This window comes from Corvus hawaiiensis, chromosome 7 (genome assembly GCF_020740725.1).
Source record: "Corvus hawaiiensis isolate bCorHaw1 chromosome 7, bCorHaw1.pri.cur, whole genome shotgun sequence".
NCBI lineage: Eukaryota > Metazoa > Chordata > Aves > Passeriformes > Corvidae > Corvus > Corvus hawaiiensis.
Genome location: NC_063219.1, coordinates 26,557,125 through 26,629,213, shown reverse-complemented (window position 1 = coordinate 26,629,213; position 72,089 = coordinate 26,557,125). Strand labels below are relative to the sequence as shown.

Below are 72,089 nucleotides of genomic sequence, written 5' to 3'. Positions count from 1 at the left end.
AATCGCTCTTCAGGGGCTTTCTCCAGATCCTCTGAATATAAAGAGCAATTGACATACTCAGGCAAATATTTATAATGTCATACTTTAAAGCAAGGCTGAGATTTCCCAAACCATCTCTTCAAGATGAATGGCCAGTATCTATAACTCTTAATGGAAATCAATTGCCTCAATACCCCACAGGGCTTCACAGATAACCACGAGAGTTCTTTGACTTACAAGAGTCCCCTGTGTTTTTTTCCTTTCTCTACCTATTAGTTAGAATCTCAGGCAAGTTTAAGCCATGGAACAGGTGTTTTTCCACCAAAGAATAATTTTGAAGTACCAAAGAAAATTTCTATACGTGCAGAAATATGTCTACTTCAGCGAATTTTCAATTTTTCCTTTCAAAATAATTTTTGTATTTGGAAAAAGGATAGTAGTAAGTGACGGAAGTCAACAGTGGAGTTCCGCAAGGATCTGTGCTAGTAAAAGCTCTCTTCTGATAAACATATTCATAAATTGTGTAGTAAAGCAGACAAGCATGTCTCAACAAGGTTTCGGTGTTTCCACTGAAAAAAAATTAGATTCAAGTCTACTGAAGACTAATTAGCCCTGTTTTTATTAACCTGTGTCTGGTTCTTCATTTTTATTATTTCATATTTCTTCCAAAAAAAAAGTTCTTCTGCCTGGGATAAAGCTCAGTTGGCTTAGAGTGAGCAGGGTGCACAAGTGTGTAATATAATCACTACAGAGAGGCTTGAAGAGAGGTCACATGAAGCTTTACTTGTCACACCAAAAGTGACAGCAAATTCAATCAGTGAACTTCAAAAAGGAAATAAAAAAATCAGTCTGTGATTTAAAGAAATGTCAAAGTGAATATTTTCCAACCCAGCAGGTTTCTTGTTTGAGCATGCAAACCCAACATGGTAATAACTCGTTAATTGTTGAAATAAATTTTGGCTGTGCTTGATCTGTCCTTGCCACATACAAGAGCCTATAGACAGACTAATGTTCTAGGCTGTCCTTCAGTTTTATGGTCACCCCAGGATGCGAGTGTGAGGGTTCACTATGCACAGTAAATTAATCTAGTCCTGGGGGCGAAGTTGGACTTTGAGTTAATAAGATTTTATATCCTAAATCTTCCTCCATGGCTCAATGATCTGAGGTTCACAATGTCCACATACAAGAGCACTCCCCTCCAGAATTTTATACCTTCAGACTCTCAGCCCTGGTATTACCTGCCAACTTAGCAGAAATTGTGATTTTAATTGGGAATAACATTGTCCGTTAGTAGCCTACAATGTGCATTACTGAAATGATTTGTACAACCTGACTGCCACATACAGTTAAGGAGAGTCACACAAAAATTAAGTCCTCCAATCACTCCACTCCCACACTATTTGGTAACAAGCAATTATTTAGGTAAAAAGCCTTTGTGAAAATTTTTGTTCAGTACTGTGTCATCATTAATGAAGCAACAAACTTTTCTTCCCTGGGAGTCAGATGAGATTTAGCAGAAGGCCTATTTATCTCTGAATCTAAATTCTTTCCAGCTCTTCCTTAGTACGTTACTCCTTTTATCATGTCTTTTCTGTACTTAAAACTGAAAATTCGTAAAGCACAGGATTCTGTTTTAACTTGCATATCACATTTGCCACAGACAAGAGATGATAAGATATTCTGCAAATTTTTAGTTTTGAATGTTGATGAGTCTTCAACATTCAACATGAGAAGGATCTTCCAAACTATCTGAGAAGGATTTTCAAAACTATCATGACTTTTGTTAAATTTTTTTTTCTGTGTGTTGTCTTTGTTGCTTCTTTATTTTAAGACATTGATCACTGCTAGCCAAAATTTAAAAAAAAAAATTTAAAAAGCTCTAATACAATAAAATAGAAAGGAAAAAGAAGTGTAATACAAATAAATAATTTGGTTCAGATCACTGGAGAAAAATTGCTCTGCTGTCCCAGGAAAATGTAGCTATATTCTATCTCCTAGGACACCAGTGTAATCCCCCTGAAACCTGTAGAGTAGTTTACCTTGGAATTATTAACTCACAATGTGGTTGTTCTTATTTTAATTTAATTAATCCTAATTTAATTTTATTCTTTCACCATGATAAATATAGAAAAATTAATTGGTTTTACAGTTACATAACTGAAATGAAAACTTACCTCTCTATAGCTATTACCATCTGATACCAGTCCTGCTCCTCAACTCTCCTTGTAGTCTATTTTCAATGGGATTAGAGAATAAAAAATCCAGGCTTCTTGTACAAACGTGAATGGAGGTTTTACCCAGTGAAGTTTGCACTGCAACAGCTTGGGGCCTCTAGTCTAGTCTATTCTGTCTCTAATCCTGGCCCACAAACTGATAAGCCATAACTGATAACCATAAACTGGCTTGTCATCCATCCCAGGCAAAACTCCATATATTCCCAGCACTCTCCCATGTAAAAGGACCTCTCCTCCTGCTCACTTCCCAAGCAGGTTTGCAGCACTGGAGGCCTTCTTTAAGACAAGGAGGGACAGTCCATGGGGAATAATGTTTACATAGAAAAGCCCTGCATGAGGAGCAGAAGGAGGAATAAATAATGTGACCATCAAGAGTCTCTTGATTCTCTGGATTCTGCAAAATTTTTGACCCCAATGTCCTCAGCTTTTTTACTTTTATACTTTTATTTTTTTTAAACTTTGTGGCTGTGGGTGGACTCACTGCTGTGCATCACAGTGCCACAAGCTCCAAAATATGCAACACCACCAGGCTTTATTAAATCAGGCTGTTCTTTACAATCAAAGGATGACTTTGTGGACTAGTATGTGCTGGATTTATTGGAATCTGAGATAATTTTTCAAGAAATCGTGAGTCTCCATGTCAAAGTTGTGACCTGGAAAATCTCTAGAGCATGACATCAGCAGTTATCTGCCTGTAATATTTTACTTTTTGCAGTAATATACAAACCTGTCATATTTCTATGGGATGAAGCTCTCAATAAAAGGAAGCAGGTTCAATCATAAAGTAAGGTAAAGCACACTTTTAAGAACAATATTTACATAATGGGTCAGAAGAAAGTAAACAATACCTAGACATGATAGACAGTTCTGATTTGAAGCTAAACCAGCTGCAGAGGGACGTGTCATCGCTCAGGGATTTTTATGCCTCTGTATTTATTTCTCTATTTACAGGGTAAGTGAGTTGGCAGCCATTCTAGGAAAGCTCCTGCTGCCCATCTCTACATACATGTTCTGTGACTAAATGAAATATTTCCTGTTGCCATGACTACTGGGTCCTTTTTATATTTGTCCTCCCATTTGCATCCACAAGCAACAAATTATGTTGACCAATTAAATACCAAATAATAGAGGGGAAAGTAGGAAAACAAGAGTCTCATATGTGTCCTCATCTCTAGCAATTTAAATGCTGAATGGCTACCAAGAAGAAGAGGACTTTCAAGTTTAGAGGTTTCTAACTTCACTAATAAAAGAAACCACAGAGATTTCAGAGCAGCAGGATGTGTGAAGGGCTTTTGATGCACAATACCATCTTAGGCAACTCACAAAGTACCTGGAGGGGTGCAGCAATGCTACGTGGCTTTAACTCTAGTATTTAGACAATCTTGGATTGTTACACTATCCCCATCTCCCTGGCTCAAGCTCATTATGTAAATTAGCTCATTTCACAGTGGATCACGTCTCTATATCCTTGTTTGAGCCAAAGCTGCCAAACCCCAACAAGACCAATTAATAATTTGCATCATGAAAGTATACTTTTCATCTGGATAACTGAGTTGGCCAAGAAAGCATGATTTAAAGGAACCTACTATTTTTTAAAAACAAGTACATAGACAAATTCAGTAATAAGTTTACACTGAAGAAGTTCATGCAAAGATAACACTACTGAGATGTTAAGGACACAAGTATTAGGGTGAATGCCTGCTTTTCAGGATAATATTGACCAATATGCTTAAGATATATGTTATATCATATATTTAGTTTATATACCTCATAAGGTATATCTCATTAAGTGCTTGAGACACATTCTGTGTCTTGGCACTTAATGCCAGAGTAACCCATAGGAGCTGACGGAAACCAATACAGAAGGACAAGGAATTATCCCCAAGTGTTGTACCTTCTGCATTCTCCATGTGCCCCTGATATTGAAGGAAGATTCCCATAATGCAGAAGTGATTACAGTACGTTTCTCTCACCTGGCCATTGTTTCTGAGGGAAGTCTACTGATGCCACAGCAGTATTCTTCCTCAAGATTCTGTGGTGAAATGTGTCTTTTTACTGCCACAGTCTCACAGCTGACTCATGCAGAATAATCAAGCCCTAAAGCAATTAAGGTACTTTGGCCTTTGTAAGGCAGTTTAAGGGACAGATCCATTTCAGCACAATTCAAACAGCACAAAGAAAAGCTTTTATTATCCTGATTTATTGAGTTTTTCCGTTTCTCTTTTATTTAAGTCCAATGTCTTGCATTCAATTTAACGACAATGATTCTGTAAAGCATTAAAACATCCTACGACTATTAAAGGAACATTTATTGAGGTCTAATAAGAGACAAATCAACTTTTCATTTAAGTGCCTCAAAAATAACACAAGCAATAAATGGCTGATTATATATTTAATGACACTGTAACTTATACTGTACCAACAGAGAAAGCTTTTGCATTTCCAATTTAACACTATTGCATGTCATCATCATTAGGGAAAATGTTTATTATTATTCTAATTAGAAGCAGCAAGTTAAAATCCATCTTCATTTAAAAGCAAATAATGCTGCTCAAATGCCTAATAAGTATATATAACTCTTGGCTATAATGCAGGACTGGAGGATGTCATTGGAAAGTACTGCAGGGCTCATTTCAGGAAATGCTGCTCCAGTTGGAAAAGTATGGCCCAAATTGTGACTTCAGGCTTGTATATACTTGCATGTACAGAAGAAAGCAAGAAAAGAATATTTCCAGAGGTAGAATCCAACTTTTCTACTTAGTCTTAGAAAAACTACATTTTCAGTGTCTCATTAATCAAGGCGATTGTTGAAACTGTTCTTGTGTTCTAATTCTATGTTCCATATTTTTTTTATTTTTCCACTGTGTAACTTTCTTAAACTTTGCAAACAAGACAAAGTCACAAAACTTCTTTTTGCTAATCTGACAAAAATTCGAGAGACTGAGAAAGGTAGCCACAGAAATAAACCTTTATAGTTCATTCAGTTGTGAAGGAAAGAAATAAGTTGTCAACTTATTTCAATCTCTATCCCCCAAAAGAAAGAAAAATTGAAAACATTTTCAGGGGAAGCTAAAATTTTGAAAAATAGTATCTTCTATTAAACTAAAAAAAGGAAGCATGAAGAGATTTAGTAGCTGGCAGCAAAAAATGCCAACAGAAGGAAGCAGTTTAAAATCTTATTCTATTGTCTTGACTTCACTCTGACCTAAGTGACTAACGTATCTTATTTTAGAGGACATGGGACCATTTCTCTGTATTATGTTTCTGGCTCAGTTTGTCCCTAAAATTAGGTCCTCAAGTCCAATGCCCTGCAATCCCAAGAACGAATGCCATAGAAGTTTCTTCAAGGTATCTTTCAGGCACCCCTTCACACACCTCCCCCTGGCATCTCATGACAAACCAGACTTTTAGGAAAAGACCAAAATCCACAATTATTGAGCAGTATAGGAAAGAGAGAGAGGTACAGGCTATACCATTTTCTTATAAAACAGACCCCAGGGCTACTTGATGTCCATCACAGCGTCGTCCAGGACAGAGATACATTTCCCAGTGCTGAGGATTCAAACCCCGTGGAGGTTTCTCCTGAGGAAGGACTTCCAGCCCAGGTCTAAGGACTCTCTAAACCTTTTAAGTTTTCATGAGAGTTGTCTTATGTTACTTCATACATTTGTGCTTTTCTTGCAAAGATACTGTAATGGACAAATGTGGTGATGGCAACCACTCATTGCAAAAGGCAGAGCTACGACTGTCTATGGCCATCTATGGTACCATGATGGCAATAAATCAACCGCTCACTGCTACTGGTTTGCAGTTCTTGCATTTGATCTCTTCAGTCCCTTTCATTTCTAAGAAAGTTCAGAGTTAATTTATTTTATATAATCTGCAACTGGCTCTAAGGAAAGGTAGACCTTTGGGTATGATTCACTGACAAGCTTATTTTCTTTCCCAAGAATTGATTTGACTATCAAAGCAAAGGCTAAGACAGTTATTGAACCAGTTAAATGATTTAAAAATAGGGGACTGAGTGTTTGAACCATAAACAGGCATCAGCACTGAGATTAAACCTGCAAGAAGGCAAGGACTTTATTTAATTTTTTTTTTTTTTTTAAAGCCCATGTGAAGTTATTTACACTTGAGACAAAGATTAAAGAAGCTGTGAAATTTACTGTCCCTGCACTTAACTGGGGAGCAAGGCAGAGTGGAGTCTTGGCGTGAATGCTGCCACTTTTGACACCCTGTTAGCTTGCTAGTATGAAATACGTTCAGACAGTGCAGGAATATTTGTAAAACTTATTGGGAAGGATATCAAATCATTCTGTTGTTTATTCAGTGAAGCTTAAGCACATCACCCTTGAGGTTCTTCTGTGTCTTGCTTACACATCTTGACTTTCCCACACCTTTTCTTTGCAAAATGTCTCTCATAAAAGACTTCCATTTACTTTCAATGTTCAAACAACTTTGCACCATTTCACTCTTCAGTAATGTAAATTATTCAATTCATGACTAAGATTCAGAGCCATAAAAGTGGACATTTGTAGTTTTCTACAGTCTGCATTTGTTGCAGAAAGACATATTTATAGAGTCTAGGGAAAATAAGCAGGCAGTCATCCAAGTGATTCCTGCTGTCCTGGTGATCACATTTTATTTGCTGTCGACCTCCTATACCGTCCTGTTTCATTTCTGTCACTCACCTGTTGCATTCTCTTTGTCTGTTAACTTGAAAACTTACAGGACCAAACATTTTTCTTTTTATGATTCTCTATCATAATCAAGTCACTAGCAGCATCAGCTTGTACGTGTACATTTGCTGATGTTAAAGAACATATATATTATTATCCTTTCCTAAACATGGTCTAAATTTTCAGGCATTACAGTCGATTTAGAAGGCCTGGCATCTGAATGCCTTCATGAGCCATTTTAAAAGATCCTGATCACCAAAAGAAGGAAAGACCAAGCACTCTTTGGGTTTAAAAAAGGGAGAGACTTTTAGAGTCTGCAAGCTGAATGTTTTGCTTAAGAAATAATGCATCTAAAAGCATCTCTGCTCAACATTTCAAGCTTGAGCCCTACCTTATTTCAGAATAATCCTTTTCCACACAGAGCATTACAATAAAACTAAAATGCAATTAACAGAAAGACAGACAGCATTTAATATAAAAGATGGTACATCACAATATGTAGTACACTGGAGCAAATTCAAATATTAATTTAAGATGGATCTATTAGTGGGGGGGAGGCGGGGAAGGGAGGAAGGGGTGAAGGGGAGCTGTTTCTGGTTATTTGTTAACAGTCTTACTTCCCAGTGGTGATATACCCTGTATTGATGAGATTACGGAAACACCATCCCTTGCTTGATTTCAGATAACCACATCCACTTCCCATAAAATGCATAATTAACTGAGGAGGGAATACTTCTTAATTAAAACTGTCTGAAATTAATCAAACACTGGTTTGCAAGGTTTGCAGAATACTCCTGGTTTTGCTCTTACTTCCTTGCTTGCTCAGAGGAAGCTCAAGTGCCCCATGCACTGGTGTCATGGTACAGAGGTGCTCACCTTCCCAGCACAGTCAGGGTGCCTGCATTTACAGCCTGGGATGACAAACTCTCCAAGTCCTTCTCATCAGTAGACAGCAAACAGCGAAGAGACAGCAGAAACCATGAACAATACTACTTTTTCAGTACAGAGGGATATTCTGGTCGCTTCTTTTCTTTATAAAACCATATGGGAAGCAATCACAGAGGCTGTTTCTCCAAAAGGACAGAACCCTGGGCCTGCCTCCTCAGCAGGTGCAGATGCTCCTGGGGGAGTGCCACTGCAGGTGGAACAGGGGAGGTCTGTGAAGATGCACATGAGCTCATTCTGGGAGAAGTCTTGAAGACACTCTGACCAGCCTGCAGCAACGGCACAGGAAAGGGGAACAGTTCATAAACCACCTCTGCTCTGGGGCTGGGCAAGGGCAGCCCCCCTTTCTGCACCTCAGCATCCACCTGTGCCCTCATGCACACAGGGGCTGTGGATGGCTCGGGGGCTGCACAGTGCACACATGCCGCAGCAAAAGTACATCACACAGGCAGGGAGGGCTGCTTGGCCATCCCATGGGGACAGACTCAGTACCAGCAATTCCACATCCAAGGGCTGTTGTGAAGATGCCCTTGTGGGAATCAAAAAGAAAGATCAAAGGCAGGCCTGAACAAGGAATAGCACTCTCTGAAGTTACTACTTTCATTGTTACTTTTGTGCTTCATAGACTAGTACATCACAGGGGTTTTTCATTCCTTCTTTTTTTCCTTGATGATGTTCTTTCATCTTATTTGATGGATCTTCCCCTAGTTGTTCCATTTCTTTTATCCCTTGAAACACAGCTCAGGGCTCCATTGTTTTCTCCTGTTAAGGTGGCATCATGAACCTTCTTGCTGTAACATGGCATGACCTCACACTGACAGCTCCTGAGAACAAAGCCCTGCTCTAACTGTGAGCTCAGCCTCCAGGGCTCCATACCTGCAGAGTTCAGTTAGCCTCGCTGAGGACTTACAGCTTCTGGGGGGAAGAGGACAGGGTGAGAAGCTGCTGAGAGGGAGGTACAGAGAACACCCTGAGCCGAAGCTGAGTATGTGTCATACCACTCTTTAATTCCACTTTAAATTCGGTCTCCAAGCTCAGTCAGGGCACTTACTGTTAGCTGGTATTGGAGGTACTGGTACCTTCAGGAGTAACAGTGGTATAAGGACTAGAACAGAATAGAATAACAATATATTCACTGAAAGAACAGAAAAAAAATACGTTTGTCTAGGGACAGAGAAATGACACCAAATAGACTGTTTCAGGAGGAGGATGTTGAAATATACCATAAGACAAAACTGCTATTAAAAAAAAATGGTTCTATATATATATATTTTTTTATATAACATATATAAGTTATTATAACCTTACCCCTTAAGACGTAGAAAAACACTTACTCTGCCCCAGAAAACAGTTCAGGAGAATGCTAAAACAGCTGTGTGGCATAACAGAGTGGTGTTTGCAGTGGAGGCGCTGTGCTGGGACATGTGCCCAACCTCTCCCAGGCTGTGCCAGGGAAATGAGGTTGCAAATTAGCATTGCAAAAAGTATCTGCCAGGTCCAGGCTCCAGGGAGGCCGGAAACAAGGCCACTGAACTCCTTCAGACAGCTCCTACTTCCTTTTTAGAACATGTTACTGCTGAGCTTACCCCATACCCAGTCAAGGTATCCTTCTGCTTTTCTTTTGCCTTCTTTCTCTGTCTTTCTCTGTTTTTCCCATGCACATAGACAAACTTGACATTTCTTTTGAGGGGAAGGTCAAAGGTATGGTAATCATTGATTCCCCTCTACTGTGGAAGAAGCAGCAAGGATTTTTGGCCAGTTATGGGATCCTATGTTCCTACAGCTAGAGATCCTTGTTCTACATAACAGGTACGACACTACTGTTAGCTCCTCTTTTTTCATGGTGAACAGAGGCATAGGAGGGTTAGACTGAGAGCCATGAGCAGAAGATCCCACAGCTATAATGCAGCACTGTGGACTCTTCCCTCTTCAAAGAAAAAAAAAACCCAGCCCTCTGGAGGGGGCTGAACCTTTCCTGTAGCAGTCAGTAGCCTGCACTGCCAAAAAGGTAGTTCCCCGTGCTCCCTTGAACAGCATCTTTCCAGTTATGCTTCTAACTATTCAGAAACAAAGTACTGGCCCTGCCTGCCCAGGGAGGAGATGTCCCCACTTTGCCACAGACCCCTTCAGAAATGTCACAAATGTTTGGTTTCTGTATCAACACCTTTAGGAAACAAGGACCTTTATCTACAGGCGCATATCTACACCTTGCACACTGAGCACTCAGTCATAAAATAACATCTGTCCACAAAAAGACCATGAGAGGGCCATTTTAATGACTTTTTTTAACCTAAAGGGAGCTTGCACCATCTGTCCTGCTGACAGGTTCGCTGAGGAGACACATCCATGGTTTGTCAGTTGGGTTACGCACATACACTTGTGAATCCAATCCACAAATGGGATTCTTCTCTCTTGTGCCAAAGGTACTCAGTACTTTAAGTGAAGACAGAACAGAGATTATCCACATCTGTAATCATAGCTTCAAACAGCCACCAGGTTTCCCCTAAAGGTGCCTGTGCTTTAGGGTATAGGAGGACCAACATTTCATGAGCTTTGTATTTCCAGTACGTGAAAAGCTGAAAGTCAGTACAATGTACATACAGCAATTAAGTGGCAGAGCCTTAAGAGAGTGTTGGGCATCACTTTTGTGTTTCCACCAAGATTTTCTTCTTCAGTTCTTTTTTCTTCACATTTGCTGTTTCTTCAGAAGCATGATGATTTTCTGTCACAGCCTTGCATGTGGTTTAGTGTCCAGTTTAACAGAAGACACTGCCCAATTCCCACATATAAATGGAAGTGTCTACAGACACACTTCTTGACTTTTCACTCATTTGCACCTCTAATTCAGAAATTCTGTCTTTATTTCACTGGCCCTCCTCCATGTCCAGCAGCTGCCTGTGATGATGAAGACCCCCAGCACAGTGCCACTCTCCTTCCTGAGAGTACAAATGGGTCTGAGAACAGTTTCTCCACTGTAGAAGCAAATACTCTCTCAGCTTCACCATTTACTTCCAGGAACAGAAGAATCCTCAGGTGAAAAAGCCAACACCTTTACTGAAGTGATACCATTCAAGCTTTCTGCAGGGAGCCAAACTGGAGTATAACAATTACATTGAAGAGTACCTCAGAGGAAGAGGATGGAGTAATGCAAGAGAAATGAAGACTGAAAGTAGAAGCTGACATTTCATCTTGCATTATAGCCCATGGGACAGAAGGCACAAATACAGTAAATTACCTGTAAGAGTCTCTTCTTCCTAGAATGAATGACTTCAAAGACTCTGGCAATACAATGAAATGAATGAAAGATTCTGCCTTTCTGTCTTTAGAGGACTGAGTAATAACTTACATGCTTCCTTGTATGGCGATACTTTAGTCAATATTTATAGAACAATGCAGTAAAGCAGCTTCAAATTTGTTCCCTATTTGATAATAAATAAAGATGGTATTCAGATTTCTAGTTGCCTTTAAAACTGTCCAATCTTCTATTTTTATGCGATTTCAGCCTGAATAATTTAGTGCCAGAAGAAAGCTTGCCCCAAAAATATAAGGTCTCAAAACATCCAGAGAAGAAATTTGAGAAGCAAAAGAAAATGTACATTTGTGTGATGTAACAAAATATGGCACAATCAGGCACCATACCAAGACAGGTCAAAACTCAGGGACAAATCTTACTTCATGTCCCTGTTGCTGGTTATGTGTGATAAATAAGAAGGTATTAATTACAGTTGCTGCTGTGGCAAAAGTTTCCAGTTCTTCATTCTTTCTGAGAGCCTTGAATTCACCAGTTTCAAGAAAATCCCAGCATCTCTTCTGCTTCTCTTCTCAGTTCCCAGTTTGTACTGTAGCAGTGGGTTACACTTGGATAAGATAGTCATGGCTGTGGGAACAGAAAAGCACAGAGCTCCTTCATTTTCCTTCACCAGTGTACACCAGTTTCCTGTTCTTCAGTTATGTCATATGTTCATTACTCCATGCTTCTAAGTCATTGACTTAATCTGTACTCTCAAGTGTTTGAGCTTCTGGAATAATAGAGATATTAATCTGCTCTGAAAGGTATCCTTAGCACCATTTATGTTATAACATAGTATACTGTCTCCTTCATCATTACAGGTTATCTAGCATTCACCTCAGGTCTTCCACCTCTTTCTGTTTTACCCATGATACCTCAGTGAGTGAACTACCAGAAATTTCACTTCTCCCCTCTCCAAATCACTCATTAAATCTCATTGTATCCCTCAGAAGTGAATAAAACCAGTCACACCCCTACAAAAGGATTTCTTATGTTACTATTTTTTGACAGAAACAGATAAATCCATTCTATTTCTCTTCTGAAACCTAAATTACATTTAAAACTAAGGGAAGGGATCAATAAAAGTCAGCAACCCAACTTGAAAAGGCTGAAGTTGGACAAACTTCAGACAAATCCTGCAGAGCTACCACATGCAGGACAGCCCAGGACCAGGGCACTGTAATCCAAATCAATCTTGATTTACAGGAGCTGGGTATTAGACCATGAAGCATCAGCCCATCCTATCACAATAGCAGGGTTTTCCACCTCACCAGCTGTGCTGCTGACCTTCAGACCACGCACATCACCACATTAGCTGAGGAACTACATTATCAATCACTGCAATAATAATTGCAGTAGTCAGTGACACTCTCCCTGACTTTATTTAGATTCATTGCTGGTGGATCTGTGTGACCCAGGGTCTCCTTCCCCAATGAACATACCACTGCTGTTATCTTTCCTTTGTTCATTCATGAGTTTGATTAATGTACACATTTCTTTGAAAAATGCTAAAAAGAAAAAAGCCAGAAAAAGAAGATTTTTGCTGTGCTCTGTATAAGATAGTTCCTTCTGGGCAGATAATAGACAATTAAAACCTCCCAGCTTGAGTTAACCTTTACCAAAGCAATGGGTGTGTAACCTGCTCCAGCAGCAAACAGCTGTAGCAGCAAGGTAACAGCCACCCTCCTCTGTGCAGCTGGTCCTGTCCCTGCACCACAACAAACCATCTGTCTGAACTGAGCATCTCTGGCTCCAGCATCTGAGATGCTCAGGTACCATCTGGACTGCAGTGACAGCAGCCCAGAGAGGACTGATTTGTTAGTCAGTGTCTTCACACCTTTAAACCCTTCCTCCATCTCTCCAAACTGGTAACTTAGGTTTCCTTCATTATTTTACTTCTCTAAGAACTATTGATCTTTAAAAACATCCTGTTTCCACCTGCTTGATGGAGTGAGAGTGACAGAACAGAGAGGAAAGTAGAAATGGCAACAGTCAGCTGCCTAATCCATTAGAAATTTCTAATTTTAATAGAATTTTCTAATAGAAAATAACCCATGGTCTCCAGCAGGCCCTGGCTCAGGCCTGAGAGGCAAAAAGTAGCCATGAGTTATTTTTAACTTATCTTGTCTGGCATCCAACTGGACCTACCATCATATCTCAAGAAAGCAGTAAGCAGCCCAGCCTGTTCAGGGCTCTGAGAACTCAGAATGCTCAACAGCCATGGGAGAAAAGAAATCACAGCACACCTAAAATGAGGTTAAGGGCAGCCACAGGCCACAGATAGCAAATGGAGCTCGGATCTAAAATTAGTGTGTGTCAAGATGCATAAATCAGTCCTCCCTTACACCACACAGCACTTGGAGTTCCTCTAAAACCAGAAGAAATAGGTTCTCTCTCAGCTCTGCTCCAGCATCTTCTCTGTGACATTTGTGCTCCTGAGCCTCAATTTTCCTGCATAGTGAAGAGGATCTTAATCAGATGTTTCCCTGACTGGTTTCTTTAGGTTGGTAGCTCTTCAGGACCAAAGTTGGTTCTTACTTTGGAATACGGAAAATACTTTTGCTTGGGATCTATTCCTGATAAAGGCTTCTAGGTGCTTACTATAGTAACATTTGGTGAAGGAAAAATGTTGGCTAATTCTTCTCACTCCCTACTGGTTGACTGCTGGTCCAATAAAAGACACTTGCCAAAAAAACATACAAGGAAAATCACACAATTTTAGAATTTAGGCAAACACTGTCCCAGTTTTGACTTCCCCTTTCTCACCTGTGCAAACTAAAATCCTCAGTCAGGCCTGGGTCATGGTGCGCTGATGAGTGCCATGTTGTACAAGAAAGGGCTGCAGCTTCATCAGCACATTCAATCAAGATGTAATTGCAGGACCCATTAAATTGCAGATAGCTCCTGCACTCTGCTTTCAAGATTGTAATGATACCTCTTGTTTTGCTTTTCTGCTCTCATTTTGTAATGAATTAAGGCTTGTGGAAGCATTCTACTTCACAAACAGATGATGAGGCAGAATGGAGACTCTGTAGTGCAAGTAGCCACCAAAAGTTTAAGAAAAAAATGTGGAATTCAGGGCTTTTTAGGGGTTTTAATCATGAAAAATATTATAAATCAAATTTATTCCTAAGAGAAACAACCTTTGCTTACTTTTTTATGGATCAGTTACAGAAAACCCATCATGCCAGCTCTGAATATTCTGAGAACAGGAAATAAATAGGAGAGGTCAAGAGATGAAAGGAAGGAGAAAAACTAGAGACAGTGCATAACCCCACTGTACATTGTTATCAGCAAATTGCAAGATCTATGCTTGTTCATTTGTGATCTGTCTTGTTAAACTCTGAGCACGTAGCTCAATGACACTGTGTCCTAATTATGAGTCTTCCCAAAGTTGTTAGACCTGGATGGTGCTTGTCAGTGTTTCTGAAAGTAGAAGGAACATTAGTAAAAGGATCAGGGTTGCTCTGGGTTTGTTTCTTTTTGAGCTGCAAAGGAGAAGGTGTCTTACTACCATGATTTGGCCAGGGATAGAGAAAAGATGCAAATGCTTTTTGTACACATAGTTTTTGTGCAGTAAAATGCCAGGATCAGCAGATTAGTATCTACCCTGACCCTGCCACACATTTCCCAATTACCAGACACAACTTTGCCTTTTTTTGTCCTGCAGAGAGAAGATTGTTAAACTTGAGGACGCTATCATGGGCAATAATCCCAGTCACCAGATTACTTCCTTGAGGAAATCTAGAACCTGAAAAGAAGAGCAGGCTACAAAATGGAAATTGTGCAGCGGTTTTCCTATGTTCCACTATATCTCCTCAGACTTCTTTGGGTTTTTTAATAATTATATTTTTTCATCCAAATATTTAAAGAGCCTGGAGTTTTGGAGTGGCATACAGTAAAACAGAATAGATGGGTACTACTGTCTATCTAAAATGTACTCAGCATTTCCATAGCAAGGTGCTGTTAATTTTGCGCTCACAGTGTCTTTGGCTCAGAGAATCAGCAGTTACTGCTGTATGCAGGAAATCCCGGTGAATAACATAGTGGCAACAAGAGTACAACACTGATTGTGCCTGATTGTACAAGTTCAGTCTGTTTCAGCATCCCTAACAAAGAAAGAAACTAGGAAATCCTAACTGTAATGCTCAAATTAATTGGGATTATAATATAATATATATTAATCAACAACCATATATGCAGTTAAGCTACTTGACAGCTTCTGGCCCATACAGCAAAAATTTCATGCTGAGGTTCCCTCACAATCCACTGAACACTTTAAACATAGGCAGTAACAAGTAAACAGTGGTTTTGCAATGACTTCCTAAAATACCCTGGTTCTGTAATGCAGGAATCAGTGCTTGGAGTAAAGGGAACATCTCAGTCCCATCACCCATGGGGCCAATGGGACTTCCTCCAAGACAAGCAAATATGGATCAGGCCGGGATTTAGTAGCTTTGGGTTTGTAGGTTTTGGGGCTTTTGGCAATAAAAATGTTCAGCGAGTAAATGTAGCCAAAAATCTGTTCAAATGATGGCTCAAATGTGGGACCTTACTGAGGGGCTCCACTACCTCACGGTGATGGGATAGGTCTGGTGCTGAGCCTTTTTCCTGCCAGGTACCTCCTGGGGGCAGAGAGGAAGGGATCACACAGACATCAATACAGAGCTGAGAAATGCGGGAAGCTTTTGTTCATGGCACTCAGCAGATGGGCACATCCTGTCAGCCCCCACCTCGCCCAAACAGGAGGGGAAAGGCTGTGGCTTGGTAGTTCAAGTCATAAGTTGCTTAGCATTTTCTGTAAAAGAATAAATATTTTCATCTGTAAAAGCAATGGGGTCACACTTCTTACTGACAGTATGGTGATCACAATGATTTCTGCAAGCTGACAAATTACACTGAGCCTTTGAAACTGGTAATTAACCATTTATTACTGGAACAGGGGAACAAAGAGGAAGACCAAATTGAATCTTAACTAGGTTCATTGTCTCAGCATTAAACATAATTACAACTGCTTTACTGGACACCTTCAATTTTCACCATCATTAAATAGACACGTATTTCAACCACTTATTGACTACAGCCTAAAATGAGACCTTAAGAAAAAGAGTTCTCCAGAACCAGAACTGTGTTTCCCTGGAAAGCAAATTCACCCATCTAGGCTGAGGCAGCCACACAGTCCTGAGCCAAAGCCATAACAATTGGAGGCAATTAGATCCCTTCTCCATTTGGAATCCAGGATGCAATGCCTTGTTGGGGTTGCTCAGCTCTCCCCTTTCCCACAGAGGTAGATTTGATCATTAAATATACTTCCAACGTCTTTGCCATAATGTGGATCCTGCTACATCAGGGTCACATGAGAGTGATAAATCTAGGATGTACGAGGATCAGCGTCTTTTTCTAAAAGTTTGAGGGGTTTAAAAGATGATGATTAATCCCTGTGACACCAGTGGAGGGGCAACATCATGACCTTCCCCACTTCAGGACCACATTTGCCATGCTAATGGATCAGGTGTCAAATCTCAAGCCCCAGAGAGCCAGAGCTGATGCAGAACTGCATGGACCTATGCTGGTGGGCCACACCTGGGCAGTGATGGGGTGAGCCTCCTGCCTGGTGCCTGAGACTGCACATGTCTGAGAAATACTGAAGAGTAGAGCCAGCTCCTGCTATAACCCTCTGCAGTCACTAGAATCATAATTATTGAAATAATATGTAAGGGTTTATTTTCATTTATGTACATCTTACTTTAGCAAAACAGTCACAAACTTACTGAACTTTTATGTGTCCATCTCTGTACCGCTTAACTTTGAACTTGAGATTTAAATGCATTTAAGGTTCTAGAGCATATGCTTAAAATTAAATATGTGATAAAATATTTTGCTAAAGCCATAAAACAAGCTAAAATTAACACATACAGAAAATGTAAGAGCAGTGAAGCAAATAATAACAATAACAGGAAAAAATTCCATTCATTATTACCATGCTGAATTGAAACACATTGTGATAGCTGTAACACAGAACCCAGGGGACTTTATGGCATCCTACAGCAGAACGTGACCTGGGAAGAACCTGTTGTGCTCATGTCCTCTCATTTTCTGAGAACAGCATTGATCTTACAAAGCTGAGCCAGAAAACAGGGCCCTCAATTCTAGCCTTGACTTTGATGCTGCTCCACTAGAAAATTTGGGTAAGCTCCTTATTGGGTCGTGCACCAGTTCGCACACCTGTAAAATACTCAACACCTTTACAAAGCTCTTTTGATATATATAAACTCAATAATGAGCATGGCTGATCACCTCTCCATTTCTCTACTGTGCAGTGGAGGTCAATGGAGAGACATCTAAATTTGTCCCATGACCAAAATAACTGCACTAATTAAGAGGCTGATTGGGTGAAGCTAATTGCCACCAAAGTCACAATGCAGGGCTTCTTGACTTCAGCACAATGACACCCTTTTGCAGCTCTACTGCTTTCAACCAGCCCCATGGCAGACAGCTCTTACGTGATGCCCCATGTTCATGCACATCACCTCAGGACAGCCCTTCCCAGTGGCCCATTTCCATGGGCCCTCTGTCCCCAAACCCTTTTCTCCACATATCAGTGCTGGAGTTATTTTTTCATCTATTTTGCAACTGAGGTCTAATTTTAATTTTTATTGTCTTCTCATTAAATTCAGCAGCAGTAGACTCTGGAGGGTGGACATACAAACCCCAGAGACTTTTCGTCTGCATGGGAGATTAATTCAGGTCAGATCCTAATTTCCCCAGCAGCTTGTTGAGTGGAGACCCAAACCTGCAGGTTAAGCCCACTGGTATGTACTTCCAGGAGACAGTTTACACTCCTGTTGCCTTTTTGATAGGATGACTGACAATTTCACAGATTCTTTCACTTGCATCTGTCTCATCCTCTTTCTCATTATTACCCCCTGCAGAGAAGTAAATGAATTTGAGGTACTGAAGGTCTTCACTGGTCAAATGCACTTAAACTGCCAGAGCCTCCTCAGCAGTTGACAAGTTTGCATTGCTACAAGCTTGACTTGTGACACCTTCTCAGCAGGAGAGCCACTGGTCTTCAGCAGCAAGATTGACCTTGGAAAGTCCACGCTGGCCTCCTACTGTGTGAAATACAGCAGAGATGCAAGGAATCCTGCCACGCAAGTAAACAAAGGACAGGTTCAATTCAAAGAGTGTGATTTCTGCAACACCCAGCAGAAAGAGCCTGGCTAAGCTTGGAGTGCAGTTCCTGAACAATCCATGGGGCAAAACAAAGAGTTGGGGTTTTTTCCCCCAAAATGAGTGCAAATCAACTGATGCTAAAAACATTTTTATTGATGATTATGGGAAAGTACAAAACTTTTTTGGAAAAGCAGCTCTTTGAGGTCAAACATCAGTCCGGTCACATTCTATTCTATATTAATGACCTGGCTGGAGGAGTAGTTGCACTACTTATTGAATTTGCAGTGATACTGGGCTGGAAGGGGCTGCCAGCACGCTGGAGGAATGGATCACTGTCAAAATTCTCATGCAATTAGTGGAGAAATAGAGGCAGAAAAATAACTCAAAGACATTGAAAAAATCTGGGGTTCTGTAGGAGCGGTGACAACTGGATCTGCAAGTTAGGTTGGATCACAAAGCTAAATCCAATAATGTCATACAGAAAAAAATAAACCTTATTCTGAGATAAATACGTAAGGAGAAGGTCACAGGAAAGACAGAAAAAAGAAGAGTTATTTCTTCTTTCTGGTATGAAAGCAAAGTGTGGCACATCATGTCCAGTCTGGAACATCTTTAAAAGAAAAAAAAATGGCAAACAAGAATGTAAGAGTAATCAGTGGACTTGAAAACACGAGCTGTGAGGAAAATCTGAAGGAATAATTTTCTCAGTCAAGTGAGGAGAGCTACAACAATCTTCAAATAAATAAAAGTTGTGTAGAAAACAAAATATTTCTGGCTCAAATTGTGACAAGCATGATTTCTAGGCTCAATTCAGTAACAAACATAGATGTTTGCAGCCATTTCAGATGTTTCAGGGCATGTGATAGTTTTTTAGGAGGTTGCAAACTTGACACAGGTACTACAGCGGACCAAGCCTTTCTGGAGAGGTAGCTAGAGATAGGCTGGCAAGATGAGCAGCCTTTGAGCACCATGCCAATTGCCTTGCTTCCCAAAGCCTCTGCCAGCCAGAGGAAACATCCCTAAATTAGCTGGTATTCTTTCTCTCTCTTACCTACAGGTAAGTAGGGTTTACTGTGCCCCTGAAGCCTGCTGGTGGATCACCAGGCATGGCCACCCAGCCATGGACTCTGGAATGCTCAGAGCATCTCCAGCCTCCCAACTGTTGCTGTTACAGGTGGATTGACAGGGATGAAGTGCCTTCAGCAGCTCATGTTCAGTACTAGGCATTAACATGGCTGCAGTGTGCAAGAATTTCCCCCACAGCTGACACAAAGTCACAGAATGGATTGGGTTGGAAGGGAACTTAACGATCATTTCTTTTCAGCCCCCTTGCCATGGGCAGGGACACCTTCCACCAGGTTGCTCAGGGCCCCATCCAACCTGGCTTTGAACACTGCCAGGGATGGTGACTAAGCCCAGCTGTGAGGAAGGGCTGCAGTGCCACATGGACTGGTGTGAGGGGAACACTACAAATGTCTTCCTTACTCATTGGATGGCTGCAGTTAGAGGATGCTAAATCAATATATAGAGAAAGAGAACTGGATAGAACAGTTAAGGACAGTTTCTGCATATAGGGAGTAGATGCATGAACTGGGCATGCCATCCTACCCTGAAATTTCTTTTTCCTGTTCAAACATTTCTTTAGTTTTTTGTGTTAACTCTCTTTCTCCCTCCTCCACTCTGGCCTACAAGAAGAACAAGATAATTTGAATACAACTTTAAAAGAATACTTGCCTTGAGCTGGAAAAAAAGGGAAAATTTACTCTGCTTGTAGAGGAAGAAGGATAAGTACTCCACCTTAAGTAGCCTTAGTTCAAAATTAAGCATTGCTTCTGCTGTAATACGACTGTGGGATATGCCCAGCCCCGACCCTGGAGGGACATCTGCTGAGATACGGAGAGTGCTCAATCTCCCAGCAGGACTCCCCTGGAAAGGCAGCTACTCTTCAGTTACAGCGAGAAGAAGACAAGCCCAGAATCCTCACGGAGACCCTATGCAGGTCTTTTGTAACCCATTGGCCTTTACCCTCTGACACCCACCCCCTGTATCCCTATAAAGCTAGCCCCCTGCCCCTGTGAGAGAGAGAGATGCTCATCCTTATCCCCCCTTCGCCGGACTAATAAACTACCTTCGTGCAGAACAGCTACACGGGCCTCTCGTCTCTCTCCCTGCTCTGGCCTGGAGGCTGCCCTGCAGAGCTGAGCTGAAATCATGAGCTGACAATCACTAAAGAGCTGACAGCTTCTGCACGGGCCCTCCAGCTAGCAGCTGAGGGAAGACACCAGGCCTCGGGAAGGCGATCCTCCACGGGACCATCTCTGCGGACCAGTCACAGCTTCCTCGGTCAGAGCTACTGACCCCACACCAGCTGCCACATACGACTACATTTCTTTATCTGTATTCTCATAATTCAGGCCAAAATTTTGTTGAGGAAAGGAAAAAAGGAAGAATTTATTTGAACCTTGAAGGTATGCCAACACCTCTGGATTAACACAGGTTTTTGTGGTCTGTGAAGCTCTCAAGAGGCAATTTGTAAAAGCCTGTGATGAGATTCTGGCTAGCAGCGATGGCTGGGGAGGGTGTTGGTGGCTCAACAGTGTGGGGCAGCCTCATCAGGAGGCATCAGAAAGGGGTAGAAAGATGTTATGCAGAGACTGTTCAACATATGATTACAGACAACAGTTGCTGATGGTTAAAAAATCTGTTAAAAACCCAACCTTCCTTATGCCTCTCAACACAGCAATATATTTCCTTTAGAAATAAGAATAGGCTGTCTCATTTCCTTCTCACTGCCAGAAGCCTCATGCTGTGTGTGGTTCCTGGAGCTGGGTTTGGCACCCTAAAACACCCTGCTTGCTGAGCAACGCCTGCCTCCTGTTTTGGGGATGCCATCAGTCTCATGTGCATGGAAAGCCCTGAGGGAAAAAAGGGAGGCAGATATTCAATATTGTGCAGCCCCTCAGAGGCTGCCTGTGGGCAACAATAAGCCCTGTGACGGACCCTGCAAAGAGCTTCACTTGTTGCAGAAACAGAAAACATTTCTCAAAGAGCAAAGCTCACAAAATATCAGAATAAAAGGCTCTTCCATCAGGTTGCAAAGTCAGCATGTTCACCACTGTTCATGCAAAAAGGTGACTTAATTTTTCCTCTGTTTCTTCACTGTCCAACTGGCACATAAAACCCTCCAGCAATTCTGGTTTTAAGGTATTATTTAGTAACTCTGGCATGAAATGCTGAGAGGCAAAGTGCCTAGATTAGCTGAAGTAGCATCTGAGACTGAAAAGGCATCTAGATCTTCTGTATATTTAATGTTTCAACCAGAAATACAGTCTCCATGCTTCAATTTAAAGACAGAGAAGCTCTAATCTTGCAATGTGGCCTGGAGTTCACAGTAGAGGAAAAAAAGAGAGAGAGAGTTGGGAAGACTATCATAACCACTTAATTAGCTGCTAGATCAGCCACTGTAGCAGAGCAGGATTTATTTGTGAGATAAATGGGTTTTCAGGTTTCTGTCTTACAGTTTTACGATTCTCATCATGAGATAAAACAAGTAAAATAACTCAGAGTAAAATATAAGAATAGGTTTTACACAATGGGTTGTTTCCCCTCCTTCTCTTGCCATTTTCACTTGTCTCTATTCACCCTCCTATTTGGTGGAAGCTCAGAACTTTTCAGAATTTTTAAATTCTGAAATCAAAATTAAAAATTTGTCACAGAAATATTTGTGCAATAAAAATGTCTAGCAAGTTTTCATGTTTCTGGCATGAGTGCATAGGTCTGTACTAGTTTGAAAGCAAACCAGTGAGAGACTCAAAATCTTCTCTACTCTTCCCCCCAGGAACTGGGTGCGATTGTTGAAGAGGCCCCAGACATTGCAGCCCAGACTAGGACAGGCAAACAAAGTTGAGTATATATTCCAAATGATGTTCATTGCCTCTGAGGTTATCATGCAATAGACATAATAAACCAATAAAGCAATTTTTATACCATACCCTGGCCTCAACAGGGGCATTACAACAAGCAGGTAGTTCCCTATGTGTAGAAAAATATAGAGAACAAGGTACAAGACCCATGTAAGCATGTTGAGCATCATGGTGAATAGGTGGTTTCTGTAATACAAAATTGTCATTCTGACTTCTCTCAGGACTGGCCCCACAATGGCCACTAAAAGATGTACTAGTTTGAAAGCAAACCAGCAAGAGGCTCAAAATCAGAACTACATTTTAAAAGGAAAATTAAAATAAGTGCAATAGTACAGGAACACTGACAGAGTCAGGATACAACCTGACACCCTGCTGGGCAGGGTGGTGGTAGCAGTCCAATTAAACGGTGGCTGCAGACCTCTTGAGGTGATAGATAGGGTTCTGTTGAAGCAGTGACCCTGTAGAAGGGCCTGGTCTTCCTCTGAATGTCCAGTGGTGGTCACGTAGCTCTTATCCTCTGGGAACCCAGTAAGAAAGGCTGGCTTTGGTGTTCCAGACCCCAGATTATATGCAGGTAAGAATGCTTGGCTCCTCCCCCTGGGCGGAGCATCTCACACTGGGATGATGTAATTTTATGAGTCACTCAGTGAGGCTTGATAGCCCATCAACAGAACAGTATCCCTCTGGAGGGAGTTATCAGATAAAGAGCACTGCCCCACCTGGTTTTAACAGATGGTGATGGAATACATGCTTTTGGTTACATCTTACATTGTAACCTATGACAAAGTCTCACAGCATACTGATAAAATATTTGTGCCTCATGAATTAGCTTCCTTTACACTGTAGGAAATACAAGAAGAAAGCTGGAGTAGAGACAATAGCACCTGAATTTTCTACCTGTCATTGTTATGAGGTAGCAAGAGGTGGGTGTGCTGTTAGTGGTTGCCTCAGAGACAGGTTCCAAGCCATGGCCACCCCCTGCACTTTGCATGTCTGAGCTGACACCTGATGTTCCAGCCATTCATCCATCACAAGGATGGCTGAATCCAAGCAAGACTGTGGTCCAGGTGCACTTCCCACCTGATTAGCCTCATGTGAGATGTTACTTGCTGTCCCCACGGTGTGAATGCCATCCTTTAAAGGCAAATACAGAAAGGCCAGCCTGTCCTGTAAATTATCCTGCAGCCTTTCTGGCTCCCTGAATATTTTGCTTACTGCACTGTATTTTTCTCTGCATGCTGCAACAGCTCTGCTCTCCTCAGATGCTGCAGCTGCATTGGTAAGTCCTGCAGCCTTTCTGAATTGGGTTCATTTCTGCAAGGTACCCCTTGCAATGACCTTGAAAAGCAACAAGGAATCATGCTGCAATGAAGTGTTATGTGCCCACCCACTTAGAAAACAAAGGAGTCTGATTGCCTCATGAAGGCAGCCTTGATGCAGATGCAGCAGGAAGAGACGGCCTCACCTTTCAGATATTTCCAGTGTCTGGATCCAAATTTACAACAAATCAAGAATAGGAGTACGCAGATCTACTTCAGGATTATGTGACTGGAGGGTTAGAAGCAAGTGAAAGAATCATATGCAACAATAACATTTCTTTTCAGTGTAATGTAGAATGTCAATATTTAGCTTTGGTAACTAAATGGATCAATCAATGACTTGGGTTTATCTTTAAACCAAAAGCTGTCTTTCAAGTCCATTCCTATTTAGAGTAAATACACAAGATGCTTTCCTTTTTTCTTCCCTTTTTCTGTTTTAACTCAGGATATCTATAACACTTTTGTGTAGTGTTAGGATGGGTTTTTTCCCAGTCTCACTGTGTTTGTAAATAATCCAATGTGCTGAAGAACAGTTGACATAGAAAATTGCACAACAATGAACCAAAAGTCTGCTTAGTCCCATGTCCTGCCTCCTTACCTCAGATCAAAAGCAGATCTCTGCAGAAGAGGATATGTATCAATACTCCAAAGACTTCATCCTCCAGTAATGTGCAGCTTGAGGGTTTCAAATCCTTGGTATTGAATCATTTACAGTTGAGAAGGGTGTTATTATCTGCATTTTCCTCTCACTGGAAATGCTTTCTATCTGTCCTTTGCACAAACCACATTTTTCTTCAATTATTCTTTCCTGTAATCTTCACTTGAAAAGGAAAATAAGTTTGGCTAAAGACTATTTTGGGCAGAGCTAACAAAAAATTGGAAAATCTCAAATGAGATTTCAGAGATCTGATGAATATTTTCTTCATTCACAGACTTGAGGGTCTGTCACAAGCTCAAGCTCCTATACTTTCAGTACTCTTGGTACATCTTCTCTACTTTCTTCTAATTTGCAGCTGGGGTCTTAGATGTTAATCCAAGACACCTGGTCTGTTGTCCTGACTTCATAGTCATTATTTCTATCAATGCTCTCCCCGTTTTCCAAGACTTTCTTCAAAATGCTTGAGAAATTACTTGCTGGCAAGACATTACTGAGCAGGGGACAGTGCTGCTAATTTAGAAAATCTATACTTCTCAGTGTAGCAGCTAAGTTTGGACCTCAAATAATTAAGAAATGACAGAACCCTCTGAAATGCACAGAATTCTTCAAGCTCCCATCAGCTTGTTCTCAGCTGGAAGTAAGCCTGTTTCCAGCAGAAATCTCCTTTACTACATGATTTTTTAAATTTCAGATTTGTAAGAGAGCATTTGTGACAGATCCCTGACTGCCCAGGGACAAGCAGCAGTTAAAGAATCACTTTGTTTCGCTCTGGACTCTGGGGTGTATTTTGGAGCAGGCTGGGGTAGATGAGCAACTTTGATGAACATGAGGATGCTGTAAGCCCGTGTCAGCAGGTACAAGCACAGGAAGAAAATGACAGCCATTAATACAGCACTGGCTGTTAAACTCTAAATGAGCCTGAATGCAGTTCTTTCAAATGAATCTATTTTCTTTTCCCCAAAGTGTAAAAGGTCCCTGTGCCTAAAGAAAAGGAGGGACACTGTCACTGTCAGAAGATGGCTGTTATCTGTAGGGAAGGCTTTGCCTCATCTTCCCGTTCCATTAATCAAGCACTTTTTATGGAGAGGTCAGGAAAGCCTAGTGATACAGCTTCTTCACTGCAGGGAGACAGCAGAGCAACACGGTTCTTGATGGAAAAAAGGCACATTGTGTTGACTGAAAGAATTTGTGGGTTTGTAGTTTTTTGCCTTATCATTGTTTGTAATTTACAAAAGGCCAAAGCATTTTAGTGGGTTTTTTTGCACAGTGAGTTTCTGTATTCCACTTCAAAGCAAACTGCCTTTTCTAAATTTGTCTTAATAAAAATCTTCAAAGTAGGTCTAAAGAAAAGAAGATCAAATACTGAAATATCTTTCAGAATAATATGAATTTATTTTTTTTTCTGGAAGAGATTTGGTTTTAAATCCTGTTAGAATTGAAAAAGAGTTTCTTGTATGTTTTGGGAGATGGAAGGCAATGTTGCTTCTTCCTCCTGGCTACCAGTTCAGAAATTTGCAGAGCTCCAAAATAGTGCTATTTGGCCCCTTTCCCCTGGAAATTTTTGAAAGGACAGCTGTAACTCTGAACATGTGTTCACACAAGCATGAGAGCAGAGGGGGACTTACTTTGGAAGTGATTTTATCTCTTCAGTGTCTTCCATGCCTGCCCGGGAAGGACACACCCACCCACACACAAATGCTGTAGTGATGCCTGGTGGTGTTCAGGACCAACTACAAGAATTGTATTGTCACTGCACCACAAGTGACTGATGTATGTTGTGCACTCTCACAAATGAAAGCCTGGACATGGATTATCTAAAGGGCCCTTCCCAGCTGAGATGCCTGAATTCATAACTCTGCACGTGAATCTCCTTTTCTTTTTCTTCCTCCTGCAGGTGTGCCTGACAAAAATGAACACAAAAATAAATTCCCAAGAGACAAGAATACAGCATCCTCTCCATGTCTGCTAAAGATGAGCATATGGTTTTGTTTTGCACCTTGAAATCTGCTCTGCACCCTCAGCCTGCTTCCACAGACCCTGACTCACTTTCTGAAGAGTTCTGTAAACTTAAACTTGTTTCTTTATTGCTGAAGAAATAGTGAAGTTGCAAAAAAAAAAAGCCAGAGAATTCAAAGGGAAGGCAAACACACTGTTCATTTAGACCCTGATGTTGCGGAGATGTTCTGAAGGGCGGGTGCCTGTCGGCACTTCAGTGTGTGGTTGTTGTCATTGCTCCCTCTGCATCCCACATTTATCGCTTCTCCTGTCAGCAGGTCTGTGTGTCCCTGCAAAGGTCCGTCCTCCCTCAGCCCCTGTACATTTTATTTGCTGCTGTAAGCACCATGTTTGCGAAGTGCAATCTCTAGGAAGGGGCTTTTCTTCACACACACATCTTTTTCTACTGTTAAAAACACATAGGTGTTCCCCACAGCCATTTTGAAATTCCTTTCATACACACAGCAAAGGTGAGGAAGTACTCATTTTTTTTCTTGGTTTTGCCACAAATCAGTGAAAGTGGTTATTGCTGCCTGACAGGGCAATTGAATGAAGATGTTTTTCAGAGGTGGCACTATAAAGGACATTGACCATTGAGATAAACTACTCTTTAATAGCTTTCTGTGGGTTCCTTTATCAAGGCTTTGTGCCAAACAGCAAAAATCTCTTATTACAACTGAAAATCAGCAAGGGGGATAATGTTCTATTTCAATTGTCCTGGTAAACACAACTAAAGAGAGAAGTGTGGTAGAATAATGAGGTTAGGGATCTAAGTGATGTTTAACATAGGACCTGTGGTATTAAACTACCTCAGATACCAAATTAATAAGCAGTGATACTGGAAATCATTCTTGTGCTGAAGGACTACACAAATTAGCAGACACACTTAAACCTGTAAATAACTTGCTGGCAAACTGCTGTGAAGGTGGCTTTCTTAGAGGGGCAGGATAGGCTTTGCTATAAGAACGATAACTAAAAAGGCTGTGATATGATGACTTGAGACAAGATAAACAAAATGAGGCTTCATATCTTGATACTCTTTGATTTGCCTGTAAGGGATGATAGTTTCAAGTCTGGGTTTTCCCCCATTCCATACTCTGAGAAAAATCCAGTCCGGGTTTTCCCCCATTCTGTATTTTGGAAAAAATCCAGTCCAGGTTTTTCCCCCATTCCATATTCTGGGGAAAATCCAGTCCATATTTTTCCCCATTCCGTATTTTGGGGAATATCCAGTCCAGGTTTTCCTCCACCCTTGATCCTGGATGGAATTGACCAGAGGAAAAATCAGTATTTTTATGGCTTCCGGTGGCCAGCAGGAGCCAGGATGTGCTGAGCTACACCCTCCACCCAACACTGAAATACTGGAATTTTCTCCAAGAAAATTCAGTGGTGCCATCTTGAGAAAAAACATAATGTACTCTTTAGTATTTGCTACTTTTTTCATTTTTTATCACAATGTGAAGGATCCCCTTGCAGAATCTGGTCCATCAGACCTCAACTCACTTCTCATGAAGATTGGGACTGGTGGCAGCCATCACCCAAGCGGGGTTTATGACTCCTACTATCAGTCTGAAGGCCCAGACTCTGGATGTCACCCCAACAATAAATTGTGAAAACATCATTTGACTTCAACCACATTTGACAGAGGAGCAAAGCTCTCAAATACGCACTTTTCATATTCCATGAAAACCTGCACCATCAAAAGAGAAGAATCAGTGTTCTTACCCTATGGAAACTCAGCAGGATGAACATGTCCTTCCCTAGTCACCAGCAAGCTCAGTCACAAGTCACAAAGCTGTGCAAATACAGTTTTATTCATTGTGCTGCTCTCAGCAATATTTGTTTATCTAAAGAAACACGTGTGATGAGACATTCTGTAGGAGACTTGGCGGGTGGGTGACATTCATGAGCAATCAGCTTCTCAATGAAGCTGGAATGTTTGGGCCTGTGATTAAGGTGGACAATCAAGGATCAGAAAGTGAAATTTCATCATCGTCACCTTGCATGCTCACAGGGTGAGACAGGCACTTCATTTTCACCTCTCTATTCTGTCTCTGTATCCAGAAAATGGACACCGTCATTCAAGCAGAAAGAAGAACTTGCAATAAATGATGTATTTGACTTTGTTCCTTCAGACTTACAAAAAGGGAGACCACAGTTTCCACTTCTGAATGGGTTTAGTGTGTATCCTCCAGGATACCTCCTTTGGTCACCCTGTCGCCTTCTAACAGTTCCTACAAGAGAGAAAAATGAACAAAATGTTTCATCCAGAGTATTTTGAGCAATTAAAGTCGAGTTTGTCCATCTATTGTAGGGCCCATGCTCATCCACTGACACTCCACAGATGGAAGGAGGTCGCTCTGAACCCCAAAATAACTGGTTCAAACATAAGGTTCCATTTGTGTCTCCAAAAAACCTGTTTAGAGATTATTTCACACATTGCCATAAGCAACTTAATTAAATTTCAGTTAATAATCAAAAATAGTCACTTAAATAGTCATGTCACTTAAATAGAGATGTCAACAATTATTTAATTAATTCCACATTAGTATTACATGCTGATTAAATGCCTAACACCATCTCTTGATTTACCGTGTTAATGAGCAATATATGTATAATCAGGTTAGTTATGAAACTTCAGGCCTATCTAGCACTCTGGACAGGCAGTCTTGCTTTCTCTACCAAATCAACTCTGGGATCAAACTATCCAGTGACATAATGACACATCATCAATGCAATTATACTGAAACAGAAAATCACCTTTTGATCTTGCATTCAGCTATTTAAGATAGATCTCCAAATTTAAAGGATACATCTTCATTTGTGGTTTATATGCTTCAATAATTTTTTTTTCTGCTTCTGCAGTGTATTTGACAACATGGGTTCTTTAAACTTTAGACTGGAAATAAACCTGAGATTGAAGAAAATCACCTATAACAAAGGAGCCTGATTAACTCCATTAACTGATCATTTGGCCAGCCTGGTTCCCTTTGTTTCTGTTGAGAACCTGAAGGGGCAGAGACGTGTTTGCTCCATGCCTTGACTTTCAGCTCTACAGCCCCACTTCTTTTTTTGTCACCCAATGCCACAGCTATGTTGATTTCTGCTGAATTCCTGGAAAAGTTTCTTTCTGAAAGCAGCAGACTCTACCTGCTAGTGCAGAGGAGGTAGAGTGTAAGAAAACACCTCCACAAATCAAGCTGTTGACTAATCCCAGTGCACCAAGCAGCACAAATGCTGGCTGTTCCAGAGCAGGGAGAAAGTCTAAATTTTAATGGTAATGAAGGTGGGCAGAGAAGAATAAATACTGTCAAAGCCTGCTAATTATGAAAAGAGATGGATGGCTGCTGTAAATCAGTGTGCTGTGGGGAGAGAGTCTTGAGACAGATTAAGTTATTATTCATACTGGGGCTGTTCAAATAAATCAATGGAAATTCCATCAGCAGCAGGTTCCATTTTTGTTTCGCTTCTTGATTTATGGGTTATGCCTTTGGTCTTTTTATCAGAATCCCCTTCTGCTTTATTCCTAACAGGTATGTATAATCTAATCTGAAGCCACCAGATACTTTCTTGTGCAAAAAGATGTTCATAAACAGCCTAGTAACAGGAGAATTCACAGGGCAAGGTGCTTTTTATGTTTCAGACCCTTCAAAGTACTTTACTGCACTGCTCCTTACTTACATTCCTCACCAGAAAAACAAGGATTAAAATAGTAATTTATTCCATGTTGTTTAGCCTAGTCTTCCAATGAAACAGTATCACTGTAGTCACTACATTGGCCAGGATCCTTGGCCCTTCCACAGCAGATTGTTTAAATTTTTTCACCAGTTTCAACCAAATTTAGGGAAGGAGAAACATCTCAGGGACAGAGAGCTCCTAGTGGGATAAAAGTAGGCAGTTGGGCAGAAAACCCCACATGTCCTTGTGAGGAAAATATAGCATCTCCAGCACAGATATATTACGAATAGTGTGGAATCTAAGTGGAAAACAACCAAGGACCCAGGTTGGGAGCTCTGACATTTGTAAGTTTACTTGCTTGCTTACTTAGATGACAATTTCTCTGTAATGGTGTTGGTCTTTCTGTGTTGATATTCAGCATCTTATGTGTCACAAGAGTCCCTGTGCACTGTCATAGAAGAATCAATAAATGGCTCAGGGCATGCGGTCAGGAAGGCCAAACACATTGCACCTCATCTTGAACCTCTGCTTCAATTTATTATTATGTAGCCCTATTTACCCCACCAGCAATGTCTCAGGGTCTAAATATAGATAACACTGTGAAGTCTCAGTGGGTAGTTATGTCTGCCAGTATTGCTAAAAATGGCCCAAATTCAGGGGACAAAAACATGGACTGTAGTCAACAGATGAATGCCCAAGCAGTGCCTGGACAGCACAGCAGCACATGGAAAGGAGAAGCGTTTCAAGAATGAGGTGAACTGCTTGAGAGAGGACAACCAGACGCCTTTATTAGGCAAGATCTGGCAGTAATGGGGCACAGACTCCTTTGAATAATAAGAGCAAGTTCATGGGCTGGGCGATGACTTCAAGCAATGAGGGAAATGGTTAAAGGCCAGCTCACATCTACAGAGACCTGGATTTATCATCAGGCAGGTGCATGATGAATGGGTACTTAAATGGTCTAAGGTTTACCTGTTAACAGCACCTTAAAATCACCTCTGACTACACCACAGGAGCAGTGATGCAGACAACACTAAGACTGGATGGAAAACATTTCTCTTTTCCTGTCTCTTACTTGCTTGACAGAGCCATTCATACTATTCAAAGACCCTGCCATATCATGTGTGCTGCTACTAAGTGCCCACTTGCTTTGCATTTGCCAAAAATTGTTTTAACATTTTGGCAGCTTGGCATAGTGTGTTTAGCTGTCCTGATCCCAGCAGAGTGTTTTCAAATCCAGTAATTGCATATCATTACCTCCTTTTGTTGCTGATGCTGTTGCCTGTGCCTTCATTTACCTGTAGCTCTGGACCACTCGCTGTTAGAGGGGGCTATCTTTAATGCTCGTCTCTCCAATGGTTTGTTTGAAGCAACATACATACATACATCTTAAGAGTCTTGCAAGCAAAGCAGCATGCCACAGAGCTTAATTAAAGAGGAAATAGAAAAAGAAGCCTTTCCCCAGTGAGCTGGGGGAGTTGCATACTGCTGAAGCTGATGGGACGAGATTGATTGTCTGATGTTAACATACAAAAAAAAGGAACTTTTGACAGAGGTGCAAGAGCTATATTTCATTAGGGACAGCACCACTGAAAAGGACATTCACTCATAATCTACTCAGGGGGTTTTTTTATTATTTCGGTATCCAGCAGTGTTTTAAGGCAATTCCCATCCTACCTCCTGCTGTAAGCTTGGAAGCAAAAGAAGCCAGCTTTATTCATCAAAGCTACACTAACAGCCCCTTTTCTCTCCCATGAACCATTAGCTTGGGACCACCAATACTGACAGGTCATGGCTGTGCTATTTCCATCAAACATCAGACCTGTGCTGGAAATGATGGCAGTATCTCATCCAATTAGTCTAGAAAAGGCACTGGGATATGTTTTCCAGGTGATTACTTCTGACAGCCAGGTCCACCATTTTCTGGAGGTGCCTACTCCAGGATTAGTAGTCACTATTTCAGAGCCTTCAGGACTCTCTTTGCTCTCTTTAAAGGCACAAAGCAGCTTCCTGTGGGATTTTTAAATGGTTGTTCCAGAAAGTTTGCAATCAGCCAATGACAATAGAGGCAAGTCTGTAGGAGTTTTTCTTTCTCTCCAAAGCAGCAAAGCACTTCATAAGCACTTCATTTTTGCTGAACAGAATGCCATCATGCATCTCCAATAAATGCTGAAAATCATTCCTGAACCTGCTGGAGCCTGTGCTGTCAAGGCAGAGGCTGCACACCCAGGGAGTGCTGTCTGTACAAGCCAATGGTGCCAGAGGACTGGTCCCTATGCCCACATCGATCCCAGCAGAGATCCCTGTGTGCATGCTTATCTGGGATCATTCACACTGATACTCTTGAAAGGAGATCCTCTCTTTTGCAAGCTTCCTTATTCCAACATCATCACGAGTGTGAGGCTCTGCTCTACTTTCCTTGCTGGTCAGACACATGAAAGGGATAGTGAGAGTTAGGTTTAGGTGATCCAGCTGGTGAACCTAAAAGGAACCTGGGACCCCTGGGTGTGCTCCCAGGACAGTTGCACTGCCATATAGTGGGACTCTGTCTTCCTGTGTGGTGCTTGCCTGACAAGCTCCATACTCCTCTGTCTCTGCAGCAATGTTATGGGATTGAGGCCATGCAGGCTGCGCAGCTCAGGGCCTTTCCTGCAAGGACACCCACACTGTAAGGACACCCCATTACCAGGATGCACAAAATGGGCTGGCAGCCTGAACCCCAGCTGAGCTCAGGCTGTCTCCAGGAGAAGTTTGGAGGCACAGTAACTCAGTTCTTGCTACGCTGTTCACTCAGAGCTAAAGAGAATTTTGGTGACTGGACTTTTATGCAGCCACAAGCACTAGTACAGAGACTGTACCTGAGGAGAATGACAGTATTTCACAGCAGCCTTTTAGCCATAGTTGTATGTAATCCATTCTTCTCCCGAGGAGGAAGAAGAACAGGCTGTGCTTCAAGGTGGGTGGTTAATCATTTTCCTTAGATGACAGTAAATTTGCTCACCAAAGCATGCACAGAAGTATTCAGATGGGTCCTCTGCTCTGCCAGAAAAGCCATCTCTCTGCCCAGGATTACTTTCCTGCTCTCTCTACCCAAATCCCCACCTTAATGGTACATAAATTGGAGTTGAGTCCTTCTCCCTACATGAGGCACCAAAGGGAAGATCTCTCCCTCTCCTCACCATGTCTTACAGGGGTGTTTTCCCATACCCAAGTGTTGCCCACACAAGCCAGATAATTATACAGAAACTTCACCTCCAGCCCACCACGGTCCTGTGGATTAACAGCCCATGTGGCTTTTTCTCTTGCTTCTGTCAGCTAATCAAAAATCTCTAGTTTTGTATCATTTCACAAATATCAGTCCATTCCCTGGGATCATTTCAGCTGCAAAATAATGACCTGTAAGTGCCAATTCTAATATTCAGTTGACCTTCAAGCTAAATTGTGTTTTGCATTTGCCTTACACACTTTCATAGAAACTTAATCCACTGTCTAACATAAATGATCATTTCCAAAGAACATAATGGTTCTGAGTGCAGACAATAACTGGCTGCAATTTGCTTCATGAGCAATTTTATTTACATCGACAGCAGAAGAGCTAAATTGAAAGGTCTGCTCTTTGACTGTGGCTGTATTTGTGCTAACGCCAAAAGTATGTTCAGCTTCAGGAAATCAATTCACCTTTGATTTAGCCCTCTGTATTATTAACACAAGAATAATACAGCATATAGATTTCCTGCCCAAATGAAATGAATGAACGTCTGTCTTCATGCCGAGGCAAGCACCACCCAAATTATTGAGAAACAGCCATTTGATGGTGGGACAGTGCACCTCTCAGAGGGGCTGTGGCTGGGGTTCACACAGATGGAGCCAGCTCAAGATAACTGCTGTGCAGGCTGCTCAGGTGCCTGTGGTGCCTGATTGTGTGGCTACTGGGTCATCTTCATTGCATGCCCTGAGGCAACCTCTACTGTCAGACGCAGCTGCCACATAGACTGTGAGTGGCATGGGAAATCTTAAATGTGCTGGAGTACACTACCTGGAGCAGGTTATGTGTGACAGAGCCACGATGCCCAGTGTTGGGAAGGAATTATCACACTTGTTGCCTTTCAAAATGCTGGAGGTCACTTTTCCAGAGCAATGCAAACAAAGCCACTAGGCTGGATAGTGTAAGCAGGTTACGCAAGAGGATGAGTACCTGACATGGAGATGGGGTGGGATTTCTCAGGCACACAGTTCTCTAATTTCTCCATTCCTGGGTGGGGCTTCATGGCTGCAGAGGGAAATTATCTTGATGCCAAACACACTCACATTTTTAGAAAATATTCTTCTTTACATGTCCTCTTTTTTTCTCCCTAATCAAAAGGATAAATCATGGGGTGCTACACGGAGATTAAGGGGGAAAGTTGGTCATTTTATTTGCACAGCAATACTGCATGGGAAATCCCAGGTACTCCCAGTCTCAAAGAACCTGCAAATTACATAGAAAGTGCAAAGCATGTAGATAGGAAGTAATCATAAAAGCTTTGTGGATTATCCAAATAGAAGGAAGAGCATGATGTCCATATTATGACAGGTGGAAGCCAAGAAAGGCTAAATGAGTTATCCAAAGTCTTTAGATAAGACACATGTCATAAAGCATTCTAGTTGATGTTCTGATGTATTACTAGAAGTCCTTTGCTGTGAATCAAAAGCCAGTGATGGTTGAATTTAGGAGCTATGCCAGTATATTCCCACTGAAGATCTGGTAGAAATGAGGGAATCATGTAGCAACTTACATTTAGATTGTGCTGTGCTGGAAGTCTATGAAGAAATAAGCCCAGACAAAGTCAGTCTAAATGAGTCATGACAATTTGCCAGCTGACACCATTGCTAGCAAAGCACTAAAGAAATATTAAGTGCCTCCAGGTCAGGAAAAAGCAACTTTCATTGTGAAGGCCGAGAAAGGGAGAGGAAGGCTGTCTCAAGTGCTCTAGCAGCCCCTTGGACTGTCACCAGGAAGACTTAAGACTTTGCAAGTACTCTTTGACCTCCATCAAGGGGAGTGATTGAGAGCTGGTAGCAGTGGTGTGAAGGTGACACGCAGCACGGAAGAAGGCTCCGTGCAGCAGTGACATTTGCACATACAGTCATGGGCTGATGTACAGCCTTACTTACTGGTGCCTCTTGTGTTCTGGAAAAGAACAGTAGAAATAACTGTTAATAAAAATAAATATACTTTAATTCAATACTGGCCTAATAAAAAAGTATAGGAAAAATATGTTATTGAGTTTCTTTTTTTTTTTTTTTCTACTCCAGAAAATATCTAAATAGTCATAAAAATGTCACTAGAAGAGAGGGAGGTGAGGGAATAAAATTGAAGTATCTGGTGATCACAGGAAGTTTATAACCAGAACTCCAAGACTTTCTGTTGTTATCTTGAAGGCTGGTTTGTACCACGGCATGCAATACAACCCAAAGAGACCCCAGAGCCAGTGGCAGCAAAGAGGCAGCCTGTCAGACTGTCCATAGCCCCATGCTAACACAAGGCTGAGCCAGAACATGCTGTTACAGCAAAAGTCAGTTCATCAATCCATTGCCCTCAGGAAAACAGCCATGGCACAAGCAGGTGCAGTAAAGTGAGAAGGGAAGGGCAGGTGCAGCAAGGAAGCAAGAGAGGGCCTTGAGAAAGGGGGAGGAGGTGGGGCAAGAGCTCAGGAGTACCCCCATCACGTCAGAAGCCACCCAGCTCTTTGCCTGGGAGGGTGGCAGTGAGCAGAACCAGGTAACCTGGCTGGATGGGCACCGTGCAGAGTCACCAGCCCAGCTGCTGCACCCCATGCTGGGCTAGCAAAGCCTGGAGCAGCTCCTTCTCTGCCATGGGGTGGGAGTGACAGGGACAAGATCCCCAGGGCTTAAAGGGAGGGGACCATCCCATCAGGTCTTTTTTTCTTGCATAAAAGCTTCCTGAGTCACATGACCCCTCCCTGGATTTAACAGCACAGGCAAGCAGCACATAGTCCTGGCAGTCCTTCCCCATCTGGGTTTTAGCATGGAATGCTAAGTCATTACCTGTTTTATTTCTAAAGACAGTTATTCATTTCATTACCCACACCCCTGCAGATTTATTTCAGAAAAATATTTTACAATTACAACCTTCTCTTTTTCTAATATGGTTAAAATTTTGCTTCTAAACCTCAAAGGTAAACATTTGCTGGCTTCTTCAAGGACCATTTCTATTATTATTTCTTAGATCAGCTCCACTGTCAATTAGCCACTCCTCTGATGTGAGGATTCTGACAGCAAGAGTAGGAGAGATTTGCAACAAATTACTGCAATTTAAAAGCAGAAAAACACAGCAGGAGTGAGCAATGTCCAAGTTATTGAAGCCCACTTCAGTTCAGTCCAGAATGGTAATCACAGCTCCATAGAGGGAAGGAAGATGTGTGTCCTACCATTATAATGGGGCATTATGCTGTCAGACACTGAATAGGTATTACCATAGAGGGACTTTTCCTTCATCAAGCCTTCAATTTAAAGGGCTCTGGTGTATCAAGAAGTGCTGTTCATATCTCAGCAATGCTGCATGACTTAGACATTAGATGATATCAAATCCATTAAGGAGTATAGAGTAATAATCTGCATCCTTTCACTTCACCTTGTATTTATTGCCACAGTATGCAGTAAATGCAAGGCATTTCATGGCTAACAAGATTCACAAAGGTATTGAAAAAAAACCAATTGAAGATGGTTTTGTTTTGCTGGTTTCACACAGTTCATAATGGGACCCTCTGCACAGCATGAGGTTCACAGAGCTGGGCTCGTTCCAGGAGGAAAAATAGTAAATGTGTAATAGGTTTATAATCTGTGAGATACAGCTCAAGTGCCCTGCTTTCACCAAATGGGTCCTGGAAAACTTTCCTTTTATTGCTGTTCAGGCACATACTTACACATACAGTTTATTAAATATTTTTTCATATTGTTAAATTACATTAAAGTGAGGGAACCAGAAAAATTCCTGTGTCTGTGGAAGGTTTAATCAGTGCTGTATCTTGGACTATCCACCATCAAAGGACAGTTAGTTGCACCCCCAAAAATATTGAGAATAAAAAGCTGTTGCAGTAAAGCATTTCTCAGCTCTGTTTACATCTCCTTGCAACTACATATTTTTATAAAGTACAGCACTTTCTGAGCCTCAGCTGAAGAGCTTTAAATGAGTGAGGATGAAGGAATAGGAGGAGAGCAGTCTGCTTCACACAGACCTGCCTGAGCAGTGCTACTTCAGAGGAAAAACAGGACTGGCAGACAAATCCCTGCTTGCTTCCCTGCTCCATAGTTACCTCTGGGTAACTATTGACATCAGCAGTGTTACTCACAATTTTGCACCCATCTGACTGGAGCGCAGCATGAATAATTTCTGATCACTCCCTCCTGAGCTGGGTTTGGTCAGGTGTCCATCAGGAGAAAGCCTCCATCCCACTGGAGCCATCAGCATCTCTGTTTCAAGCCAGCTCCTGGCAAAAACAACTTGGAGCAGGTGGCCAGTGGGTCCCTCTGAGAGGCCAACATCTGTAGGTCAGCTGCAGCTGCCGTGGCTCTTCCAAGAGCTGTAAAGCTGGGGATGCTCCTTCTTAGCCAAGTTGTGCAATAAATATATTGAGGGGATTGTTTTGCCACCTGTTCCCATTTCCTCGCCTTCAGCAGTGACATTCAAAAGAAGTTTGCCATTCCCCCACAAAAAGCCTTAATAAATACCTCACTGAGCTTTTCTGCCAATAAATGGAGCATTGTAAAATGTTGACAAAGAAGCCCAGACCAACAGGGAGAACAGAAGGTGTGTGTCCTTGTCACTGCACTTTACCCTGCAACCAAGCATAGCTGGGGTTGGTGTTTGGCCCTCCCTCCTTGGTGGGAGTTTCAAAAGAGAAAGGGCAATTGCAAGGTTTCTGCTTAGCTTCCAGTCTCCTGAAATGTCAAAGCTAAAAAAGAAAAAATCAGTCGATCATATAGTAGTGGAGATGCTCAAGGTAAAGAAGCCTCTTCAGCTGTTGCAGTCATTTCCCCTGAAAATCCAGCCAGCAGGTTTGATTTCTGCATTTAAACATTTCTTCAGCATAACAACATGCCCAAAGTCTGGTACCAAAGAGATTTTAGCACACAGAAATCTCCACAGTAAATTACTCACAGCACCTTAATGTAAGGGAGCTCCTTTTGCAGACGTTTCCCCAGCAAGGTGCTGGAATGAACAGAGTACAGGGCTGCAGGGTACAGCTTTCCTCCTACTCCTACACCCCAGACTTGGAGGTTCAAGTTCCAGGAGACCTAAAACAGGCCCACAGCAATCCCTTGAGCTGCGGCTCAGGGTAACCCACCCCAGTGGTGCTGCTGACAATGTAGCCATTGCAGCAGGTACTTCCCTCTGCTGTTATCCTGAGCCAGATCACAGGGAAGGTGAGTACAGCACCATCCATCCATCCATCCATCCATCCATCCATCCATTTCCAACTGCCACAAACCAAGCCAAGAAAGGAAGAAAGATACATTTTCCTGAGAAAATATCCCATCCTGTTCAGTTGCTTCCTAATTCTTACTGGTTACATCTGAATGCTGTTCCCAGGAGAGCCCATCCAGACAGAGCTGTTTGCCTCAGCACTCAAAGCCTTTCCTATTTGCAGTTATTTCAGTTGCTGCACCTTCATGACAGGGCTGATAAATTCAATTCTGACTGCAGAGGGACTGGGTGACAGCTGAAAACAGAAAGTACAAGCAATCCTGACAGTGCCTCACTTCAAAGAAAAGTAAAGGCAAGGTAAGAAAATGTTCTTGAGGCAATCTGGTGAAAAGGAGCTGCTGCTGAGCAATTGCATTCACTGAGGTTTCCAAAGGTCACTCCTATCCTCCCTCTTTCTGCAGCCTCTCATAGATCTTCTGTGGTTCAGACAGCACAGGCTTTATTGGGCTCCCCACCTGTCTCAGCAAAACTTGATTATATATATTTTCCTTTTGAGGACACTTCCTCTCCTTATTCTCTTCCTTACCTAGCCTTTCTTTCATCTCAAGATGGATTAAAGTTGTACAGTCATGGGCAACTCTTATCCCAAGAACATGTGAATCCAGTCCCTCCCAAACTTTATAAACATCATTGAAATCTTTCCTTGCTGGTCTGCCCTCACAGTGACCTGCATTGTGGTATCCCACAACCAAGATTTATGAGAACAGTAGCATACAAAGCTACACTATTGCTTATTTTTTATTAATAACAGCAAGACAGCAATGTTTAGCTATCATAAAATGGAAAACAGAAAAATGGCTATTATCTTGCTCGTGGTAACTCTCCTATTCATACCTCTTCGTAGCCAGCCCAGTTGCTGCTTTATAGGATCTCTAAACATTAGTGGAAAAAATAGTATCTATAAAAACATTGCAGCTTGTAGCAAGATTTCATACACTTTCATATATTTCCATATATTCATATTTAATATGTGCATGTCTTTTATTGACTCACTAAAGAGTTCCCATGCACTTCTATGCCTGCACAGCAGCCCTTGGTGGGGAGGTTGCTGGCCTCCAAACTTGCAAATGGGCAAATGGTGACTTGGGTTGAGTATGGGAAGGTTCACGTAAGAGACAAGGTAAGGTCCGTTTCCAACTCATAATAATATTTTCAAATGTTTTATCTAGTTAGGTATCATTTTGATATTATCTATAGATCTATAATACAGATCAGTATCAGTATAGATCTATACTGATATATTTCATATAGTATTGAACTCCTCCTTTGCATTTTACACACACACACATTTTGTATGTGCACACACATACAAAATTCTAATACAAACTTCTTTGTTGACAGCACCTGAACTACTGCTGGGTCTAGAGATAAAAACAGGCCTGAACCAGACATCAAGCTGTCTCTCTTTCACAGTCTCCTATGGGAATATGAGCAGTATGACCTAAAAATACATGGCCCTCTTTAATTCACTCAGGATTTAAAAAAAAAAAAAGAAGAATAAATACTTATGCAATTAAATACTGCATCTTGTGTTTACTCCTGGTTCTCAACATTTCAGAGAACTCTGTGGAGCCTTGAGATCCTGTTGCTATGTTGTTACATACAAAAAAAAAAGCAGCAGACTGAGTGCTAATGCACCTGTTAATACAGGATTGCTGTAGGACAAAGGTGTGAAATGTTCCTTCTCTGCCCTGCTGCAGTGTTGCATCCAGGTTTGGAAACTGTTCTTTGAGAAAGATGTAATCTAGCTAACTGAAAATAATTATCAGCAGAACAAAAGGGGTCAGCAGATATCTAGAAAGTCTGACTTAATTGGAAAGACTGAAAGAAATTAAGTGATTTAAATCCAATGATTGAAAAAGAGGGGAATTGGAATAGAAGATTTTACATGCACTGAAGGTAGAGGCAGAGTGAGTCATAAATAAATAAATGCATGTCTACTGTAGATATAAGAAGGTATTGACTTAAAAGCAGGCAAGGAGGATTTAAGTGAGACATCAGGAAAAAGCTGGCACAGCCCAAAATAGACTAACGTCTCTCAGTAGTGGCTTGGGTAAACCTGATTCTGCCCTGAGGATACACCTGAGTGAGGTGATGTGTCACTGTCCCTTCCTCCTGCATTTTTTACTACAGAAGTTGGTACTCCTTGGACGAAGTTGTGTCCCAGAAACATATTTCCATCCACATTTCCAGCATAAGTTACATTATTCTTTGGCAGTACCAAAAGAGACTGCATTGCTTTCTGCTTTCATAGGCTGGAATTTCAAGGGGATCCTAAAGTTGCACAACTTCCTTAGACTTTCAACGAGGTTTGAAACTTTGGCTGCTTCTGATTTTGTGTTTGTTAAAATAAAATTCCAATTTCAGTGATAAAGGGATTAATATTAACAGCATCTTATCTGGTAACAGAGCAGTGAGCAGGCTGCCTTCTGCTCTGGTTGACTTTTTATGACAGGCGTGTCTCGGTGACTAGGAGAAGTCGAGGAGAGCCTTCCTCTGCCTGCTCTGGCTATGAATGCTGAGGAGCATAACCAGCTGCCCAACCCATTGGAGAAACAGGAAACAACAGAGCTGGGCGTTGCAAAGTGAATGGACTCCATTTCGTGGCTGTCTCTGGGGTTTATCATGACTGAAAAAGGTGTAATTTTTCACATTAATATAAAGATCTTAAGAAAGAGATAGAGAGTATACAAACTATAATACAAATTATTCCATATTATAACATAAAACAGCAGGCTATGTTTTAGACCACTTGTCCCTGAAATATTCTCCTCTTTAATAAACTGTCATTTGTTTTCTACCATTCAAAAAAATCTAGACGCATCCTCTTATGCTGAAAGGGACCTCCCTGTGCTCTTGACACAAACAAAAAAGTAACTGGCCTAAACTGCAAAGAGAGCTATGTAAATAGAACCTCCTTTCTGGTCTGCGTAGGTAGGCAGCAGAAAATGGGATGGCTTTGGGGGTGAGATCTCTCACAGAGAAAAAAAGTTTCTGGAAGGTCACTCCCAGCAGGAATGAGATGCATTAGAATAGCACGGCATTCAAGCCTCCTCTCGTTCGTTGCTCTCTCTTTCTCCTTCCCTTCTTCCCTTGTTCCCTTCACTCGTTCGTTGCTCTCTCTTTCTCCTTCCCTTCTTCCCCCTTTTTCCCTTCACTCGTTCATTGCTCTCTCTTTCTCGTTCCCTTCTTCCCTTGTTCCCTTCACTCATTCATTGCTTTCTCTTTCTCATTCCCTTCTTCTCCCTTTTTCCCTTCACTTGTTTGTTGCTCTCTCTTTCTCATTCCCTTCTTCCCCCTTTTTCCCTTCACTTGTTTGTTGCTCTCTCTTTCTCGTTCCCTTCTTCTCCCTTTTTCCCTCACTCATTCGTTGATCTCTCTTGCTCATTCCCTTCTTCCCCCTTGTTCCCTTCACTCGTTCATTGATCTCTCTTTCTCATTCCCTTCTTCTCCTTTTTTCCCTTCATTCATTCGTTGCTCTCTCTTTCTCATTCCCTTCTTCCCCCTCCTTCCCTACACTCATTCCTTGCTCTCTCTTTTACGTTCCCTTCATCTCCCTTTTTCCCTTCACTCGTTTGTTGCTCTCTCTTTCTCGTTCCCTTCTTCTCCTTTTTTCCCTTCATTCGTTCGTTGCTCTCTGTTGCTCATTCCCTTCTTCTCCCTTTTTCCCTTCACTCATTCATTGATCTCTCTTTCTCGTTCCCTTCTTTCCCCTTTTTCCCTTCACTCGTTCGTTGCTCTCTCTTTCTCGTTCCCTTCTTCCCGCTTTTTCCCTTCACTTGTTCGTTCAAGCTCCACTTCTTATTTCCATGGCGAGTGGCAATTTCACTTTGGTTGTCCTGGGAGACAAGAACCTCTTCAAAATGGAATTGTTCCCACTCCTCTGTAGGGTAACCACGTGGCTTCAGGGAAAATGGGCAAGCCCAAAGCCGAGGGCATCTCAGCCCTATGCAGAAAGCATCATCACCTGCAAAGGGACAAAATATCCACTGAGATGAAGAGAAGCCCTATTGCTTCTTGGTATTGGATTGTGCTCCTTCTTAGCTCTGTAGCCATAGTGATCTGAGCCTGACCCACCATTTGGCCCTCTGGTGTTTCTTTGTGGATCCAAGGTGAAAATCATTTAGCTATCGCGTCATAAACGTCATCTTACTTGAGACCTTATTTCTGTAGCAATCAAGCTACTAAAACTATCAATATTATTAATGTATTGCTGTTAATACCCTGTTTCCAGGATCAAGCAGAGCTGCACATGGGTTTCTTCAGGAATAAGACACCCTCCATTGTTTTCTAAATAGCCTGTTAAAACCCTCCATGAACCTAAAGCTTTTTACCCCAGTTACTTTACCCTGTAGGAGGAGCAAGATGCAAGGAGACACAGAGGGTAGGAGAATATGGGAGAACAGACAGGTCAAGAAAAACTGTGCAAAATCCAGGCACACCAGCAGCCCCTCTTGTGTAATCTGTAGCACTGTCGGTCACAGAAAGCCAATTAGAGTTCCTCAGCACAGAGCCTGTTCATGAGCCCGAATACTTTCTTTTGTTCGAACACTGTCAACAGAGAACTTTGTTCTGAGCTGTCCAAATATTCTACAATTAAGATGAGTTAGCAATTGGAGAAGAAACTACAGCAAGAAGAACTAAGAAGGAAGCAATTGTGCAGAATGCTAAATTCCTTCCTCAAGCTTTAAGTCTAAACTGACAGACCAATGCACTTTCTCCTTTGTTAGCTTTTCTTTTCCTTTTCTTTTTTTCCCTTCTCTTTCCTTTGGTGACAGAAGAGTGAAAAAGACACAAATCACTAACTACTAAACTGAAGCACACATCTTTTTTTTTCCCCTTGCTACTCTTCACAGAGCCTTTTAATCTCAAAGAAATTCTCCCTATTTCCTCCCTGAGCACTGATTTAAACCACAGGAGTGAGGAGAGGTGGAAAGCAAGCAAACAGGGCAAATATGCTCCTGACACCTAGAGCCTGAAAGCATAAGAAAGTAGATGCCCATTCTCTTGAAGAAAGTAGAGATTTCAATGGCTTTCAGCCTTGAATTTGGAGTGACAGTAAGTATTCTGCAAGAGACGGGAATGTGAAAGGGGATCTTTCTTAGCCTAAATCTATCTTCTCACTTGGGGTCTACTGGTATGTTGTGATGTTTTGTTGTGTCAGACTCATGTCCAGGAGCAGCTTGTTCTTGGATTACCCACCATTGCATCTTCCAAGCACAGTGAAAAAATTATACAACCAAATGGCAGCAACAACCTTACATGGAAACAGCTTTCCCTTCTTAGATGACTTGTCAGTATCACAGAGTCCTCAGCCCTCAGAAAAGGCTGAGAAATTCTTCTTCTCTAGCTGTGTTTGTGCTGTTGTCTGCTGGAACTGCTGCTCCCCACAAACAACAGAGCAGAAGATAAAAGAGGTAAGATAAATACTTTGGGTCTAATTCTGCTCTGCCCAGGAATGTGGGCAGATAAAGGTTGGTCTTGTCTCCTGGCTTAAGTCAGAAGGGATTGCTCAGCTTGAGCCATGAAAGTTCTCTCAGGAACTACAAACTCTAAGCAAAGTCTGTCATGTTAAGACAGAAGCTGAAGTGGATAGTTTACAGGATTACAGCTCCATATTTTGACGCTAACTTGACCTTCCAATCATCCTTTAGGGACATAAATCCCAGGAGAGACCATAGGCCTTTCCTAAAATGTTTTGCTGGATGTGACTGAACTGTATTGGAGCATAAGGAGAGCTTCAGTAGAGGGGTTTCTGCTTACAAGAGAAAGGACAGTTCTGGAGCTGGCCTAGACACCAGAATAGATTTCATTTGTTTGGCATATGCAATAATATTATTTAGTTTAATTTATAAATCAAATTGTTTAATAGAACTTTATTTCCTCTTGCTTATAGGCTTCTTGTCCCTCTGGTGGACTTCTGCTCCTGGGATTCAGGACACATCTTTACTCTTTGTCTAATAAAAGCTCTTCATTTGGCACATGAAATGGGCCATTAGTCTTTAAAAAGGACCATAAGATGCAGCTTTAAGGATAAAAAAACTGTAAGTAAAAGCTTGCTAGGGCAAGGTGAACCTTTCAGTGTGGTTTTGCTACACATTTCTTGGTAAGAGGTAAAAGGGGAAATGGGCATGAGTCAGCCCATTTTGCTGGCAAGCAAGTTAGTCTAGAAAGCTGCTCAGTCTCTTTCACTCTGGGGAAAAAAAAACAAACTTCCCCACTTCAGTCCCCAGCAGCCTCCTTTCCCAGAGAGCTCCTGTGATCAGCTTCTGCCATTCAGAAACACTGGGAAGCAACGGCTGCACGAGAAGATCAATACGGAAAACATTCGGTACCCAGCCACCCCTGGCCCCGAGGTTCATCATTGCACAAATGTAGCCATGTTCCTCATTACAAGCAGGATTGATGTATTTAGTTCACCCTGCAGCTCTCCTTAATCAGCTATCTAATTTTAGGCCCTTGCTTCGAGGCTGGGAAAGGGAGGAAGGAGGGAGGTTATTGACAGAGTTCTTAAAATACTGTAGCAAAAACCTACACTTGTTAATCATTCTCTTTATCTGATTTATACCCAAAAGATATAATCTGCTCTTCCCTCCCTCAGCTCCTTTATTCCTTACAGGATTCACATTGCAAAGAGCTAAAATCAAATGGAAAAAAAAATCATGAAGTTTTACATTGGATTTAGGTTCTATCTGTGGGATATCTCATTGCTTAACCCTTTCTTAGCTTCTTGGTTGCCAGGGAGAGAGCTTCAGCTCTCAAGCACTATTGGTCTATCCTATTGTCAGTGACAAACCCAGCAACTTTCCATCCTTTAGGCTCATTTTAATCACATTTGGTGAGGGAGTTTGTTGACAGCAAACAGCCAGATGATCCTTGTGGGTCCCTTTCAATTCAGAATATTTTATGATTCTGTGTCGGGTAGTTCCTGCTGTGAAACCCATGGACTGCAGGCCCAGAAAGCATGAGAGAATTCTGACTCCTGAAGGCTGGTGATTTATTTCTATGTCCCTCTGGAAGAACAATGTCAATAAAAAGTTATTACAACTCTTTCTTTTCCTATAAAACCTAGTCAATAAGATATTACTGCGGTGTCTTGTTTTAAAGGAAAGCCTGGCAGCCAAAACCACTCAGAGAAATAAGAAGGAGATTGGGAGGAATCCCCTAAATACAGAAGGTCTGTGTTTATCTCCCAAGTGTGTCTGAGGCAGCAGTTCAGGATCTGAATGTCATAAAGATGGACTTGATACACAGCCTGGGTGATCTTATGGTCCTTCACACCAGCACAAGCTATGGAAACACAATAGCACCTCTCAGGCAGAGCCCTGCTGCAGGTCTTCTCCCTGTGGGTCATAGGCATGATCCTCACAGACTGAAAATCTCTGTACTAGATTTTACTTCAGTGGTGGATTTGATTATTTCTAAGTCAAAAGTTACCTAACTTTATTCTTTATTTACTGCAGATCATTCAGGTTTATGCTGAGGAGCTAATGCAATTTGGCCTGAAATACAAGCAGCAAGTAGAGCTGCTAGAAATGTGTTACATATGTTCTACTGCTTGCAAAATCTGTCAAAGATTACCTGTTTGGTGGGTGTCCCATCACTCATCTGCCTTTTTCCATATCTTGGCATACCTGAATATCTATCCAACGGAGCTGCTTAAGCAGCAGTGCAAATCCCATGGTTTGACAGCTGTGAAAAAAGACCATCATCCAAAGATCCAATTTGTGATATCTGGTGTGTGCCCAACAAAAATTGGTCCTCATTCAAAATTGATTTACACTGTCTGTGTTGCAAAAACCCTTTCAATGCACACAACTCTCTTGCACCTCTCCTCACCAACATGAGGTGGGTCTCCAGCTAATGCTTCTTAGACCACACAAGTCCATTTTTTTACTATGATCAACCTTTACACAAATCAACAACATTTGTTGGGAGTACTGACAAGAACTTCTTCAATTTGTGTTAGCAACAACAGCCCCGGAAGAGTTTGTTTCAGCTGAAAAAATATCAGAATAGATGAAGTTTGTGGCTTCACACTGGATGTGCTCTACCAAATCATCAATCTCTGGATCAAGAAAAGCATTTGGAAAAGGATGGAAGAGAAAGCATGAAAATTTAATTTACTGTCCAAGGTGTATTTACAGGTCCATGGTTTGTGTGGGTACTGTAGGTATCACAGAGAGACAATGCGATGCAGGAAGGAGTAGGAGAGGGTCTGTAACCTAGCAAGCTAATCCAGGTGACAAACTAGCAAAACTGTTCCTTTCCTTACACAGTCCAAATGAAATATATGCATCTCCCAGAGTAGTAGAGAAAAAAAAACTTATCAGTCTGATGTTCACTAATCTCATTACTGTATAACTGATGGCAGAAAGAAGCAGGGATGGGCTGGTTACAGCTAGTCCATTAATCAGGTCCCTGGTGAAGCATCTCAGCTAGAGTTAAAATTAATGTTGGAAAATTAATCGGGACTTCACAAAGGAAACCGCAAAGCATATGGTGTCAGCTAATGGAGAGGCTGCACGGCTGAAGCGTCTGAAACTTCGTGTCTTCCTGAAATCTAATTAGACCCTAATGGAAGGAAGACTGAGAGAAGGCTCTTAATTGAAAATTACACTTCCAGTTCAATCAAAGCCTGCTTCCGTGTTGCTATTAAAGGCCTTTTAAAAATAGCTGGATTCTACAGTGACCTTGCATACAAAGTGTTCACTTACAGAGAGTAGCTGTATAGATAATCAATGGATGCCTCAGTGATGGATTTGGACCCATTCTGTAATAATTTATGACTAGTGTGTATTGACCTGGGTACTGAGATGTTGTCTGTATGAATGAATATATGGTTTAATTTAATAGGAGCTGTCCAGAAAGAACAAACAAGCAGGTAAAAATGTCTCAAGGCAAGCCGCTCCTTGGCAAACACTCAGAAGTGTTACGAGATAATTCACAGACAGCAAACTGCCTGGAAAAAGTCACATATGTAAAAAGGAAAATTTTTTCCAAAGAAGGAAGTATTGTTCTCCAGGTGGTTTATAAGGGGCCAGACTCAGCTACATGTAACTTTGGACATGTACAAAAAAAGTACACAGATTAGTGAGGGAAGGTACTCAAGTGTGATTGCTGTAGCCTCTGTCTATACCTTCTGGGCCATTGCAGAGCCGAGCACCAAACAATTTATCTAAATGCCACTGGAAACCACAGGACAGAGATAGCGAGCTGTCTTCAGAACAGGCAGCAGAATATCTCCATCAGGAGCAGCAGGAATTACATGACTGTTACACTTTAAAAATCCAGGCTCGAATTTGCTCAGCAGGGGATGCTTGGTAAAATCAAGGTCACAAGTACTGGCATCATCTCAGACCTTCAAAACTGAAGATTTTCCAACTAGTTTCGAGACTACTCAGCCCCATTTTGAAACTTTTCATGTCAAGGCAGCTGAAGGCAACTCTCCTAAACTGTGTGAATCATTGCACTTTCCCCTTTCCTATGCAGCCCAAAAGTACATCTCATATCTGTATATGTGCTCTTGTGAAGTATCCTCTAAGTTTCTTTCCTTGAATTTAGCAATATAGCAAGTTTGCCCTCTATTTCCCTGTACTGCAGCACGGATTACCTGTGCCAACATTCCCTCAGCCCCAGCACTCCCCGAGCTCTGCCACTCCACTGCTCTGCCTTGCAGGCTTGGAGACCTCCTTGCAGCTTCCACAACTTCTCCTGCCTGTTTCATTTTATAGCTTGGTTTGCTCTTACTCTCAGTAGTGGCTGCTGTGCTTCTTCTCACATCAACCAATGATTATGATGCACCCTAGAAAGTTTTGCTCTCCTGAAACAGTCTACCCTATCTGAAAGGCAATGATTCTTTGTGCATTGGGATTTTTTTCCCAAAATTTTGTTTGAAGTCCTGTGTAACTTGCTCACCTTTCTTTCCACTGTTCTGACTCTGACACAGCATTACATAAAGGCTCAATGTCACTGGTTGCCTCCAATGCAAATTCTCCCTTCAGTATGCTTCTGTCTTTATCTTGGTCTTGAGGTAGACAGGCTGTGGCAGGAGCTGCATGAGCAATGATCTGTTCATTGTTTGTCTGACACTGACTCGTGACTCATTTTGGTTGACTCAAGCTTGGAATGGAGTGGAATTGGTGTGATTTTTGCATCAGTTGAGAAAGTAAAATTAATTCAGAGACAAGCAAATTCCAAACAGATGCAAAGGGAACATTTTAAGCCACGTTTATGGCTGTTAAAGCACTAACAAATCCAAGGAAGTCATGATTCCTCCAACTCTTCATATCCTAAAGTCAAGGTTACAGAAGCTTGATTGACTGAATTTCTTTCTTTCATTCCCTAATATAGTTTCCAGGCAAAAACTAGGTAACTCCACTCCTCTGAGTTATTTGCTGCTCCTTCTGTCTAGTCCATCTATTGTCTCTGCTATTGCTTCTTCTGAAGATGTGTTCTGGTGAATCTCATAACATTTTTTGATTTCCATATGTCTTCTTCATCTGCATGTCTGGACGTTGCCATGTGCAGTAATTTCCTTTTTATTCAACTGAATACATAAGTACATGATGGTATTTCCACACCTCTGTTGGTGGGAAGATCTTCCTACCCAGTGTTAAAATCCTTCCATAAGTTTTTATTCTCTGAGATGTCTGGGTTTTTTCCTGTCTAGAATTTCAACAGTTTCCCACATCTCACAGAAAAAAAATGTCCTATTTGAGATAACATTTAAATGGTAAATTCTCTAGCTTGTTCTAGTACTGTAGGTTTCTGACTGGAAAGAAAAGAACTTTGATCTATTTCAGCATGTTTGAGAAGAAAGCAGGAAAAATTCTGCAGCCTGAGTTAACAGAATGCTGAAAAGTATGCTCTAATGATCTTAAACATCCATGTGTCTATTAATTACTCCACTCAAAAAAATTCTGATTTCCCAAGCTTTGTTGTAAGACTATTTCTAAGCTTCATTACATTGACCCAACCAATGTATAATATGTCAAAGAAAATGGGATTGGATGTGATACATTGTAACTCAGATGACCCCTTCAATCCTGTCTCATCACGCTGCCAAGGCAGCGCCGTTTTTAGGGGCAAGATGCTCTCCATCTTCACTCACAGAACCAACATCACACTGATCCAGTGAGAACAAATGCCTCTAATAAAGCACAGTGGAACTTCTTGATGATTTCTGTATTTTCACAGGGCCCATAAAATTTGGCTTCACTTCTTTCTGAAGTCAATGTTCACACTTTTTTCCTTCTGCAAAATGGAAGCTATGGAAGTGATTTCTTTTGTAAAATGCATCAAGTTGTTTTCATGGATGATATGGAATAATAGATGCTTCAAAAAAAAATTTCCATATCAACTGCAAAGAAAGATTGGACAAAATGAGAAAAACAGCTAAAAACTAGAAATCAGAGCAAGGCTTTCGCAAGAGCTAATCTCACTTTGACAATCCAAAATGACCCTCAAAAATAACCTAATCATATGTTTTTGCCACTGCCTCTGTGAACAGAGGGAGATTTTTCTTCATTTTAAGTGTCCTGATTCCTTTATAATTTTACCTCTTCCTCTGTTCTGCTCAATGACATCAAATACTGGAAGAAGACATTGGACTGCAGCCTAATACGTTTTGGCTGAATCAAATCTCAGGAGTTTCAAGTTTCTTTTCCTACTCACAGACATAAAAAACCTTTCTTATTTAATGAAGTTTCATCAGAGGCCTCTTACACTTTGGGCAGCTGCTTGTTCACACAATTTGGTTTTGCAAAGGTTCACAGCCTCTCTGAGGTTAACTTCCCTTCACTGCCTTAAAAAGTAAAACCCAAATCTTCCAACTAATTTGATACAAGACAGAGCTCCTCAAATTGAAAATGAGCATTTTTGTCTACAGTCAGTTGATAAATTGGCAGTGAAATTACAGCCCTGCAATGGGTGGAAGATCTTTTCAAATCAGTTGTGTTGCACATTTCACATCTGGAATTCAAACCAGGCAAAGTGGCCATAGTGTTTTGATTCTGGAGTGTGGGAAGTCTAAGTGGATGACAACAGTGATCCACTCAAATCTAATAATTCTCTGACACTATGAGCTATGAATTTAACAACTGAAAAGCATTTTTGCCAAGAGCAATAAACAAACATAAGTAAGGGTAAATAGCTTCATACATACAGAGTTAATCTTTTTCTTTCGTTTTAACTTTTGTCTCCATACTTTGAAGTTGGATCCAGAATGGCTTATTGAAATGTCACTTAGTAGTTACACGAGAGTGAAATGACAGCTGGATCCCAATATCTCCATCTGGACATATTTCATGATGCCTGGGACCCTGATGTCTCATGCACTCAGAAAATCAAACCTAATGTTTTAAAACGGTGTTTCTCCCACGCAGCTTTACAAATCCCACATTTTACACATCCCACGAAGTTTTATTGCCTTTCTTTCATTTGCTCCTGAAGACACTAAGCACAAAAAGCCTTGAACAGTGGAAAGAATAGATGGTCAGCAGGGAAGAGAGGTCTCGGACTTTCCACTGCCACAGTCATGTCTCTGCTGTAAATCTCATCTGTGCAAGAAACAAGAATTGTCTCAGACTCCCACAAGACCAAGAACAATTTCAAAGTTTTTTGGAGAGTGCCAGGTATGTGTTTTCAGTCTGCTTTCCCCAAAAGGGATATGGGGTGATTGAAGCAATAAAAAGCAAGGTGAAGCTCATAAGAAGCATGCCTCTTCTCACGCTACTCTTTCCCATAGCAAATGAAGGAAAAAGTAGAATTCACAAGGCAGATATTACAGGACATACATGCCCTACACATAACTCAAGGGCATTCAGCTAGGATCCTAGAAATTCAGGTAGGATCCTAAAAATTCATGGCTGAAAAGAGACTGATAGGGCTTGCTCCATCCCCTTGGCTAAGTGGACAGAATACAGTTCATCTCCTTTGAGAGGTTTGTCCCATTTGTCCTAAAGTATTTTCAAGTCCAGAAATTTACAATCTTTTGATGTTATCCATCCCAGTACTCATCTGTGCTTCCAGTTTAAGAGTGGTACAATGTCCCAGGACAAGAAACATGGTGTATGCTGGAAGTAGTTGCAAGTTTCAGTAATGTGATGCTGTACCTCAGCAAATACAGTTTTCAGGAAGACTAACTCAATGTAATGAATTACTAGACCAACTCATGATGCTAAAAAAAAAAAAAAATAGGCAAGCTGTCATACACAAAAAGCCCCTCATATCCTTTCATGTTATTATTCACCATCTGTGCTCAGACCCTCAAAAATGCCTGTGCAACTCCAGCATCTATGCCCAACAGGAGATTGGTGAGACTCAAACTCCCGAATCTCTTGGATGATTCTGAAAATGCTCTTTTTTTATGAAAAAAATTCTTACTTTATGTGAAGTGAAATCACTATTTCCCCTTCTCCCATCATCTTCTCATTCCAGGAGCTGTCCTTGTAACAGCACTCAGTAAAAGATACTCCTCCACCAAAACAGTCTCTGTCTTCCATATGTCTCCCTCATGCATGGATAGATTAAAAAGCTGCTGCTCATTTCTTTCTGAGGGAGTTAAAATTCTCAGAGGCCCACTACACTGACGAAGTTTTACAAGGATTGAAGAAAAACACATTTAAAACATTTAAGCCTCTTCCTTCTTTTTAATCTAAAAATTGTTTGCAGTTATGAAACAGGGACTAGACACCTCATTCACACTGTTTCTGGCAACATTTTGATTCATTTTAGCCTATGGCAATGCCTACATATACCTCAAAATGCAGAAAAGCTGAGAAGAGATTCTTCCAAAGCACATTTGTAAATGGAGTAATCCATGCTTGACCTACATACAAACCATTTTGAGCTTCACCACCGAAATTCAAAGTGGCACCTGTCAGTTAACAACAAAATCTCCCTATTACTTGAGCAGGAGAAAGAAATTCAATTTGATTTGCAAGTTCACTAAGGATACATCTATATTGCAGGGCTTTAGAGGGAGAGGTGAGTGACATTTTCCTGATGTGTCTGAGTGTCCATGTCAACTGGCTGGCTTTTTTGCAGCCCAGGCTGAATCCTGGGAAAGGCTGACCCTGAGCTCCAAGAAAGTCAAGCAGTAGTCAAGTAGGGCAGCAAACTGAGCGGGGCAGGAAAGTCACATTCTGAGGTGTGGAAGAGATGGAGTAGCCACAATTCTGGGCTATGTCAAAGAGGAGGTCTCTTGGATGACACTCTCTCAAGCAGAAGGATCATCCAGAGCGGCCTCCCCAGCAGAGAGCCACAGCCTCAGCACTCTCATGCCTTGTCCCAGCCAGCAAAGAGCCCAGCATGGGACAGGCCATGCACACAGCAACCTTCCAGCTCTGGCGGCTCTTGTCCCCCATGCTGAGAAGCAGCAAATGCCTGGAGCAAGTTCTTGCTGTCACAGCATTACTGGTACTCAAGGCAACTTGTTTAAAACCATTAGAAGTGCCTTCCCTTGACCTGGTCACACTTCCCAGCTGTGGTGCTGGCAAAGAAACAGCATTTTTCAGCTCAGAAACAGAATGCAAGATTTAGCTAGCCATGTCTTATGGAGTACCCCAGTGGTATAGTGGCTGCACCTACTTCAATAACCAGGGAAACTGAGTTATAGAGACTAAACTCATTAAAAATCAAGTTGAGCCTTTCACTGCAGGTTTCAAGAGCTCTTGCTGTTCCACTACTTGGCATCATGGGAAGTGTAGTTGAACTCGTTTCTCTTAGGAGAAAACAAGGTTTGAACTACAGCTGCCTGGAGGTTCCACAGACATATTGCTAACTCAGAAAAAAATCAGTCTTCATGGTACTCACTTTTTTATCAAAAACTATTTTTCCCCAGAAAACTGGTACATTTATTTTTTAAAAGCTAATTTTTAAGCAGAAAAATTGACTGGCCATTTTTTCTAGTGCCTGAGTCTACTCTTGCTTTGGGAGACAGAACTTCAAATTACTGTGTGTTCCACAGTCCGCCAGTGGGAACAAAACCTTGCACATTCCCTCCTCCACAATACAGAGAATATGAGTCATTCCCCACTATAATGCTGGCAAACAGAAAACCAAAAAGCTATCACGAAAACTGAAACACTCTGAGGGCTTAAATCAAAAATATTAGTCAGACCAACGTTGGGGTGATGAGTTAAAATGGAATTCCTTATTATTTCAGCTTTCTTTCCATAAAATGAAGTAGAAAAAGAACAAAGTAGAGGAATTTCTTGTCACGTCGAGCCTGCAGGGCCAAAAAAGCTCCATGCTCCTCAGCAAATGAGACCAGAGGAGACCAGACCTCATTTTCTTTACAGGGAACTGGTTTACCTTGAGTGCCTCCACAGACAGCTGCCTTCCCTCAAACATACTCACGGAGTCCTCCAAAATAGTGTGGTCTTTAAAGCCTGCTGAGTGTCAGGTACCCCCACAGAAAACTACAGACTAGGCTGAGTCAGCATGGCAGAAATTGGTGTGTATGAACAAGAGCTCACTTATTTACCCTCCTGTTACAACAACAAATCACGACCCATTTTCATCAGACAGCTGTCCATGCTTTTGCGAATATTAAGACCTGACCATCGGCTCCTGCCTTTTAGGGGCAGACATGACTCTCAGTAGATTTGTTTCCCGTGTCTCCCTTAATGTCATTCATACAGCTAAATTGCCCTCCTTCATTCCTCCCACCTGAGACAGAAGCTATCAGCCTTCAGAGCTGAGATGGTCAAGGCAACAGCTACTGTCTTCCTTCCAGTAATTATCCAGGAAACGATACTTGGCTGACGCACTCTTCAAGTCAGTAGGTTGGTACAAAAACAATCCCACAAATGGTGACTGCAGTGAGATAACAAGAATGAAACACATAACAGCTCTGGTAATTAAGAGCTATGACTGCCTACACTTCTGATGATTTTCTATCACTGGGAGACCTGGAATCAAGACTGGACAGCTTTTCCAGTCAAGCTGTTGATGAAACAAGAGTCAATACATTGAAGCAGTCTGGCCTACCAAACACAAAATATCAGAACAGATAGTTACAGCAGGGGGCTTTTGACCTTCTGAATTAAGAAACAGTCAGACCAGAAGACTAAAAAGCATAAAACAATCTGGAAATAACCCCTTTAGAGCTCACATACTCTGACAACATTAGCTCCAAGTGTTTCCATCTGTTCAGTCTTCCAAGCTGAAGGCAATGTTACTCCCAGTGTGGACATCATTCGCCTGTGCCCGTGTTAATGGCCAGCGTCTCCAAGCTGACTCATCTAGCTCCACAAACCACAGGCCAGCCCTGCTGAAGCCAAAGCTTCCACTCGAGCACAGCTGTCTGATGTGATGCTCCCAGAAGAGGCTGATCACATCACACTGCTGTGTCTACCAGCAAATGCCAAACTGGTTTCCAGTAACTCCTTATACTCTGCTTGTATTTGAAACCTGAATGCTTCCATGTTCCCAGCACAAAGAGGAAAGTTTGGAATGAGATATGAATTCTGCCTGAGAAGCAAGCATCAGCTCTCTCGAGGGCTTTGTGGTTGTGCTTACCTAAAGGGAGATGGTCATTGCTGCCAGCTGTCAGTGAGCTTGCTGCCTCACTAATTTTTGTAGTTATTCCAGTGGCTTCCCGTACCAATTTCTCTGGAACAGTCTAAAGCTGACTTCAGATGAAATCCCAGAAAGGCCAGAGACCACCCCCTTTCAAAGAGGCATCCACCAATTGCAGGTATTAGTAGACTCACAGAATGGTTTGGGTCAGAAGGGAACTTAAAGACGATCTTGTTCCAAATCCCCTGCCACAGTCAGGGACACCTTCCACCAGAGCATGTTGCTCAGGTTTCTCACACACACCTGATGCCTACCACAATACTTGCAGTGTGGGATTTGCTTGGGCTGGCCAGAAAATTTTTCTCAGTGAATGGGGGACAAGAATGGTGGCCTGTTTTACCTGCAGCTTCCATGTTTTCCTTACTGTTTTGGTACGGCAGTTTCGTTCCTTGCCAAGAAGATCCCTGCCCAAGCACTCAGATCACACTGCCTTGGACCCCTCCAACACAAAATCCAAATTGTAATTACCAAGCAGGCAATGCACTTCAGAGAGACAGCAAACCCCACTCCTGCTGAGCCCAGCTGTGGATATGGTGTTGTTTGGGACTTTTTTCTACAGTCATACCCATAATAAACCAGGACATCTTCCTTTCTCACTTCAGAGCTGACTCCAGCAAGAATTACTGGGACATTTTTTGGCCTGGCACGAGCCAGGGTATGATCACACTGTGAGCACACCTGCTCATTGGTAACAAACAGCATCACATTGCTGAGCATGAAGCTGCCATAGTTTAGTACTTACACATCCTTTGGTGTGTTTTTCCTCCATGATGCTCCATCCCAGGGTGACTGTGAATGCAGATCCATTTCATTGTTGAAGGAAGCTTCCAATTCCTTTTCTTTATTAAGCTGTTTATTTAGTAGTCTCACACAAAGTTATCACAGGGAATTGTGTTTGCACAGGGAAAAAACAAACAAACAAAATATGAGTCAGTTTCCTTTATTGCTGAAATCAACCTTAGCACTAACGACAGGAAGCTTTCTCTTATTTCCAGCCCCAGTACAGTAGAAATAGGATGAACAACAGTTCCTAGGAAATCACTCAAGGTGGCTATTATTTTTATCTTTTAAAAGCCTAATTAACATAATTATTAATTAGGTAAATACAGCGAGTATGACTTCACAAAAACACTCAGGTTATCAGATTCTATTGGCTTACCACAACTGTATTTTCAGTGACCTCATTGTAATGTGAAATCATACCAGTATTTTACTTAACCTGAAAATAAAAACAAAGCTGGAAGTCAAAAAAAAAAAATAAATAAACCTGCTTTTATGGAGCACATTAACAGTTTTAAATATCAAAGCATTTTTTCTTTCAACTTATTTAAACCCATTCCAAGGATAATAAATTGACACATCAATTTTATTGTTATGGAGCCTACTTAGCAAAAAAATAGAGACACAGGATCACAGAAATGTTGGTGGGATGGGACCTCTGGAGGTCACCTAGTCCTACCTACCACTGGGCACATAAGCTGTGTCTTTCTTTGGCCCCAAAATGCCTGCTCTGACTCTGGTGCATGCCTACAAAACAGCAAGACAGGGCAAACTCAGTGTTATGTGCTCAGGAGGACGATCAGTGGGGAGGACAGAGCTTAATTCCAGGCAGTGGGATGTGCCTGTGACCTGCCCCCAGTGTATCAACCTCTTCTGTGCCAGACTGTCAAACCTCACTCACTGTCCTGACATGGTTTGTGAGAACTGATAGGAGCAATCCTTCTGCACATCAGCAGAGATTCCACAATGCCTGCTGCTAATCGCATTTTTTAGACACCAGGTCTCCCAAAAAATATACAGACATGCTTGAGATATTCTTGTTGATTTGATCCACACATGCCAGAGCAGCTGTGTGTGGGCACACCATGCCTCTCAGATCATTGCAAACTAATTAAGGGTTTTCTTCACCACATGGATAATTATTATTATTCAAAATGCATTGATTCATTAAAGAATTTGGCTTAGACACAATAACTCCCTTGCTCCTGGGTAAGGAGGCTATTGTGTAGCTCAGCCTTGGTTTCTGATCCTTTCCACTAGAGTTTCAGCGTCTGATTATCCTCAGGTTACATCCTTACAAATTCTTACTATTAGAGGAAGCTGTGCTAAAGAAGATGGACCAAAAGTGGGGTTTCCAGAAGGAACGGCAGCAACTATGTCTAATCTTTCAAAAGCTTTCTACATTCAAGGAAATCAGATTTGAACTTCCCTGGGAGTCAAGCTTCCAAAAACCAAGGCCCAAGTTAATAAGCAAGATTAATGCCATCTAGTACTGAAAATTCCAAGGGAACACCATGTGATCTTGTCTAACTCCCTGCATAATGCAAATGAGATAATTCCACCTAGTACTCAGAGTGGCATTAAAGCACATTGCCCAAAAGGCAGCTTGCCCTGATTTGACAACTTCAAAAGAGACCAAATCCATACAAGACTAAAAAATTCCCCTCTCTCATTTCAGAGAAAGATGGGAGATGTGGACCTAATTCTGCTTCATTCTATCCTTCAATTATTTGCTTGTCACTCATGACTGCAGCTCAGTTTAGCCAAGGGATTTGGCTAATTTCTTCCAGGAGGTGAAAGTCAAGGTCCACACATGGTTTATTTGCAAACACATGTAAAATCAACTCTCTCTAAGTAAGGGATGACTTGGGCAATCCTTTGTGCTTATCTCCTTTTGTCCATCTAAAAGAAGTTAATTTGGCTTCTTTCCCATTTTTACAAACATGTGAGAACTAGAAATTATACTAAAATGAAGAGCTAGACAAGACCTGTATGTTTCTACACCACCACCCACCTCTTGACCACTCTCCCACATGCATCTTGGACCACATTCCCATACCAGCCACATTTACACCTATTTTAACACAGAAGCATCAGAAGTTTTTCATCCAGACACCAGCCTCACCTTACAGGTATCTAACTAGGAGTCCCAACAACTGTCCACATCTTCAGTTCTGAAGAGCAGAGTCATTTATACCAATGAGCTCAAGAACACAACACTCACTTCCTTTACATTTTGCACATCCTAGCAAAATGCTTAATTCCTGAAGGCACACATCTTTCCTCAATTAAACATGAAAGCTGTTCAAACCCAAAGATGACCCTTAATTACGGCTTTGAATGCGCTTGTTAGAATTACCTCCTTGCTCATCTTCAGAAAGTATAATAAGAAGTAACATGATAATACACAGTGCTGTAGTTTTGGAGTAATTGCCTAGTATGCATGAACTCTGTGAGGCCTTTTCCAATTACATTTGTAGCTTGCTAATGTTTGGGGATTTTCCAGGATAAATTACGTTAATTGTGTTCCTTGGATCTCTTTCCCACAAAAAGCCCAATAAACAGCAAGAAGAGGGAGGGAGAGAATTAAGTGGCAGAGTTAATTAGATTAGGCTTGTGCTGTAGTGAAGCAGGAAGATTCCACTAAATCCTATAATAGGCCCTAATGAGGATTTTATCATGCTTGTTAAACGGGTCATTTAGTTGTGTGACGGGGCCACTGAGTGTAATGTAAAAACTGGTTAATAAAAAAAAGTCTTTTAATTGCACACACAGGCAAAACAGTGTCAAAAGAATCCAGCCAAATGGAATAGCCTCCAACCAAATACAGGAAAAGCTCTGCAGTTCTTGAAGTGGGGAACATGTACTGTGATTAGGCCACTTAATTTTCCTTGACTGGCATAAAAATTAATGCTTCATGAGTGATTTACACTGGGGAACTTTACTAATCCAGATTTATCAAAATAGAAATTACATTTTTCTTCTTTATTTTGTTGTCTTGTTTCATTTTTTTTACAGAACGTACAAAAATGAATGTAGATCTGATTGCTGTTGAACCATCTTTACCTGTCCCTTTTGTGTTTGTAGAAATATCCAAAACAGAGTCACTGACTATTCTGACTAAGCTCCCACCAGGCATGGGATGAGACAGTCTTTGCATTTTGTTTTCAGGCAGCAGACATCACACAGAAAAATGGTAGTCCAGAAAAATGCACTCCAGAGAGAACTTTTCCTTATCACTTTTATTTTTCATTCTAAGAAAAAGGTCCTGGATGTTCTGCTCAGTACTGGGTACAAGAACCCCTGTGTGCCCTGAATTGCCAAGGGGTGTGAACATCCAATACTCTGGATTGGTTTTCTGTTCGTCCACCCCCGAGACCAACTCCAAAAGACTAATCTTAACCATGCAGACACACTTTGAGGATATAACAAGAAGCAAATCTAGATCATCAGCAAAAAGGATGAAGGATACCAAGAATATCATTTGATCCACCTGCTTGTAAAGGTTCACCAGTTCAAAATGAGACATATAATAGGAGTTCTCTGAGCTTGAAGGTCTCCTGTCTGCTGGAAGCCTGTAAATGGTAGTTCACTACGAGCTGCTTTCTTGGGTGGTGTGTGGCCTGGGTGTCTTCAGCGGCAGATTATGTCTCTTCCCCAGCTGTTATTTCAGCCCGAAGCTCACATAAACAATAAGGGAAGATGTGTCCTTTGTCTTGCTCTAGCCTTGGATCACTCTTCCAATGCTCCCAGAGATGTTCTCATGTGTTCATGACTTCCTTCAGCATTCAGCTCAAGCAGCATGACAACCCTCCAGCTCACTGCCAGCCTGTCAGGGCTGCATCTCTGACACTTCCTTTCTTGTACTTGAAAACATCCATTTGTTTTCCCAAGGCCCCCACTGCAGAAAGGGTTTGATTTATATCAATCTCCATGGCGTGTGGCAGGGACCAGCTGGTGACTGAGCAGAAGACCATTGTGACTCCCACCCGTCCAGCAAATGACAGCCATTACCCCAAGCACCCCATGGTGACACAGCAGCTGCTGCACCTCCAGCGCAGCTTGGTGGCACCCCCAGAGGCACCGATACGGAACAGCAGGTCATCCATAAATGCCTCTTCCAGCACCCGGTGCTCTGGTGCCTCAACAACCAAACATCTGCTGGGGAAAATGAAAACAGGAAGTTCAACTCTTCCCTGCTTATTCATTCTACACTGGTGATTTTTCAACTTCTTTCGGTTTGCAGGGGTCTAAGCACATTCCAATGGCAGCATATGAACCCCTGCAGTGACTCAAGCCTAGTGCTAATCAACTTTGTTTTCTTAGTTCCCATTCCAGGAATGGAATATGCTATATTCTATATAGTTCTATATGCTCTAAGAGACCCAGAGTTAGCTACAGGTAGAATATCACTGTCCTGATCACTTTCTAATAACAACATAACAAGTGAAATAAAAGTAAAAATATCTGTCCAATGAGACGTGACAACACTAGCCCACATACTATTGGCATTGTAACCGTATGTGTGTCTGAGCTTGTTTAAAATCTAAGATTTAACTGTGACAAATACAGTCTAGCAGCTACTAGAATTTGCTCAATTTATGATAGCTGCTTTATCTTCCTTCCTTAAGTCCTTCTTACAACAATCCTGTGCCATTGCAGTGCCCCAAAACTATGTAAACATTAAGTAGCTTTCATTGCTTTGCAAGATTTATATCTTCATTGTATTAAGTTCACCTGTATCATTCTATTATCCTTTTTGTATGCTTAGTCGGTAATCACTGAATTCCCTTCTCTGTGTTTCTCCAGCACTTGACACAAAGGAGCCTGATCTATACCTGGATTTCCTCCACACTACAAACATGCAAATGTTAAAATGATGTTATCTTTTATAAGTAGTTGCATTGTAGCATGGTTCCTGGGCCACACTGGGGCAAGGAAGCTCTTACGGATAAGGTGACTCCTGCATAAATAAACTAGCACTGCAGTCTGACTTCCTTGCTTCTTTGTGAGTTTTCAGAGCTATGTTCAGCCAGATTACTATGGGTCAATTCTCCTGCCCATCAAGATACCTGAACAACCACGTCAGTCAATGTGTAAAAGTGATCCCTGTTGCTCATAGCCAGGGTCCGAAGTGCAACCCATCAGTGATGCCACAAAAGGCTCCAGCTCCTTCCTGCTCACAGTCTATTTCCTCAAAGTCACATTATCAGCAAGCATAGGGGTGCTGAAGAGCTGAGTGAGATAGCAGGTTAAAATCACACTGGTGGTCAAAGCCACAGCAATGCTAGCCAGACAAGTAGGCCAATGTTCTCTGAAAGGAGACTTGAGAGACCCTTACCTTCACCAGGGACTGCTGAAATGGTTAAAGCCAAGCACAGGCTCTGTTGCCATATCAGTAACCGTGTTACATCTGTCATAGTACAACATACAACTGCTTCTAGTGGCTGGATAGCATTTTGCCCATAATGTTTCATTGCACAACTCAGTCTGCTACTCCTGGCTTGCAGAATTAAGTTCACTTTACTGAATCATTTTGCCAGGGAAAGGCTTCTGGCTTTCTTCATCTAGTCATCAAAATTAGCTGTCTGTGGGTGCACACACATATCTGTGAGAACAGCCCTCAGATATATAGCTGTGACTAATAACACAGAAGATACCAGTAAACACAGCAAATGTGACCTAAGAAGAATATTCAAACAGTGGATGTCCAACTACTTAGAGGACAGAGGAGATCTCATAATGGTGTTCAAATAAGTTAACAGTTGTCACCCAGGGAGAGAAAGCCTCTTGCTTTGACTTTAGAACTAGCTCTGCTTTGAAAAGGAGACGGTTCACCCAACAGCTGCCCAACTCTGTGCTGTTAAGTCCCCTTGAACCCATTAGAGACAGAGCAAAACAGTGGGTGTAAACCGCAGCAATGGAGATTTAAATTAGATGTCAGGAGAATTAGGAACTAGGTAGCTCAGGAAAGTGCGATGACTCTTGCAGAAGTGTTTTATGAACCATGTAGAAAAACATCATCGTGGAACAGCTTCAGGGGTGTAGGGATAGAATTAGATCATCTATTGAGTCTCTGTTATACATTTGATATCCGTGATTTGACACGTTTCCTAACAAAAGCTGGACAAGTAGGATGTACATGAAAGGAATGTATAGCTTCACAGCAGAGGAGACTTCCCTTCCAATCAATGAGGATCCCAGAGGGCAAAGTGCTGAAATAAACTCAAGGCATTTTAATTGGCAACTTTCTTTGTTTAAACAATAAAGAAGTAATATGGGTCACTTCTGTTGTGGAGCAGCACAGACAAGACTTGTATAACAACGAGATGGAAAATTCTGACTTCATGTTCTCTTCTATTATACTGGTGACCTGGACTTCTCCCTTTTCTTCCCTTTTTTTTCTCTCTCCTGCTTTTTTCCTCCTAATGCCAAGCCCTGAAAACATCCCAACTTGCCAAACTCTCTTCCTACAGACAGCTGAAGCTGCTAATTGTAATCCCATCAGTAAAACACAGACCTGCCCCTCATCTCTCCTGTACCATCCCTGTCTTTCCCTTGCAGTTAATGAAGTGTCTCACACTGCGGAGGGAGCAGTTTGTAGACCCAGCTTTCACCAAGATACTTACAATGCTATGCTCACAGCAAGGAATTAGAGCCAAAGCTCTCTAAAAATCAAAGGAAGAAAGAACTATCCACTGTTTTGTAACCTGGGCAGGCAGTGCAAATACAAAGTGACTGGGGATGGCTGTGTTGCATGGATTGCTTTGGAAGCTGCTGTGTCTCCCCCGAGACAGACTGTTTGCTTAGTCCCTGATGCAGCACAGCAAGTCCATGCTCCAAGATTCATTTCTTTGCTTTTTGTCAAAAGGTCAAGAATACTCTGTGGATACACCATGGCTTTTTCTTGAGAAGCGTAAGAAATCTTCTTCCTGGGGAAGAGCAAAACCCTTTGGCACGGGAGTATTGTTGCATGGGGAGTTGACCTGCCTTTCAGCTCTGTTGCTGAGGCTGGTAACAGAAGCTACACTTGTGGCACCCAGCAAACTGAGTGAGCTCCCTGACATGTCACAACAGCCTGATGCCAGTCATTGTTTCTCCAGAGCTCGAGTTCCTATGATTTGGGGCTGCAAAAGTTATTTCTTCTCCAGGGTGTTGGGTTGGTTTGGATCCTTTCCAATAACAAGTTATACTGAACTAACCTTAAAATTGTGGCCTGAATCAAACTGACTTGGGGCACTGTCTAAAATTCCCCCCAAAAATGGTTGTCAACATGTAAAGGGAAAAATTGTTATCTTGACAATCCAGCTGTGATGGAGGATGTGTCCATGGATGTCTCACAGCAGCATTAGTTTTAGCTACAAGGAACCAGAATTGCCTCCTTTTGACTCTTTTGCCCACTCAGTGTCACACGGAAAGTCACCTAGGAGAGGAAGAGGAGGGATAACTTCTAGCAATGAGTAAACTTCAGATATGCCATGACAGCTCCCTATTTTTATGCACGGTACTGGCTCCCAGGATCCTTGCCTGTCTCTGCTGATCCTGTCTGCCCCTGCAGCTTCTACACAAGTTCAGATTTTGTACAACATTTGGGCCCAGGGCACTGCATGCCCTCAATCAGAATATTTATTTAAATACATAACTGATGAAACTAAAAGAAACCTAATACTGAGGCCCCAGGTGCTCTGGAGATTAATACAGGGCTATATTTATGTTAGCACCTGATTTCTCCAGAGATGGAAAGCTGGATCTCACCCCTATCACAGCTGCCTCTGCTTTCTGTAAGGAGGATTGAAAGGGCCAGCCCTCAAACAGGATTTCTAGGTCCAAACTTGCAAACAAAGCAAAACCAACAAACATACAGTGTTTTGAAAAAAATAAATAAATAAAATAGAGGAATATTTTATTGTCATTTGCTTCCTATCAGGAAGGGTTCATTTCTAAGTCTTATCTCCAGCTGTGAAAGCTGAAAAAGTGAAAAATTGAAAAGCTGAAAGCTGAAAAACTGTGAAAGCAGTAGTCCCAAGTTTCACAGTTTAGCTATTTCCTAAGCACCTGTGAAAGGAAGCAAAGTAAAAGGTCATGTGTGCTCTACAGTAACTACACATGCAGAATTTCAAAGCATCTCTTCAGTTTCCATGGGAAATGCTTAGAAGTCAACAAATTTCAACTGTTTGGAAATGCTTTTGCTTTACAAGGCTGTGAGAACATAATCCATCCTTGTGTCCTGACATCCATCTATGTGCCTGTTTCTGGCAAACTCTTTTCAGGTTGAAAGCTTTAAAATCTAACTGGTTGAATGTAACTGAACTTTGTGCTGAAAGTGGTGCCAGCCATGGAAAGAAAGAGACAGAATCCTTAGATGCAGCCAGGTTGGTGAGGGAAGTATGAATCTTTGCCATGCTTGTGATCACCAGGTGCTAAATGCAGTATAAGGAAAAGTGCTCCCAGCCCAAAAAGAGCTTTTAATTCTCTCACACTTATTTCTGTTGGTGTGAATGAGATGTATATCTCACCTGCCTTAGGCAGACCCTCAGTGCTAAACGTGGGTAACTATTTCCCCACAAACATTTCTGCCATCTTATCTCAGCCAGGGCTCATCTGCTGTCCCAGGTTCAGGGCTGTCCATGTCGCTCAGCTGCCTCTGCTGCTTCACACAGCTCTATTCTCCAGAGGTGAACGACTGTTAATATATCCCATTGCTGCTAAAAATACTAATAAGAACACACACACACATACAGAGAAATCAAGGAATTCATCAAATTAATGGACAGCCCCTGCAGCACTGTAAATTCAAGTATATGAATTTCAACATCTTCAGGGGTTTTAATGCCATTTTTCCCTTCTGGTATCTAAGTGTTATAAAACTTTGGGCAAGTCAGTGAACCAGGGAATAAAACTGAAGTGAAATAAAAGCAAAATAACTCAGGGGTTTAATTGTCCAGGCTGGGCAAAGTGAAAAAAAGTAAATAAGCACTTTGTTATACTTGATGGAAAACAAATTGGAGTGAGTCCAATGCTGCAAACTTTCTTCAGGCAAAATTCTCATCAGTTTCACTGGCAGGGGCAGCTATGAGTTCCCAGAGTGGGACTCAGTGGCTGGAAATCATCAAGAGCTTCCAGAGCCACAGGGCATTTCTGAACATCAAACTGGAAACAGCCAGAAGGTGGGTGATTTTCAGAGCATTTCACCTGTGTAAATCTGGGGGTTTTAAAATATCTCCACCAGGGCAGTAAAAAGTATGATGTTGAAGTTGTGCTCCCTCAAATAACATATGGGGTGGTGTGTGATGTGAAGAATACTGAATTTAGCACCCTACAGTGGGTTGGATTATTTTCATAAAGTACTTCCTTCATGAAAGAAAAGAGTCTGCTTTTTTTCTCTTAATTACAGGTGATATTTTTCACAGGAAAACTTTGTTTCAACTTGATGATCTATTTTTTTTAGTCAAGAAGAGTCAAATAAGAGGATTTTAGCTTTGCACTGACATTTCAAAAATGCCAAGAACATCAGCATTTGTTTAGATCAAAGATGTCACTATTCATCAATCTGATAGTTCAGAATTGGGATTTTCCAGAGCAAAAGCATTCAACAAAAATTTGATTTTCATTCACAGCGAAAAAACACCTTTTCACAAACTTCTCCCAATCTCCAGATGAAATGACTGTATCCACTACTGGCTGTGTCTCTGTAGTCCCCAGAATGGCCTGGGAGGGGGGCATGCTCCTGCCACAGCCCCACTCCTGGGCACTTGCACAGTGCAGCAGCACCCGATCCACCACATCTGGGAACAGCACAACACCCTCTCAATGGCTCACCTCTCATCTGAGCTGAAGAGCTCCAGATCTACTGAGATCAAGAAGAGACCCACTTTGAGGAGCCAGGGAAGATGTGCAACATCCCTTGCATTTTATTACTGTAGACAGAACAGACAGCACAGCCCTAGCCATGAGGATGCACAGGTATCTCCAGCCTTGACTGCTCCCTGATGCCACCATGTTGCCACCTCTGATTGCCTGTCCATTCAAGTGGGCACTGCTGCCTGCTACCCATCCACACAAAGGGAGAGAGTCAGGAGAAGGGTCCCTCCCTCTCTGGCAGTGCTCATCCACCTCTCCAACGTGTGGGTGTGACAGCAGAGCAGAACACTACACAACAGTCCATACCGCTCTGTGGTCAAGGAGGGGGTGCCTGGCATAAAGTTGTCTAAAACCACTGGGAAACTGAAGGAAGAACAAGGAAGCACTTCCCAGTGTTAAACTGGGCAGGCAGAGGACCTGGAAATTCATCTGGTTTTCCCACCCAACAAGGGTTTCTCTCCCTTCTCCAGGTGGCAGCACTAAAGATGAGGTCCATGATTTCCCCCAGGCCCCTTCACGTCGCGAGGCTGAAAGCTCCTCCGGAATTGGCAGCACTGCTAAAATCTAATCAGGTGCTTCTGTGCAACAGACCCAGAAGCAATTGCAATCAAGCCAATTGCTGCATCTGATTACACATGAAAACCCTCGTGCTACTAAGTGTTTTGCAGTGCTTAATAAAATGTGCTGGTCTTGCCTCAAATTGCATCAGGCAGGGCTGGTTTGGGGTTTTTTTAATATTGAGAATTACATGAAAGGAGAGGAAGAGGAAGAATAGGATGGAATTTGAAAAAGCAACCAGTGAAAGCAAGGTAAACTAGGCCAAAAATGCACTCATTCCCTCATATGCCTTCATCATAGTGAAATGAGATCTTCAGGATGAACCGCATAGAAATCCCAGTAATCTCTGGAGAGAATATGGCCAGGTGCCCATAGCTCCTTTGCTGGGCTCATAACAGATAGTCACACTGGTTAATCAAAGGCAGTGATCTAATTCCCCAGAGAACAATAGATTTTGGGTTTAACACAGAATGGGTTTGGGGGCACACACACACACACAAACACCCCTAAACACAGGCACTGCACAAGCCAAAACAAACAAAACACAAAGTATTTATATTCCTTCTGGCTGAGTTTCCAGTTTTCCCAATTTTCTAGCAATCTGCACAAAGACAGAATGAAAAATCTTAACTCTGAATTTTCTAACCATCTTTCTAACCATTTTCTTACTCTGAATTTGCTAACCCATCACTCAAAAGTCATGGATTTTGCAACTGGTACATCAGCACAGCCCATACTTTATTTCCTAAAGTTACTCTTGATTTAAAGTGGGCCAACTAGAGAACAGAAAGTGCTTGCCTGTGATAACACTGGAGAAATCTTGCCTGCACTATGCTTAGTCTAAGCAGAAACTCACCATTTCACAGACCCTGCAAGTCACACATCTCCTCCTCCAGCCAGTCCCACCATGTCCCCATCTCCCACACATGCAGTGCAGCACCACCATCATCCCAGTCAGTATTTCTCAGACCTATTGTGACCATCAAAGTGCCATCCCTTGGCTCTCTGGGCACCCATTTCCACATCTGTGCAGCTCAGACTTTCTGCGTGGCCCAAGCACCTCCAGAAGTACATGGTTTCTCCTGAGCTCAAAGGAATGTGTCTGCCAGACACACAGAGCCTCAGCCATTTCCAGAAAGCCCCAGAGTGAGGGAAGCCCCAAAGAGCCTGTTTGAGCATATGAGAGAAACAAAGAGTGATGGAGAAGAGGGATTAATGAGCACAATGACAACCACATGCATTTTCTTTTATAACATAAATTGTCCCACTGTCAAATAACATCTAGTCATGGCAGAGGAATTTATATTGCTGCAATAATGAGTGAAAGCTTGAAGCTGCCACAAATCCTAGAGTGAGAGGCCACTCATCCCTGCTGCAGTAATTTTCAGCTGTGAAATCCAAAATTCTATAAAGAAGAGATACTCCCCCCCACCGCTTTGACAAAGGCAAAAAGGAAACAAGGAATTGGAGCAGGAGAAGAAAGCACCAGGTCAACAGCGATTCCCACACACACCCAAACTCTGCCAATTAGGGCAGAGACTTGGCTCTGCTTCCTGGATTTCAGCAAGGGGGCCATTGGAGCTGATGAATTAATAACCTCTGAAAGTCGAACCTGTTTCTTGTGATTGCTGGTCAGGGTTTGGCAGAAGTGTTGCAGAAATCTGTCTTGAAAGGGAACTGCAGCTGCAAGCTGGGACTTACAGACACCAGTGTACATCTTCTTCCCTTGAGGAAAGACTGAGCTCAGCAGCCAAATTCCAGGGCAGAAAGTTGTATCCTAGCACAATTAGAGAAATTGAAGTCATAAAATGTTTCATGATACAATAAAGAATACTGACAACAGGGAATCATTAAAAGCATTATAATTTTAACATAAGGCCAAGACAACCAATAGTTAGAAGCACTACCTTCCTCCTAAAATGACTTCCTTAGTGTGAGGAAATTTGAATGCTCTTGCTCTTCCATGCAGTTCCATAGGTCCACCATATCCAACTCATCCCTTTGGGCTCCTTGTAAAGGCCCCTGCGCCCTCCTTCAAAGTTCACCAAGCTAATGAAGGGCACTTTAGTGGTTTTGGAGTTGCTGGTGGAGTCTGTTCTGAACCCCAAAGCAAGACACCAGGAGGGTTAATGCATCCTGAGTGCTGGAAAAAGCACTGCTTAAAACATTCAGCAGATGGATGAGGCTGTGCTCAGAGACTCACATCAGGAATTAAGCCTGCAGTGCTCATTAATAATAATGGGAACTAAATGCTGTATTGCATGTGTTGTGATGGGAACAGACTCCTTCTGGTACAGCATGGGGCTGTCCTAAACAGATGATTTAATTAGTATGTTACAAGTATTGATTCTGGGAATAAATATGAATCCAACAAATATTGCTAATGAGCTTCTCAGCCCAGCAGTATGTCCTCCACACAAACCAGAAGCAGTTGCTAATTTAATAAATGCTATACCCCAATACTGACAGGAAATGTTAAAACCACTGTTAATGGCAAGACCAAAAATAATCTCTGCCTTCCTCAAATCTCTGTTTAAAGTTAACATGTACAACTGGCCTTTCCATATTCTCATTTTACTATATAGGTTTCTCTTTTAAAAGATGCTATTTTTTTAGCATGCAGTATGTCCATCTGAGGACTGGGAACAGGCTTTCTGAGAGGGGTCCAGGAGGTAGATCTCTGCTAATCCTAGGACTAAAACTAAATATCTACCCAATATTCTTTTTGCTCTGGTCTTTTCCCTGAATAGAGGTGCTGTGAGCCTTCACAGTCACTGCTGCCAGATATGAGGACCAGTTCAGACCCTGCATTAAAATAATGTGTTCAGAGAAGTCCTTCTGCACCTCCTCCAGTTCATGCTTGCAACTTCCTTTCTTTCTGTGCTTCTTCTCATTCTGCTTCTCATTTAAATTGTTTGGGGGGCTAAACTCTTCTGGCTGCTCACTTCTGCTGGTGCAGCAATAGAGGGATCAGCAGGATTTTATCCATCTTTCTCCAAAATCTGGTAATGAATCTAAGTGCCCAATAGGGCTCCCAGTTGGTCCACAGCATGTGAGCAGTAGCAGGTCCAACTGCAAGTCATCCCCTGCTATCCATCCACAAGCCAGACCTGTCCCAGGTAACCCTACATCTCTTGATTCAGATTTCTTCCTTCTGCTGACTCATTGCACCAGCAGATTTTTGCATCCATCATGCCTCAGCTGTTTGAGTAGCTCCAAATTGGGAAGAAGGAAAGGCTTCTTGCTGCAGCAATGAAGTAACCCTGTGCAGTAAATAGAAGAGGCTTTGCAAGCATTCTGTCCAATGAATTTGACCTTCACTTAATAGTTACTTGTAAGTATATATATGAAAATAAACTTTCACCTGAATTATCTGCATTTTTGAAAAAGAGAGATTCCCAAGCTTGTATATATGGTCATTAACTGATGCCTTCCCATCTGCTCTTTGCAGGAAATATGCAGGTTTGTTGATAGTATTAGCTGTGGTCAAGGGACAAATCTCTGAGTGTTGGGCATTAGTTCAGCTTTTCTCTGTTCTGGCAAGTTTGACTTATCATTAAACATCCCAGAAATGCCAGCTCTAAAAATCATTTCTACTTTGATGTTCTTTTCCACCCTGAGAAATTGCTGTTCTCTTTTGGGGATTTGATTTTTATTAGAAACTTTTTTAAAGGCCAAAAAGCTAGAAATGCATCAACAAAATCAAATGACTCCATCTCCAACTGAAGAAGAGAGCCAAAACCCTTCTACATTTCAGCCATTTTTTTGATGCACATTTTCCAACCCATATCATTCTCTCCCTTCTTTATTACACAAATGTATGAAAGGAAAATAGATTTTTTTCTAGTCAAAGTTATTATCCATTATGTTATATGAGAACTTAAGAACTGTCAGTCTGGTTTTTAAAAAGTGTCCAGTATCCTTCCACAGCACAGGAGGTCAAGCGAGCTTACACAAAACTTTCCCCCAGATACTCCTTTCCTCCATGAGTCATTAGCAGTCATTAGCATTTTCTTTGCGTTCATTAACATTTCCACATTATAACTAATTACATGTAGTTCATGAAGCTCAAATTCAGTGTTAGTTTATGATAACTAGTTGGTGCTAATCTAAACTGGTGTTGAAAGAACCAAGTGCTCTCTTCCCTGTTCCCATTTAACTAAATGTCAATCCATATACACTTATACAGAGATCCTGAGCAGATAACATTTCTCACCATTTCCAATCTCCCCAGAGAAGTGTTTTCACTGCAAATGGTCCCAGCCTTGTGTAACACTGAGTTGTTCTTGTCCAGTCATGTCTCCAGAGTGAGCTGCTCAGTTATCAGCTGTGTGCATCTGTAGGCCAGAACCACTCTCATGAATAAATAAGAAGGCATGATCAGTTATCAGGAGCATCAACATGCTGGAGAAGAAAGCTCACCAGGGGAGGAAAAAGAAGCTTTTATTACTTTTAGATGCCCTTTTGATCTTATTACAATGGTAACTGTGGGACTAGAATGTGAAGGGAGGTAAAGGAGGGCTAGCAATGGTGGATTTTACTAAAAAAAAAAAACCAAAACAAAACAACAAAACCAAACCAAACAAACAACAACAAAAACAAAAAGTATATATCTATATAAATTGTCAGGTTCCTGTTCCCCTGTATGGCCTTTAAGCCCTGCTCACACAGTGCAGGGGCAGTGTAGCAGCACCAGTTCCAGGAGGGGCTGTTAGCACAGAAACATCCACCCAGCTTTGTTTGTTGAGGACTTGGAGCACCACCAAGCCTGGGTTTGGGTCCCAGGACTGCAGCCAATTTGCCTCCTTATAGCCAGTCCATTACACGGGTGCTTCTGTCCTTCCTGCCTAAACAGTGACTGATTCCACTGGACTCAGCTGACTCCAGAGAGAGAACCTGCTAAATAAGAAGCAGAAAAGGATGCAGAGCCTGGCCTTGCATGTATTTGTTTTTGCTACCCATAGGCTGGAACAAGCCTTTAAATTTTCCTTTTGATTCAGGTATTCCAATGCAAGGACTTCAGGCTCGATTTTTCTCTGCAAGCCTTTCCTATAGACCTAAATAAAGAATTGAACTATACAACAATTATGGCATGGAGACTCTGCAGAGACCAATCTTGGATCATTGCTAAGAGTACTTAATGATCCTTGAATTCATGAGGAGGAGAGAGGACCTCACTTCTCCCAAGAGTCCATTTTTGCCATGTAGGATCAGGTCCAGAGAAAAAGATGGCAATTTTCTTTCAGGGATGTCTCTGCAGGTTTGATTCTGCAGAGAAAACACTGAGATGAAAGGTAATTATATTAGCTGTTTGGTTGGCTTTGTCTTTGGCTGGATTTTCTGATGTCTAATGGATTGTGAGCTCTGAAGCTTTTTCCCAAGTCTGGACAGTAATAGCAGTGTACTCTTATGTGGACTCTACTGTCTAGAAAAAGCTGTGATCATGCACTGACAACACGGAAAAGTTCTCCTTAACCTCTTTCAAGTCTCTTTTTGCAAAATATGTAGAAACTGGCTATATTTGAGATTTTACCCTGTGCCAAATTTGGTGACAATTCAACCCTCTAAAAAAATGCATGCAGGTAGAAGATGAACACATATGCCTAAGTAATCACAGGAAGCATGGTCGTGTAAGCCAAGGACAGCAAGATAGTGGATTAGCTGATCCAAGATTTTCCTTCAATGCTGATCAATGCCAGCTATTTTAGGAAACATGTTAGAACATGGCAAGCATTCAATGATACGTCAAGTATTTTTCCAGCCTCCAGGAAATCCTGTTAAAGGTCTTCCCAAACCAAAGGTGAAAATCCATCAAAGGATTTTTTTTTTCCAATGAATTTGTCCACTTATGTTTTACATGCATGTGAACTTCTAACATCTACAGTAACTGCAGCAAGGAACTCCACAGCCTAAGGATACGTTTTGTGAAGATGGCTTCCT

General features: G+C 41.8%; 1 long non-coding RNA gene across 1 annotated transcript; it reads right to left on the bottom strand.

The window, feature by feature from the left end:
* Positions 1–28,069: 28,069 nt before the first annotated feature.
* Positions 28,070–67,916, bottom strand: LOC125328257. Its single transcript, XR_007204627.1, has 3 exons — positions 67,762–67,916; positions 55,693–59,888; positions 28,070–28,431 (listed from the first exon to the last, which is right to left on the bottom strand). It is a non-coding gene; the product is annotated as an uncharacterized LOC125328257 (long non-coding RNA).
* Between the last annotated feature and the right edge of the window lie 4,173 nt (positions 67,917–72,089).